Consider the following 72,089-nt stretch of genomic DNA (forward strand, 5'->3'; position numbering starts at 1 on the left):
AAGGTATAAGAAACTTCGCACATATCAGTCTTTTGCCTGCAGACAGGTCAAGTTCGAAGATAGGCTATATCGGCCCACTGTTCGGTACTTTAATAATTGTATCCATATTTTTCAAGGAATTTTTCGAAATTCTGCACATGAAGTTCATTTCGGCTAAGGAAGCGGACGTAAGAAAACAGCAACATCACTCCCCCACAAAGGGTCAACATTTTGATTGATTATAACTCTTAAAAAATGTGATGTAAGTGTCCGATTTTCTTCAAATTACACACATCACAATATTTTTATTACCCCAAGGTCTGGTGTGTAGATGGAATATATCGGTGCACTCCTTCTGGTACCTCCTCCTCCTCCTCAGAGGAATGAATATCCATGAAGTTCATAAAACGCAATATTAACATCCGATTCCATTAAGACTTGGCACATCTCAATATTGTTATCAACACAATATCTGTTATAAAGATGGTAGAGATCGGATCTTTCCTTCAAGTACCTCCCCCACAAAGGGTCAAGGTTTTGAATAACCAAAACGATTATAAAATCCGAAACAAGCATCCGGTTCTCTTCATATTTCACACATTGCATTATTTCTAGTAACACACAATCTGTTGTGCAGATGGGATATATCGGTCCACTCCTTCTTATACTTCCCCCACAAAGGGTCAATTCTTTGAATATCCATGAAGCTCATAAAACGGGAAATTAACATCCGACTCCACTCAGACTTGGCACATCTCAATATTTCTATCAACACAAGATCTTTTATAAAGATGGTAGAGATCGGACCATGCCTTCTGGTACCTCCCCCGCAAAGGGTCAAAGTTTTGAGTAACCAAAACGATTATAAAATCCGAAATAAGCATCCGATTCTCTTAATATTTCACACATTCTACTATTTCTACTAACACAAGATATTTTTTGAAGATGGGATATTTCTGATACCTCCCTCACAAAGGGTCAATTTTTTGAATATCCATGAAGCTCATAAAACTCGAAATTAAAATCCGATTTCATTCAGATTTAGATCAGATTTATATCTTAATGGACTTACATCTCAATATTTCCATAAACACAAGTTCTGTCAAAAAATAGTGGAAATTGGGTTGAAGATTTTGAAAAACAAAAGCGCTCAAAGAACGCGAAATAAGCATCCAACTCTCTTCAAATTTCACATACACAAACAGTCTTCGAACACAAGATCTGTTGTGAAGATGATATAAATCTGCGAGCCCCTTTTGGTAACTCACGATCAAAGGGTCTCAATTTTCAATACGTTTATCTGTCATAACTTGGAAAGTAAGTTAGCGTTTTTTTACAACTTGCCATATCGAAATATTTTTCTCGTCCGGAAAACTGAGATGAAAATGGAATTTCAAATTTCGCATAAAATTGGATATATATGTTCGATTTTCTTGTAATTTTACCCATACCAATATTTATACCCTACACCACATGGTGGTCAGGGTATTATATCTTTGTGCATTTATTTGTAACAGAAAAAAGGAAACAAGATAGACCCATAGTTCCTTTTGATGATCTGCATAGAATCACATTCTGAGTCGATTTATGCATGTCCGTCCGTCAGTCTGTCCGTCTCTTTGTCCATGTATTTTTGTAAACAAAGTACAGTTCGCATTTATTGCCCTATCCAGATAAAATTTTTCAAAAATAATTTTTTTGGTCCAAAATTTAGATATGGCTCCCATATATATCTTCGTCCGATTTGACTTTTATTGTGCACCAAACGTGTAATATCAGCCCAAATAGTATGGAATTTTGCGCATACAACCAAATTAGGCTTGAAAATAAGTATGTCAAATTTGATCGAAATCAGTTCAGATATAGCTACAGCTCCCATATATATTGTTCATCCGATTTGTTATTTTTGTCCTCCGCAGCCGTAATATGCACTCTGTAACAACAATATTTGGGGAATTATATGAAATATAGCTCAGAAATACGTTTGCTAAATTTTATCGAGATCGGTTCAGATTTGTATATAGCTCCCAATATAACTTCGTCCGATTTACCTTTGTTGTGCACCAAACGTCCCATGTCCAAATGGGATGGAATTTGGCACTTACGACCGAATTGATTCTAGAAGCTAGTATGTCAAATTTGGTGAAGATCGGTTCAGATATAGCTATAGCTCTCATATATAATGTTCATCCGATTTGTTATATTTGTTACCCAAAGCCTTAATATGCACTCCGTAACAACAATATTCAGGGAAATATATCAAATACAGCTCAGAAAAATATTTGCTAAATTTTATCGAGATCGGTTCCGATTTGGATATAGCTCCCATATATATCTTTATTGTGCACTAAATGGGCAATACAAGTCCGAATTTAAAAGATACAAATGCTTTGGCATATTTAGTCCTTAGAACTTTAAATTATAATTATAATCATAGCGTGTATGATTGAATTCTCCCATAAAACCTTTTAATTGTTATGCGGAGCTCTACTAAATTAGTAAAGTTTTGTAGGGTATTATAAAGTCGGCCCCGCCCGACTTTAAGACTTTCTTTACTGGTTTTATCTGTATTAGATGAAATGTGAAAATGGAATATTTTGGTCGTCTTAAACTGGTATCTCGGGCACATTTCAACATTTTCTAAAAATTATCACATATCTCATGTAAAGTGGAGGTCTAAACCTCTCATGTCGCAATATTCATATCATATTTATTTAGGTCCGATACGAAATGAACAATATTGGCCCATTTCTTCAGAACCTCATAACAAAGGTCAAAACATATTTAAATAATCGAACATTGGTTGAGGGTGTACATCTCTGGGCAATATCGACTGATACTATTTAACTTGTTAGCCCTATTTTCATAATCTGCTAGAGTTCCCCCTAATTATTGAAAAAAATGAAATTTGTCGCACAATGTTTTTTACCGAGGTTCAAGACATTTTTTGACGTATCATATATGATAAGATGATACGTCGGAAATGTATGTCATATACGTCACAGTTTCGGACAGTTCATCTATGACAATAAGCTTGAAATCGGACGAATCTATATCCAAACCGAACCGATTATCCCGAATTACAATAGGATGGACCAAGCAAATGAATTGGACAAAATTGCATCTTAATTCTACAATAAATGCGACCTGTACATGGACGCATGGAGGAACACCCATAAATCGACTCAGAATACAATTTTATATAAATCATCAAAAATATCTATGGGGTTATCTTGTCTCCTTTGGTCTTTTACAAATGAATGGACAAAGACATAATACCCTGTACCGAAGGGTGGTGAACGTTATAAAAATGCTACCGTGCATAGACTGGGATTGTGCTGGATTACGGAAAATCCTTTGCAAATTTAAATTTCATAAAAAAATCCGAATCCTAAACATTTTGCATATCGTCGATAATTATCCTTTTCTTTTCATTACGATTTATGTTGACACAATCTTCTTTTTCTTCCTCTCGCCAATAATCTTAGATCTCTCACCTTGGTTCTACCTCTATTCTTTCAAATGATCCCTAATACCAAAAGCCATCGTCATCATATATCAATTAAATTATTGGCAAACATTCAACCCTCCGCCAAAAAAACAACAACAAATGACACAAAAGGAAGAAAACATTGCAATTTCCTTTTGTTTGCATTTTTCCTTAGATGGGTTGTTTTTGCAATCAATTCATGAGGCAACGATTTTAAATAGACGATGATCGATTGTTTTCTTTTGTCTGGAAACAAAGGCAGACAATGCCAAATTATTTGCAATCCTGGGGAGTTATCCTTTTGTAAAGGGATAATAAAAATGATTTGTTGGATCTTTGTGTTGTAGCTCGGTGATGTTTTGGAATTTCTTTGCAATTGTTTCTGAGGTTTTTGTTCATTGAATGTCATCGAGGAAGCGCCCAATAGAGAGAGAGAGAGAGAGAGGGAGATAAAGAATTGTGTTTCTTTTGGGTTTTGGTGGTTTGATTTTATTTGCCCGCTTGTTAGGATATTGCCACCCAACCAACATCTTAGAAGGGACTAAATGAAAGTAAAAGTATCTATTGTTTGCGAAGTACGTGTGTCGAATATTTGAAAAATATTACCAAGGGTTTTGATATGGCATACCTGAGGAGAAGGATTGTGATTTAAGAGCAAGGACGAACTGTGTGGTATTTTGTCTCAATGGTAAAGGGATTTTCCTTCGTGGGGGAGGCACCAGAGGGAGTGGACCTATATTTTCCATCTTCACACCAAACCTTGTGCTAATAGAAACCAGTAAAGAAAGTCTTAAAGTCGGGCGGGCCGACTTTATGATACCCTACACCACTTTGCTAATTTAGTAGAGCTCCACATAACAATTAAAAATTTTTATGGTAGAATTCAATCATACACGCTATGATTATAATTATAATTTTAAGTTCAAAAGACCAAATATGCCGAAGCATTTTTATCTTTTAAATTCGGACTTGTATTGCTCATTTGGTGCACAATTAATTTGAAATCGGATAAAGATATATATGGGAGCTATATCCAAATCGGCAAATTTGGCAAAGATATTTCTTAGCGGTATTTGATATATATCCCTGAATATCGTTGTTACGGAGTGCATATTACGGCTGTGGGTAACAAATATAACAAATCAGATGAACAATACATATGGGAGCTATAGCTATATCTGAACCGATCTTCACCAAATTTGACATACTAGCTTCAAGACTCAATTCGGTCGTAAGTGCCACAATAAAAAGTAAATCGGGCGATGTTATATTTGGGACCTATAACCAAATCTGAACCGATATCGATAAAATTTAACAGAGGTATTTCTGAGCTGCATTTGATATATTTCCCCAAATATTGTTGTTACAGAATTCATATTACGGCTGCGGAGGACAAAAATAACAAATCGGATGAACAATATATATGGGAGCTATAGCTATATCTGAACCGATTTCGATCAAATTTCGCATACTTATTTTCAGGCCTAATTTGGTTGTATGTGCAAAATTTCATACTATTCGGGCTGATATTACACGTTTGGTGCACAATAAAAAGCAAATCGGACGAAGATATATATGGGAGCTATATCTAATTTTTGACCGATTATCTCCAATTTCAATAGGGTTCGTCCTTGGGCCAAACAAATGATATGTGCAAAATTTCATATGGATAGGGCAATAAATGCGAACTGTACTTTATTTTCAAAAATACATGGACAGACGGACATGCATAAATCGACTCAGAATGCGCAGATCATCAAAAGGAACTATGGGTCTATCTCGTTTCCTTTTGCCTGTTACAAACAAATGCACAAAGACATAATACCCTGACCACCTTGTGGTGTAGGGTATAATATTGAGATGTGTGATATTAGACAAGAATCGGATGCTTATTTCGGATTTTATAATCGTTTTGGTTATTCAAAACTTTGACTCTTTGTGGGGTAGGTACCAGGAAGAATGGTCCGATATCTACCATTGTATAATAGAGGGTGACATATAAAAATGCAACAAAGTCAAAAGCCCTGATTTTTACATTCTTTTTCAAATGTTATTGAATGAAAGCAGAAAATGTCGGAAATAGCATCAAATTTTAGAATAAGTTTAGATTTGTTCGAATTGGTCACCTTTGGCACGAATTATGGCCTTCGAACGGCCAATGAAACCGTCACACGCTGCCCGAATGTTGCTCTGCGGTATTTTGGCCCATTGCCGACGAAGAGCTTGCTTGAGGTGATCGACACTTTGATATTAATATTTAGTGCCAACCTTGCTTTCCAAAATACTCCAGACACAAAAGTCCAACGAATTGGTATATGGAGATTTTGGGGGCCATTGTGCGCTGGATATGAAGCGAGCAACCTCATGTTGTAACCATTCTTGGGTGACGCGTGCTGAGTGCGATGGTGCTGAGTTCTGTTGGAATGTCCAAGGTCTGCGGCCAAAATGTTTGCGTGCCCTCCAGAATATTTTCGCGATAATATTCGGCGTTTATTCTGATGCCACGGCGGCCCACACCATCACCATGGCCGGCGCCGGCGCTTGAGTTCTGGTGGCCAACCGAAGGTGCACTTTTCAGCTGACTTCTTTGGCAAGTAAACACGACCATTTTGGTTGTTTAGAAACTGCTGGACAACGAATGTTTTCTCATCGGAGAAATCCGAATTCGGCAGTTCACCACTTTCGGCCAAGCGAAGCCACTCTTTAGCTCTTTTCAGCCTATTTTCTTTCTGGTGCGGTTTAAGTTCTTGCACTTTTTGGACTTTCAATGGCTTTACCCCGTGAACATTTTTTAATATTTGCCAAATGGAATATTGCGATATGTTCAGCTCACGAGCCATTTTTCGGCCACTGCGACGCGGATTTCGATCAAGTCGCTTCTTTACTTTTCGAACCATTTCTGCTGATGTTACTGTTTTCTTCCGTTCACTTCCTTGACGTCGGGCTACGCTACCAGTATCATGGTAACGAGCGATGGTATGAGACACAAAAGATTTATTCACATTTAAATGCTGGAGTGGTCTAACGATAGCCACTTGTGGTTTTCCAGCCAAATATAAAGAAATCACACTATCACGCATGAATTCCATCACGAATAACTTTTTTTCTGGAAAATTCTCACCAAAATGCTTTTGTACGCTTGAGCTGAAATTATTTTCACAGCTGTCGGACGAATGACTTAGAAATGACAGCAGTCCGAAGGCGGTTGCAGTTTTTTCATCTCTCCCTGTATATGGTGATCAGTAACCGTAAAAGTGGATGAAGATGTATACCGAAGCTACATAAAAATCTAAACCTATGCCGATAGAATTTGGCAGAGATAATTTCGAGCAAAATCTGATGCCCGGTATCTAATATCATTGTTGTGGAGTGGACTTAAAACCCCCAATTCGGATGAAACATATATATCGGAGCTGTAGTTATGTCTGAACCGATTTTCACCAAAATTTGAAGCACTTGCTTTTAGGCTGAATTACGTCGGAAGTTCCAAAATTAATTTCCTTTGGACTGATATTGGCCATTTGGTGCACAATTAACCCAGAATCGGCTGAAGATATATATGGAAGCTATATCTATATATGAACCGATGTTCGCCAATTTCAATAGGGTTCGTCTTTGGGCCAAACAAATATTGTTTGGAAAATTTCATCTCAATCGGATAATAAATACGACGAAAAAATATTTAAAAGAAAATCTTTGAAAGTCTTTAAAAATCCAAGATTATTGGTCTATCGGTTCTTGCAAAAAATTATTAAAAAAGACGATTGTTAATCTGTTGGTCCTTAAAAATATTCTAAAAAAACATCAGGATTTTTGGTTATTTGGGCCATGAAAAAAATATTGTTTAAATATCCAAAATTATTAGTTTATTGGTCCTTGAAAAAATCTTAAAGAAAAAATTCTTTAAAAAATGTACAATTATTAGTCAATTCTACAATTCTTAAATTATATCGAATTTTAATTTTTAAGGATAAACAAAATTATTTTCTTTAGCAAATCAAGGATTAATAGTCGGTCGGCTCTTAAAAAAAAAACAATCTTTAAAAATTCAAGAGTATTAATCTAAAGGTCTTTAAAAAGTTTTTTTGGGTCTTGAAAAAATAATCCTAAAATATTTGCAACTATTAGTCCCTAATGTCCCTAATCTTCTTAAAAAATCGCGATTGTTGATCTCTTGGTCCCTGAAAAATCCTAAATAATCAAATAATTGGGGCCGCCTACTCCTTGAGAAATGAATCTTAAAATTAATGATTATTGATCTCGTAGTCCTTGAAAGTTATTGAAAAATTTACAAATTTGTAGGTTTTTATTCTGGCTCGGGAGCATTTCGAGTTATTACAAGCTTCTCGGTCAAAACAGAATCCTATAGGGCATATACAGGGTGAGATAAAAAATGTACACCCTCGGTTGCCCACCAGAACTCAAGCGCCGGCCATGGTGATGGTGTGGGCCGCCATAACAAGCGATGGTCGCTATCCGCTCGTATTAATCGACAGTAGCATGAGAATTAATGCCGAATATAATGGCGAAAATATTCTGGAGGGTGTATTAAAGCCTTGGGCATGCAAATATTTTGGCCGCAGACCTTAGACATTCCAACAGGACTCAGCACCATCGCACTTAGCACGCGCCACCCAAGAATGGTTACAAAATGTCTAAGGTTCCTCGCTTCATTTCCAGTGCACAATGGGCACCAAAATCTACGGATACCAATCCGTTGAACTATTGTGCCTGGGGTATTTTGGAAAGCAAGGTTGGCACTAATAAATAAAAAAATGTCGATCACCTCAAGCAAGCGCTGCGCCGGGAAGCGCTGCGACGGTTTCAGTGGCCGTTTGAAGGCCATAATTCATGCCAAAGGTGAAAAAATCGAACAAATCTAAAATTATTCTAAAATTTGATGCTATTTCCGACATTTTTGCTTTCATTCAATAATATTAAAAAAAATAAAAATTATGGCGTTTGACTTTGTTGCAGTTTTTTATGTCACCCTGTATATAAAATATATACTCCTAAACTTCCAATAGACCGTTAAAGACAGATATCTCTCCAAATATTGAAATTTTAGTTTGAATGTGAGAAATATCCCCCCCCACCTTCCCCTTTTCAATAAATCCTTACATCATTCATTAATCATTCGTTATCCTGGCAGATCAAGGCGTACAATTACAGCAACTGTCACTGTCAGACAATGTGACTCATCTAATATTCGATCTCCATGGATTATTAGCATATCGTATCGTAGCGACTAAAAGTTGATGCTGTTTACCTGGAAGGTAACCTCCTCTTTTTTTCCTCTGAATTTTCCATACAAGAACAATAACAATGAAAAGTGCTGAAATTATCACTCTCTTCCAATGGCCCAGAAGAAAATGACAAAGAAAACTTCGTACATGTGTATGTGTGTTTCATCACATCTTCAAGGAGCATCTTCATAGTTTCCCTAATGTGTCCTTGCATTGTTATGCAAACTATGAGAAAAAGAAATTTCTGCCATCCTTGGCAATTTTCTAATAGTTTTTATGGGTAAACAATCATCAGCACACAAAAAAATCTGGGTAGTCATATTCCTGGCATTGTTTGTGGATCAACACAAACCTCACCCCAGAGAACACCTTTTGCATATAATTCTGTGTCTAAGAAAGGCAAAATAGATCCTTAATGATAGATCCTGTTCAGCCAGCGTAACATCATCCCCTGGCTGTTTTTTCTTGTTGTTTGTCTTATCTATCCTCACCTTGAAGATCGTATTCGATTGACTATTCTATGACTTGGTGTGGCTGTTGTTGTTTTTCTTATCTATTTCCCTATGGTTTTTTTCTATTGAATAGAAAAAAGGACATAAGAAAAAAATTAACAATGGAAAATTATGCAAAATCCTTTTTTTTGTGAGTCCTTAAGCCGCATCAAAAAAAGGGTTGTATTTGTAATGATTGGAATGAAAAATGAATAGCCATAGGGTAGTTTTAATTTGAAAATTCATCACAGACAGATGATGAAATTTCCGAAACGTCAAAATAAATGAAAAATTGAAAAAGTTGGAAAAGGAATCGTGGATCAAGTTTTAAAATTTTTTTCAAGAACATTTTGGAAATTAAACATTTTATTTAAAAATTCGTGGTTATTCTATTGGACCTTGAAAAAATATTCTTTAAAAATCCATGCTTATTACTTAGTCCTTAAAGTAATTTTTCCAATTTTTTTTAAATCCTCGATTATTATTCTGTCACTTCCAGAAAAATGTCCATAAAAATCAACGATTATTAGTCCTTGGAAAAATATTCTTTAAAAATCCACGATTATTAGTTCTTGAAAAAATGTTCTTTAAAAATCCACGATTATTAGTCCTTAAAAAAATATTCTTTAAAAATCCACGATTATTAGTCCTTGAAAAAATATTCTTTAAAAAATCCACGGTTATTAGTCCTTGGAAAAATATTCTTTAAAAATCCACGATTATTAGTTCTTGAAAAAATGTTCTTTAAAAATCCACGATTATTAGTCCTTAAAAAAATATTCTTTAAAAATCCACGATTATAAGTCCTTGAAAAAATATTTTTTAAAAATCCACGATTATAAGTCCTTGAAAAAATATTTTTTAAAAATTCACGATTATAAGTCGTTGAAAAAATATTTTTTAAAAATTCACGATTATAAGTCGTTGAAAAAATATTCTTTAAAAGTCCACGATTATAAGTCGTTGAAAAAATATTCTTTAAAAGTCCACGATTATAAGTCCTTGAAAAATATTCTTTAAAAAATCCACGATTATTAGTCCTTGAAAAAATATTCTTTAAAAATCCACGATTATTAGTCCTTAAAAAAATATTCTTTAAAAATCCACGATTATAAGTCCTTGAAAAAATATTTTTTAAAAATCCACGATTATAAGTCCTTGAAAAAATATTTTTTTAAAAAATTCACGATTATAAGTCCTTGAAAAAATATTCTTTAAAAGTCCACGATTATAAGTCCTTGAAAAAATATTCTTTAAAAAATCCACGATTATTAGGCCTTGAAAAAATATTCTTTAAAAATCCACGATTATTAGTCCTTAAAAAAATATTCTTTAAAAATCCACGATTATTAGTCCTTGAAAAATATTCTTTGAAAATCCACGATTATTAGTCCATGAAAAATATTCTTTAAAAAATCCACGATTATTAGGCCTTGAAAAAATATTCTTTAAAAATCCACCATTATTAGTCCTTGAAAAAATATTCTTTAAAAATTCACGATTATTAGTCCTTGAAAAAATATTCTTTAAAAATCCACGATTATTAGTCCTTGAAAAAATATTCTTTAAAAATCCACGATTATTAGTCCTTGAAAAAATATTCTTTAAAAAATCCACGATTATAAGTCCTTGAAAAAATATTCCATAAAAATCCACGATTATCAGTCCTTCAAAAAATACTCTTTAAATAATCCATGTTTATTTGTCTGTTGGTCCTTGGAAAACATGTTAATTAAAAATATATATAATTTATGGTCTGAATGTCCTTGAAAAAATATTCCTTAAAAATCCACGATTAGTAATTGAAAAAAATAATCTTAACAAATTTTCGATTATTAGTCTGTTAGTCCGGGAAAAAATATTATTAAAATCAACAATATGTAGTCTGTGGGTCCTTGAAAATATCCCTTAAGGATATTCTTTAAAAAATCCCCGATTACAATTCTGTTGGTCCTTAAAAAAATACTTTTTTGAAAAATCAACTGTTGGTCCTTGGAAAAATCCCTAATTATTAATTTGTTAATCCTTAAAAAGTATTCTCTTTAAATCCACGATTACTTATCACTTGAACCATGAAAAACATATTTATTCAAAAATATAAAATGTTTGTCGGAATGTCTTTGAAAATATATTCCTTAAAAATCCACGATTATTAATCTGTTGGTCCTTAAAAACATTCCTTAAAGATATTCTTTAAAAATCCCCGATCATAAATCTCTTGGTCCTTCAAAAAATAGTCTTTTTGTCAATGGAAAATCCCTGATTATTAGTCCATTGATCCTTAAAAATATATTCCTTAAAAAATCCAACAAAACATATTTTTTCCATTGATCCTTCAAAAAAATCTTTAAAAAATCCACGTTTAATTATCAGTTGGTCCTTGGAAAATATATTCTTTCAAAAACATATGATTTTTGGTCCGAATGTTCTTGAAAAAATATTCCTTAAAAAAATCTACGATTATAAGTCTGTTGCTCCTTGAAAATATTCTCTAAAATTCCGCCATTAATAGCCTTTTATTCCTTGAAAATATTTTCTTTAAAAAATCCCCATTTATAAGTCTGTTGGTTCTTCAAAAAATACTTTCAAATCCACTATTAATAATCTGTTGATCCTTGGAAAAATCCAGGATTATTAGTCTGTCGATACTTGAAAAAAAAAAATATTTAAAAAAATATTTGGTCCTTGAAAATATTCTCTAAAAATCCGCAATTAATAGCCTTTTTTTCCTTGAATATATTTTCTTTAAAAAATCCCCGTTTATAAGTCTGTTGGTCCTTCAAAAAATATTTTTTAAAATACATTATTAACAGTCGGTCGATCCTTGAAAAAAAAATACTTAAAAAAAATCACATTTAATTATATGTTGGTCCTTAGAAAACATGTTCTTTCAAAAATATACGTTTTTAGTGCCTTAAAGAGTCTTTCTCCTTTCTGTTGCGGTGTAAGTTCTTGCCCTTTTTGGAATTTCAATGGTTTTACCCCGAGCTCATTTTTCGATGTTTGCTGAATGGAATATTGCGATATGTTCAACTCACGAGCCATTTTTCGGCCACTGCGACGCATCTTTACTTTTCGAACCAATTCTGCTGATGTTGCTGTTTTCTTTCGTCCACTTCCTCGACGTCGGGCTACGGTACCAGTATGGTACGGGACACAAAAGATTTATTCACATTTAAAGATTGGAGTGCTCTAACGATAGCCACTTATGGTTTTCCAGCCAAATATAAAGAAATCACACTATCACGCTTGAATTCCATCGCTAATAACTTTTTTTATGGAAGAAAGATATTCCTAAGATATTCCTAAAGAATCCAACAGACCATTGTTGGTCCTATGATTAATGGACCATTTATTCTTCGAGAAATATTCTTCAAAAACTCATGATAATAAGTCTGATGTTCCTTGAGAAGACATTCTTAAAAAATCCACAATTGTTGGTCTGTTGGTCCCAGAGAAAATATTTAAAAAAAATCCAAAATTATTGGTCTATCGGAAAAACGAATATTCAAAAATTTAGGATTTTTGGTCTGTTGGCCCGCGAGAAAATATTCTTAAAAATCCACGATTTTAGGTTTGTAGATCCTGGTGTAAAATCTCAGATTATGGGTCTGTTGGTCCTTTAAAAATATTCTAAAAAAACACAATTATAGGTCTGATGGAAGATTTATCTTAGTTAGTCCTTGGAAAATATTCTTTTAAAATCCACGACTGTTGGTCCATGAAAAGATATTCTTTTGCGATCGACAACTGTTGTTCCCTGAATTGTTATACCCTCCACCATACTCTCCTCCTCGAAATACTCATGTCAGACCCCAACAAAGTATATATATATTCTTGATCAGCGTAAAATTCTAAGTCGATTTAGCGATGTCCGTCTGTCTGTTTGTTGTAATCACGCTATTTGTCGAACGAATTGAGATGGAAGGCTAAAATTTTGCACACATGTTTTTTTTTCCAGTAAGCAGGTTAAGTTCGTAAATGGGCCATGTAGGTCCACGTTTTCATATAGCCCCCATATAACGGTACCTCCCGATATTCGGTATTTTCATGATGAAGCGACATTATTGACCGGAATGGTTTCAAATTTGGCATTTAAAGTTCGAAATGGATACTACAGCCTAAGACAGAAAATTGTCTGTGCAGGTACACGTCTTCGTATAGCCCCCATATAACGGTACCTCCCGATATTCGGCATTTTGATGATTTTAGCGACATTATTAACCGGAATTGTTTCAAATTTGGTATTTGAAGTTCGAAATGAATACTACAGCCTAAGACAGAAAATTGTCTGAGCATGTCCACGTCTTCATATAGCCATATAAGCACATAGCCCATATAACGGTACCTCCCTATATTTGGTATTTTGACGAGTTTACGTACAATACTCACCGAAATTGTTTGAGATGTTATATTTGAAGTTCGTAATGGATGCTACAGCCTATGACAGAAAATTGTCTATGCTGGTCCAGGTCTTCACACAGCTCCGATATAACAGTACCTCCCTATATACGATATTTTGATAATTTTAGCTACATTATTCACCGTTTATTTTAAGTTCCGAATTTGAATTTGGTAATGACTTATGACAAACAATGCCTATGTAGGTCCACGTCGTATAGACACCAATAGAACGGCTATATTCTGTATTTTTAAAATTTTAACAGAATGTTTTAACGATTTTATTTCCAGATTAGTTCCAAATGGTGGAGGGTATTCAAAGTTTGGCCCGGCGGAATTTACTGCTTCTTAACTTGTTTCTTTTTTTTTTAATCCGCGATTAGTGATCTGTTGGTCCTTTAATAAAACCCAAAATTATTGGTCTGTTAATCCTGGAGAAAATATTTTTTGAACATCCACGCCTTTTGGGACCTAGGTCCTTTGAAAAAAAAAATCGTAAGAGATTCCTGATTAGTAGTCTGTTGCTTCCCGAAAAATATTCCTAAAATATACATTTTTTCTTGACATCCATCGTATAAACAACTCATCTCGAAATTCTTCAGGGCAAATAATTACCTCAAAATTAATGTGACATATTTTTTGACAAACTTTCACCCTATACTCCACATACCGAATCCATACCTCCCAGCACTAATCAATCTAATTTAACCATATTTACATTATTTCGCCTTAGTTCACGATCGATCATCTATCAAAATAGTCTGATTGATTTAAAATTATAATTAATAGCAATAAATCATAATTTAACAAATTATAAAATTATAAACTGGCTAATTATACTTGAAGCGATTTTTTCGTTGCTAATTCGAAAACTTTTTTTTTCGTGATGATGAAATATTCCCAAAAAAATCTCAAAATAAAAAAACAATCAAAAAGATGATGTTTATTAAGTATCAATTACAAACAGCAAAAACAAAAATAACTACAAAAATTGGTTATAATTTGATCATCTGCCAATAAAAAACAACAACACAAAGACAAAAAAAAATTATCATCACCCAAAAAAACCACAAAATTAGTCTTCGTAAAAAATGAAAAAAAAAAAAACAGCAGCACCACCACCACAAGAGGTGATAATAATGAATTTCTTTTTCGAACATGACAGCTACCAGACAACAACAATAACAAAAAACAAGCCCCCCCCCCCAAAAAAAAGGAGCGTGCAAAATTAATAATACAACAACCACAACAAGAATGGAAACGATATTGAATTTCAGTTTTGCAAAAACATTCCACCAGGGATTTTGTATTGAAATTGGCTCGAGGAGAAAAATGTAGAATAGCCTATTGACAATTATAAGTATCATATCCCTACGGCATGGAGGATATACAAAATAAGATCTCCTTTCTTTTTGGGGTGAACACCTCTTTCTAATAAGGATGTGCGTTGATAGTTAATCAAACCCTTGTAAATTATGTCAAGTAGACAATGGGGGAAAAAAACAAGAGAACAACAACAAATCTGCAATAATCATATTGCTAATCATTCCATTGTATCCTTTCTTTTCTTTATGCACCCATTTCGAGTGCGAATCTTCATCGCTGGGAACAAAAGCAGATCAATTTGCACAACAATGCTTAATTGCGGAAGAAAATGCCCACCCATCCCTGAAAGGATGTCGGGGTATTTGCGAATTCGAAAAAAGGAGCTCCTCCTTAATAATCCTTTGAGAGGATTGCCACTTGAACGGTAAATTAGAAATCATTTTTTGAGGTTTAGAACGATTTAACCGAAAGGGATCGGATTATGAAATTCCACAAACGCTGGCTTGGGGAATTCGCAGCACAGATTTTTGTAATTTAGGATATTTCTAAAATAATTTTCAAAGGTTAGTTAGAATTTCAAAAAGAAGAAGATATCTCGGTTTTTTCTGGATTTTAAGAAAATTGTTTATACCCTCCACAAAAAAAGTATGGAGGGTATATTAAGTTCGTCATTCCGTTTGTAACTCATCGAAATAATCATTTTAGAACCAACAAAGTATATGTATTATTGATCAGCGTAAAATTCTAAGACGATTTAGCCCTGTCCGTCCGTCCGTCTGTCCGTCTGTTGTAATCACGCTACAGTCTAAACGGATTAACATAGGAAGCTAAAATTTTGCATAGATCTCTCTTTTGTCTGCAGCAGATCAAGATGGGCTATATCGGTCCACGATATCGTATAGCCCCCATATAACGGTGCACTCGATATTCGGTATTTTGATGATGTTAGCCACATTTTTCAATGGATTTGTCTGAAAATTCACACAAGTAGTTCCTTGTGGGTACTTTATACCTCGGCAGAGAATTATCTATATAGGTCCACAATGTCGTATAGCCCCCATATAACGGTACCTCCACGGTATTCGGTATTTTGATGATTTTAGCCACATTTTTCAATGGAATTGTCTGAAATTCCACAAAAGGAGTCCCTTGTGAGCATTTTACCCCCTCAAAAAGAATTGTTTATATAGGTCCACGATATCGTATATCCCCCATATAACTGTACCCCCCGATATTCGGTATTTTGATGATGTTAGCCACATTTTTCAATGGAATTGTCTTAAAATCCACACAAGTAGTTCGTTGCGAGTACTTTACCCTCTGAGAGAGAATTGTCTATACAGGTCCACGATGTCCCATATAACGGTACCCCCCCGATATTCGGTATTTTGATGATGTTACCCACATTTTCCAATGGAATTATCTGAAAATCCACACAAGGAGTTCCTTGTGAGTACTTTACACGCAGACATAGATTTGTCTTTATAAGTCCACAATATCGTATATCCCCCCATATATCGGCACCTTCCTATATTAGATATTTTAAAGATTTTAAAATAATTTTTAATAGATTTTATTTTTTGTGAAAGTTTTCTAATTCGTTCCAAATGGTGGAGGGTATTCAACTGCTTTTTTACTTGTTTAAATTATCAGAGCAATAGCCATGGGGTTTTTGAGAACATTTTTTCAAGGACTAAAGGACAAATAATCTTGGATTTTAAGAGAATATTTTTCAAGGACCAACAGACTAATAACGGTAAAATTTGAAAGAATGCTTACAAAGTCATAAAGAATATTCTTCAAGGAACAAGAGACCAATAATCGTGGATTTTTTAAAGAATGTGTTATCAAGGACTAATAACTAATTTGATTGTTTTTTAGAAAGACTCAGACTCAGTCCAATAATCGTCCATTTTTAAATATTTTTCTGGGATCAAACAGACGTATAATTTTCGATGTTTAAAAGAACAGTTCTCAAGGACCAACAGAGTAATAAAAGTTGTTTTTTTTTATTTTGACGAATATTTTTATAATAGATTTTTTTAAGGACTAATAGATAATTATATTTTGAAGGACTAGTAGATAAATAATGGTGGGTTTTTAAACAATATTTTTCAGTGACCCCCAAACAAATAATCGTTATTTTTTTCAAGAAAATGTTTTCAAGAGCAAACGGACTTAAGAACCTGGACCAATAGACTTATAATTCTAGATTTCTAAAGAGTATTTTTCAAGCAACAACAGACAATGGAATAATCGGGAATTTTTTTAAAGAACATTAGTTCAAAGACCAACAGACCAATAATCCCGATTTTTTAGGAATTTTTTAGCAGTGCTTTTCATGGCATGAAAAATCAATAATATGAATAATAATGGATATTTTTACCGAACACTATATCAATAATCATGATTTGAAAAAAGTCTAAAAGTGTAGTTTAAAGAAATGATTCACAAGCATCAAAGGATATGAAATCGCACATTTTTTTAAAAACGCTTTCCAAGGACCAGTAGGCCAAAGACCATTTTGCTACAAAATTAAAATTTTCCATAATTACAGAAACGAACAAGCCAAGGCGAAAATTCAAGTAGAGCCAATAATAGAAGGCACTTGTGTCGGCGTTTCGTAAGTTTACAACTCAAAGTAACCTAAATAATCATTAAGTCTTCTTCCTTGGAAATCTGAAATTTTCGGTATAAAGTGCTTTGGCAATATGAGTATTGTTTTGTTCGAACATTGTAACATTAAAACGAGTCACCAAAGGGGTCATTTTGGCACTTTAAAAAATGTTTAAAAACTCCTTTAAATGGGATCGTAACAGGATATTCAAAACTCCTTATCGTGGATTTGAAAGGAATATTTTTTAATGACCAACAAAGGTGGATTTTTTAAAGAATATTTTTTAAGGACTAACAATCGTGGAGAAAGAAATATTCTTTAAGGACCAACAAATGTTGATTTGAAAGGAATATCTTTTAAGCACCAACAAACGTGGATTTGAAGGGAATATTTTTTAAGAATTTTGTTAAGAATATTTTGCAAGTACTACATATACAAATTCCATCGGACCAATAATTAAATTATTGTTGGGGGACAACCATACCAATGATCGTGGATTTTTTAAGAATATTTTTCAAGGACCAACAGACCTATGAATAATTATGAATTTTTTTGGGGGGTTAAAGCCGTGCTTTATATGAATTTACGCAAAATTTTCGTACAAAACATCAGTTAAGAAGTATGACATCGAAGATAAAACCATTCTACAACAAATTTAAAATTAAGTCATCAAAGAAAATTAACCTATATTTTCATTATATATTAAAGATATGTTTGATACAATTTTAGATGAGGATTTGCTGCAGCATTTCTTTAAATTGGTGCATGAAAGTGGCATAAAACTTTGATTTATACAAAAAATATCTAAAGAGAACATATTCCAAACCAAATTTCAAATAAATCGATATTTCCATAATATACTTCAAGAAAATGTATTTTCAAAAACGCAGAAATTTTTTCTTATTTTTTTCATGAGGCATGAAAGTAACATAAAACTTCATTTTAGACCGAAAGTGCCTGAAGAGGAAATATTGTTCATCAAATTTCACTAAGAGTCGCCAAGAAAAAGAAATCTCTATCTTCATTGAATATCAAGGAAATATTCACTTCAAAGTTGCCAAAAAAGGGTAAATGTTTTCAATTTTTTTTTTATAAATTTCTCCTTGACCTTTTTTCAATTTTATACATGAAAGTCTCATAAAACCTCTACTTATGCAGAAAATGTCAGAGTAGAAAATATTCTACTCCAAATTTCACTATAAGTCTCAAAATAAACTTAATACCTATGTATTATAGTTTTTAAAAAATATACATTCAAAATATATATATTAAAACTGGCAATTATATGATTACATTGCGGACTGTTAATTTCAAACACGTTTCCATTCTAAGACAAAATCTCCCTTTATTCTTCATTTTTTGGGAAAAATATCAAAGGATGAAATATTCCAAATCAAATTTCATTATGAGTTCGGAAACAAAAGAAATGTGTAAACTTAATATGTACCATGAAAAGATATCATCAACTTTGGTTAATAGAAACCTTTTCTTAGATCATAAAAACACATTTTTGCGCTAAAGTCGTACATCGAGTTTATGAAAAATTCCCCTACAAAACATTTTTTTAGAAAGATGACATCAACGGCCAAAATATTCTTCATCGAATTTCACTATAAGTCACCAAACAAAAGAACCGTCTATTTTAATTATATATCAGGAAAATATTTGTTTCAAAATTGCCTATAATACGTAAAAATATTTTCTATTTTTATGGTTTTTTCATCGTTCTTTTTTAGAGTTGATGCTCAAAAGTGTCATAAATCTTCACTTTAGACAGAAAGTATTAAAAGAAAAAACGTTATTTATCATTCATTCTTTATCAAATTTCACTATGAGTTACCAAAAAAAAATCTCTTTTTCCATTATATATAAAGAAAATATTAGTTTTAATATTGCAAACAAAAAGCGGAGAATATTTCCTTTTTTTCATGAATTTCTCTTCTGTCTTTATTCGAGATGGGGCATGAGAGTAACACACAACTTCCTTTTAGACAAAGAGTATCAAAAGAGAAAATATACTACACTATATTTCACTACAAGTCTCAAAATAAACTATATGTCTAGGTATAATAATTTTTAAGAAAATGTCATTTGAAATGTATGCATTAAAAGTGGCAATATATGTCTGTCGACTGTTAATTTTATATGTTTTTAAAATGGGTCGAAATCTTCCTTAAGACATAATTTCTCGGCTAAAGTATCGAAGGAAGAATTATTCTAGATCAAATTTCATTGTTAGTGTCTTAATAAAAACAAGTAAAACAGCTATAAGTTCAGCCGGGCCTCCATCATTTCGAACGAATTTGGCAATTCTCAAAAACAATAAAATCCATTAAAAATTCTGATAAAATTTTAAAAATGTAGCAGTTTTATTAAGGTCTATACGACGACGTGGACCTGCATAAACAACTTTTGTCATTAGCCATTACAATAATCAAATGCGAAACTTGAAAAAATCGACGAATAATGTAGCTAAAATCATCAAAATACCGAATATCGTGAGGTACCCTTATATGGGGGCTATACGAAGACGTGGACCTGAACAGACAATTTTTTGTCTAACACTGTAGTACCCTTTACCGCTTTCAAATACCAAATCTGAAACAATTCCGGTGATTTTTAGCGACATTAAAATTATCAAAATACCGAATACCGGGAGGTACCGTTATATGGGGGCTATACGAAGGCGTGGATCTGCATGGACAATTTTCCGTCATAGGCTGTGCTATCCATTACGAACTTCAAATACAAAATTTGAAACAATTCCGGTGATTTTTAGCGACATTAAAATTATCAAAATACCGAATACCGGGAGGTACCGTTATATGGGGGCTATACGAAGGCGTTGAACTGCATGGACAATTTTCCGTCATAGGCTGTGCCATCCATTACGAACTTCAAATACAAAATTTGAAACATTTCTGGTGAATAAAGTCGCTTAAATCACCAAAATACCGAATATAGGGAAGTGCCTTTTTATGGGGGCTATACCAAAACGTGGACCTACATGGCCCATTTTCAATACCAAAAGTCCTGCAGACATAATATAAATTTCAGTAAAATTTTATCAATCTACTTCAACTCGTTCGGAGCTGGAGTGATTTACACAGACGGACAGACGGACGGACATCACTAAATCGACATTGAATTTTATGCTTATCAAGAATATATATACCTTGTGGGGTCTAAAATATATATTTCGAGGTGTTACAAACGGAATGACAAACTTAATATAACCTCCATACTAAGGTGGAGGGTATAAAAAGTGGAAATTATATGTTTACGTTTTTTGAGTGTTAATTTCACACAATCTGATCTGAGTCTATATTTCCGAAATACGTAACTTTTTGGAGAAAATTTCCAAGGAAGAATTATTCTACATCAAATTTTATTATGAGTCTAAGAACAAAAGAATTGAGTAAATTTAATGTTTATCATAAAAATATATCAACAGTTTTAGTTAATAAAACAAAACTTTATATAGCCGGCAAATTTAATGAATTACCTTCCTTTCCATCCATGCCCACCTCACAATGTTTCGGTGGTTTACAGAGTATGTCATGTTCGTCAACTTTTTGGTATAGCCTCTACATAAGACAATTATTTATTATATTATTTAAAAATTTTGCAAACCCATTTGGAGAGCCATTTTAGAACCAATCTGCTTTGAAAATAATTTAAAATTAAATAATAACTACCAATCTAAAATAATAACTAACAAAATAACATAAATACCTCTCTAGCATTCTATTAAACTAATCATTTCATTAATTTTAAATCCTGACAAAATTCCTAATGACCCAACAGACAATGGCGTAACTAATTTAAATATTTCTGCTAAATTTTGTAGAATGAGTATCGAAAAGCCACCTTTGTTTCTCTCTATATCCACTGGCGGTATTATTCCATTTGTTTAATTATCGATTAGTTATTCATGTTTTATTCTAATAATTAATTATGTTTTTGCAGATGACACACAGCAAGAAAAAAATATAGAAAAAAAAAACAAAATAAATAATAATGGAATTAATAATTTATGAAGAGCTTTTTAGATGTTTATGGCAAAATTGCATAGATTTGTGTATTTAAATTTAATATCCATTTTGTATTTAAATGTGAGCTGTATTGGTGTTTGTGTTAAGTTAATATTCAAGTTTTTTGTTGTTTTGCTTTCATGGCATACTGAATTCCAAGTGGCTGGATATGCTTAATTACTTATTCCAGAAAGATAAAAAATGTGATGTATTGTTGTTAAATTTTGAAGAAGATCTGGAATGAGTCGATGGAGATTTTTATTAAAGTTGGTTGGTTCATTGCAGTATCCGGCAAATCAGAAAAATATTTCAGAATACACCCTTTTTTCTTTAGTTTTTTATAGTTGTGAAGCATTTTTCGCATGTCCTTTTGTCGACCCAGCATTAATAGTAGTTATGGTCCTTTTTTGAAAATATGGTTAAAAAATCCCTTAAAACGGGATCGCAGCAAGTAAAAATATTCTACAAAATTATTTGTCATAAAAATCTGCTATAGGTCCTAGATGATGTCAAAAATCTTAATCTTACCTAAAAATCTAAATCTCAGCCGTTCTTTTTGGGAGTTTATACAAAGTCGGATTATCTACATATTACACAAATCACAATATTTTTACTAACCCATGGTCCGGTGTACCGGTACCTCCCCCACAAAGGGTTAATATTTTGAATATCCATGAAGCTCATAAAACACGAAGTTAACATCCGATACCATTCAGACTTGGTACATCTCAATACTTTTATCAACACAAGATCTGTTATAAAGATGGTAGTGATCGGGTCATTCCTTCTGGTACCTCCCCCAATATGGCTCATGATTTTAAAAAACGAAACACTTAAAGAAATGAAAATAAACATCAAACTCTTTTCATATTTCACAAAGACAAACATTTTTGCTAACACAAGATCTGTTGCAAAGATGTATCTACGAACCCCTTCTGGTACGAAAAATGCCTTGTGAGCTGAACATATCGCAATATTCCATTCGGGAATTATTGAAAAATAAGGTCGGGGTCAAGCATTTAAAAATCAAAAAAGTGCAAGAACTTACATCGCAACTGAAAGAAAATAGACTTAAAAGAGCTAAAGAGTTGCTTCGCTTGGCCGAAAGTGGTGAACTGCTGAATCTGGTTTTCTCCGATGAGAAAACATTCGTTGTCCAGAAGTTTGTAAACAAACAAAATTATCGTGTTTACTTGCCAAGGAGGTCAGCTGAAAATGTGCACCTTCGGTTGGCCACCAGAACTCAAGCGCCGGCCATGATGATGGTGTGGGCCGCCATAACAGCCGATGGTCGCTCTCCGCTCTTATTAATCGACCGTGGCATCAGAATAAATGCCAAATATTATAGCGAAAACATTCTGGAGGGTGTATTAAAGCCTTGGGCACGCAAACATTTTGGCCGCAAACCTTGGACATTCCAAGAGGACTCAGCACCATCGAACTCAGCACGCGTCAACCAAGCATGGTTACAAAATGAGGATTCTTGCTTCATTTCCAGCGCACAATGGCCACCAAAATCTCCGGATAACAATCCGTTGGGCTGTTGTGTCTGGAGTATTTTGGAAAGCAAGGCTGGCACTAAAAAATACCAAAGTGTCGATCACCTCAAGCAAGCGTTTTGCCGGAAATGGGCCAAAATATCGCATAGCAACATTGGGGCAGCGTGTGACGGTTTCATTGGCCGTTTGAAGGCCATAATTCGTGTCAAAGGCGACCAATTCGAACAAATCTAAACTTCTTCTAAAATTTTATGCTATTTCCGACATTTTTTGCTTTTGTTCAATATAATTGATACTAATATTTTTTTATATATAATTCAAATCGAAATTTCTTTTCTTTGGTGACTTATAGTGAAATTTGATGAAAAATATTTTTGTCCTTGAAGTCATTTTTATACCCTACACCACATAATGGTAAAGGTATTATGTCTTTGTGCATTTGTTTGTAACATGGAGAAGAAAACGAGATAGACCCATAGTTCCTTTTGGTGATCAGCATAGAATCACATTTTGAGTCGATTTATGCATGTCCGTCCGTCCGTCTGTCTGTCCATGAAATTTTCTAAACAACATTTGTTTGGCCCAAGAACGAACCCTATTACATTTGGTGAAAATCGGTTTAAATTTAGATATAACTCCCATATATCTTCATCCGATTTTAGGTTTTTTCTGCACCAAATGGCTAATATCAGTCCAAATGGTGTGAATTTTGCTACATCTAACCGAATTCAGCCTACAAGCATGTGCTTCAAATTTGGTGAAAATCGGTTCAGATATAGCTATAGCTCCCATATATGTTTCATCCGATTCGGTGTTTAAGTACCTCACATTCGTAATATGCACTCCACTTTTTGTTTTTGCACCAGATATCAGATACAGCCTAGCAATTCACGATTCAAATTTTATCAAGATCGGTTCAGATTTTGATATAGCTCCCATATATCTTCATCCGATTTTAGGTTTCTTGTGCACCAAATGGCTAATATCAGTCTAAATGGTGTGAATTTTGGCACTTCAGACCGAATTTAGTATATAAATAAGTACTTCAAATTTGATGCACGATACAAACAAGAATATCATTATTCGATTCCAAGTTTATTGTGCATCAAATAGCTAATATTAGCCCAAATGGAGTGAATTTTCGATAAAAGGAAGAATTTCAAATTTGCTCCCACATATATATTTCCTCCGATTTGGTTTTTAAATCTCCAACTTTTGGAATATACACTCTACCATAATGATATTTTGTACCAGACATGTCATAGAGCTCAGAAATTGCATATAAACCTTTCTTTTACGAGAGTTCTACTAAATATGCATAGTGGTGTAGGGTATCACATAGTCAGCTCGCCCTCTTTGTTGACTCGAAGAAACTATATAGGTAAAATGCAAGGATTCCAATGAATCTCAATTCGAAAAAAGTGTGGAAGAGAAGAGAACTCCCGCCCTCGATTTAGGTTGCTTTGCAATGTAAACATTCAAGATGCCGATACACGGGTCCTCTTTTTTCAGCTCTACTTTCATAATTTACTGGATTTTCTACGTAATTATTGAAAAAAAAAATAGAATTTTGTCGTACAGTGTTATTAGTTTTTTGGTGAATAATTTTTAATTCTTCCAAAACGCACGACTTTTACCCTCTTGGTCCTTGCAAAATATTGACTTTTAATATGTACGATTTTTAGTCTTTTGGCTCTTGCAAAATATTTTTTTTAAATTTCACGTTCATTAATGTATTGGCCCTAGAAAAATATTCCTTTAAAAAATCCACAATTATTAATTTATTAAGCCTTCATAAATATTTTTTAAAAAATCCATGATTATTAATCTATTGCAAAATATTCATTATAAATCCACGATTATTAATCTGTTGGTCCTTAAAATTATTATTTAAAAAATCCACGATTATTAATCTATTGACCCTTGAAAAATATTTATTAAAATATTCCAATCAAAAGAATCCTTGTGTGTTTTTTGCAATATTGTCTATGACGCAATATACGTAATATCAACGGATTCCAAGGTATTTTAATCAGAAGATTTCAAAAAATGTGGGTTGATCTTGCTCCCCTCTATTTAGGTTACTTTGGAAACTTCCAAAGCGACGATACAAGTGGCTTGTGTTTTAAGCTCTACTTTCATAATCTGCTGGATTTTCCCGTAATTATGGAAAATTGTAATTTGTAACGCAGTATAATATAATCCTTCCTTTCTTTTGTAGTAAAACACAATTCAAACAAAATTCAAATATTTTTTTATGAAATACTTTTTAAAGGATTTTTCTTGTTCTTTTTATTTAGCAATAAAATTATAGAGCTTACATATGATTGTTGTTATTATTATAATTAATAATAATAATAATAGTAATAGTATTTATAATTATTGTTTATATGCTAAAATACATACAGATTTCGTGTTGTTTTTCTTCTCGTTTATATATTAAAATATATAACTAAATATTAAGGTAACTTTATAACATATATGTATGTATATGTATTTGTAGATATACTTGTGTTTTATTTTAGCAATTCTATATGTATGTATAGATGTATTTATAATTTATGTTGTTTATTTTCTATGTAAAGTTATGTTTATATATAAAAAGGAGTTTTAAAAACAAGTGATTAATTAAAAATTCATAATTCATTATTATTAGCATTAGCATTATACAGGCATACCCCATGAGGTGTATGTTTTTAAAGTATTGTATATATGTTTGTATGTGTTTAATTAAATTATTATAAATCATTTAATGCTTTTATTTGTGTTGTTTGTTTATTATCTCTAATAATATGTATTTTAAATTATTATTAATAGTTAATTACTATTTATTATTTTTTGTTGTTTTTTATTTTTCTTTATTTTATTTTTATTTTGTATCTGTGTGTGTGTCTAATCTTTATTATAGTATATGTGAATACATACAAAACCAGGTATGTTTAAAAAAATATTAATACAATTTTAAAATATTTTTCTTTTTACAAAATAAAACGGGAAATAAATTATGTATAAAAAATGTTTGTTTTTTTTTAATAAAAAAAATACATTTGAAATGTCAACAGTACTTGGTACTGTTTGCAACTCATATCAAGTATACAATATGTAGGGGGTGGGGTTTCTTTTTATATAAATTATATATTTTTTAATAAAATATACATACATAAATATAAAAAAGGGGGATTTACAAGTTCAAGCTTAATAGTTTCCTTCTTTTTTTTCAAATATATATATAAATAGAAATGAGTACATGAAAGTAAAACATATAAAGAGAGAGAGTCTTAAGAACTTACATTACATTATAAATTATAAAAGAAAATCAAATGATCTAAGTAAAAGTGGAAGAGTTAGCTTAGAATAAATTATTTATATTGAAGTTAAAGTTTAAGAGTTGATTTAAGGGAAATTTTCGTTTTTTCCTTTAAATTAATTCTTAGAAATTCTTTCGAATTTTATTCCCACCAGGAGAATATTTAAGAACCACAAGAAAGATTTCTAAAACTACAAAGCCCATACTGGGACAAATAATTTCTGGTAGATAATGTAAATCGAATCGATGAAATTCGTTCATTTGCTTTTGAACTTAGCAACACATTCATTTACATTTTATAATTTCATTTCGAAATATTGTTAAATTGACAGCAAATTTATTTAAATTTTAAAAGTACATTTCCAAACATCCACGGCTAGTTTCTCTAGGACCATACCTATGTGAATGCGAAAGAAAAACATCATTCCAAAAAAGTTTTTTAAAATTTTAATTTTGAAATGATATTTTTCGCTGGCATTCATTTTCATATCAATTTTTCACAATCTATATAGAGACTATAAAATTCCAATTGTTCGAAAAAAGAGGGATAAGAGCGTTTTTCTCATTCCTACATTCTCTTGTTCTTCAATATTGAAAATCGTAACTACAGGAGGTGAGTTGAATAAAATCAAATATTGTTCATAATTTATATGTAGATAATGAATTTATATTTTCGAAAGAATATTTGGTAGTTTTATTCTGCAAAACAATTGAAGACAACGATCTTAATTGTACCATTTATCAAAATGTGTTTTTTCCCTTTCCTTCACCACCTTAACCTTGGACTTACATATGGTCTACCATAGCAAGCTTTTATCTTCAATATGAAATCGATTTACATCAGATACCAGAATTTATGGAAAATTTATTAGAAACGCGATTATAGTCATATTTATATTAAAACGATATTTAGAACCTCAAAAGTTAAAACAATATCAAAAAAAAAACAGAACTTGAGACTTTTATAAGTTGTAATTTTTTTAAATTGCAGATCTTTGGCAATGCATAAAAAAGTATCTTTTTTATTTTCTTGCGGAATCCTCCAATAAAAAATTTTCAGAATTTCCTTAAAATAAACTGAGATGTTGCTAGCCTGCATGAACTTTCTAGAAAGCCTGAAAAACCTAGATTTTAAAACAGGTTCTGGTATTCTTCTTTTCCAGGTTGATAAGACTTCATTTTTATGGAAATCGGGGAGCTATTTAAAAAAAATATTTCCAAAAACGACTTCGATCTATTATGCCTTTTACAACTTATAATAATGTCAAGTTTTTCTTGTTATTTTTTATAGAAAATATCATTAATTTCTTTGAGAAACTCTACAAAAGAATACAATTTTTTGAATAGAAAACGAAAAGGATTTTTTTTTTTTAAAGTCTTCATAAAATACCAGTTTCCTGAAAGAACTCTCTCGGGTGCAATTAGAAGTGCCAGAGAAGAAAACAGGGTTTGTGGGCAAAGTGCAAGAGAAGGGAGAAAGTTCGATTAATCGAGTTCTCAGCGGATTTTTTCAATGGGACTGGGTGTAGGGTCTCGATGCAATATGGTTAAAAGCGGTGTCAATGATATAGTCTATTATAGACTTTAAGAACATGAAACGGACTTGCCAACATTTGAGGCTACAAGGGAAGTAATTAAGGCTAGTGGAAAGCCAGAGCCGCAAATCTTTGAAATCTATGTCGTTTTCCAACTTCCTCATCAATCTTTGATGGATAAACGAAATAAATCGCGTGTTCTTTGAGATAAACCAATTTTTCATTACTGCCACGATTCACAAAAATGTAAAATATAATGTTTCTCAAAGTCGAGCAAAACAAATATAAATTAGATTTTTGTTGTTGTTGTTCTTGCTCGAGTTGGAGAAACATTTTAAAAAAAATACTTTTATACACAAAACCTGGTCCGGTCATACTAACTTTTTAATGAATGAGGAAAACAAGTTAATGGGGTTATAAAGTCTTTCTTTAAAAATGGCGAGTAATTCAGGACCATATAGATATGAAGGGCCTCTTATTATAAAACATTATTATTTCCTTAGAAAAAAAAAAATGAAAAATCCAATACAAATTATATTCGTTTAAAAAAAATTTTGAAAATTGCTAAAAAGGAGGAAAATGAATTATTTTCAAAAAAAAGACATTTTACAGACCATATGATTATAAAAACTTCTTGTCGCATTAGGAAGCCCACTCTAAGTTTTCCACATCCAAAAAGCAAATTTAACTAAAATCCAAAACAAACTACAAAAGTTTTTCAAGTAGAAAATTGATTATTTTAAAATAAACCCTTTTTAAGACTTCTTTCCCTTCGAATACCTCATTGTCCCCTTTGAAACCCCATCTTTATTTTCCATATAAAAATAAAAAATGATTACAAACTTTTTAAATCCAATACAAATTGTACTCGTTTAATGCTCTCAAAGCCAAGCTAAAAAAATGCAGTTCCAAATGTATGTTTAAGCTCGAGTTGGAGAGTCTTGTTCAGTCATACTTAATTTTTAATGGAGAAAGAAAACATAAAGTTAAAAGTTCCCATCGATCCCATGTGTACAAAAAGTTATTGCGACTGGAGAACCAATTTTTCTCAGTGGGAAAACCATTAATTAATTATTTAAAATGGGCATTTTACAGATCATATTCGTTAAAAAATAATATTTCTCCAAATTCGAGCTAAACAATTCTGTTCTGAAATTGTACAGTTTTTGTTTAAGCTCAAGATGGAGAATCTGGTTCGATTGTCGTACTGAATTTTTAGTAGAGGAAAAAACGTTAGGAAGGAGAATATGTGTTTGAAATATAACTTTTTACAGACACTATAGTTATGAATGAATTCTCTCATTTAGAAAACCTCATTGTCCCTTAGAAAGAAATTCCTTCTTCGTTTTCCCTAACAAAAAAAGGAAATTTACAAAATTTTTAAATTCCAATACATAGTGTATTCATAAGCTACTAAAATACAAAAAAAAATATATAAATGTTAAACAATTTCAAATTGTTTTCTATTTTGTGGTTTGTTTCTCTTACGTTGCTAAAAGGATTTTTGATATTCTACAATGGGTGATATTGTGTTTTCATTTTTCTGTTACATTTTCTGCATTGAAATATGTATTGTATTTCAAATTTTATCATCTACTTCTTCTTCCTCTTCTTTTTCATCTACATTTTAGCCTATTAAAAATCTAAGTAGAGTTGTTTGTTGGAAGGTGGTTGATGATGTGGGGGGGAGGGAAAAATTATATATGCATGGAGTGGTGGTGGTAGCAGGAAGACCCCCACCGCTTACCCAGCACGCACCATTACTGCTCTACATACATGGCAATTTATACACCTAACCTTGTTCAGCTCTCCTCGGGAGAGCCCAAACTTTTCTGTTGACGTTGTGATTGTTGCGTTTCATAGTTTTCTGCAGCCGAATTGCTGTTGTGATATATTTTTTGCCTTTTAACCACAGCTGATGATGCGGTCGATGAACTTGTACTCGAAGCCGATGGCGACGATGAGGGAGTGTTATACTATTGGGTTTTATCCTTGCCAGCCCCACCCCCACCGGCTGTGACACTGAGACCCAACAGATGATCACCGGCCAGCAGACCTGCTGCGGCCGCCCCCGGTTGATGGGCATAGTTGCGTATCTGATGCAATGATATTAGCTGTGTGGGAAAGCCTGCTGCTGCAGCGGCATTTTGTTGATAGATATAGGCAGCAGTTGGTGGGGCGGCTCTCTGTTGGGCCAAGGCGGCTGCCTGCAGATGGGTCGGTGCCGTGGGAATGGGGGTAAAAGCCGATGTGGTCTTGACATCATAGGGGGATGAGTTCACCACTACCATGTTGTTGGGAGAGTGGGATTGTTGCTGTTGTTGTTGCTGATGATGTTGCTGCTGTTGTTGTTGCGATGTTTGACGTATCACCAAATCCTCACCCTGTTCGATGGGACTTTGCGAATGATTGGGGGTGTTGCCACTGTTTGCACTGTCACCACCACCGCCGCCGCCTCCGGCTCCTCCACCACTCGCACCATTGGCATTGCCATTAACCAAACGTTGATGATGTTGTAGCAATTCCTGCTGCTGTTGTTGCTGTTGATGTTGTAGCGTTGAGAAGTTATAGCCATTTTGTGTCTGTTGCTGTTGGGCCTGGGCCTGTTGCTGCTGTTGAATGGCTTCCGCCAAGGTGGCAGCATTGACCGCTCCATCTGCACTAACCTTGGCCCAATAGGCGGCATTGGCATCTCCTGCGGCGGCGGCATTCATGACCACTTGCCGCTGCAGACTCAGGCCAATACCGCCAGCCGGTACATGATGCTGGACATTGAGATTGGCATGACGCTGCTGTTGCTTCTCCGCCTTTTCGGCATGCTTCTGCAAATGCTTTTCCAAATACGTTTCCTGGGTGTACGATTTACCGCACAAATTACAGATATGGGTCTTCAGATGTTTCGAATCCTTGTGTTTGGGTATGTGTTCGAGCAGGGTCATTTCGTCGGTGAAACACTTGTAACAGGAATTACATTTATAGGGTTTGTCCGTTTGATGGCAACGCGAATGCGACTGCAGATTGGAGAGTTGCGAGAAGGCTTTGGGACAACCGGCATGGCGACATTTGTAGGGCTTGTCGCCCGTATGGGTACGTATGTGCTGTTGCAGATGTGATAGCTGGGTGAATTTACGCTGACAGATTTCACAGCGATAGGGTTTAATGCCCAAATGGATGCGTGTGTGCTGGGAGAGGTACGATGAGTTGGCAAACGATTTGGTACATTGGGTACATTTGTAGGGTTTGGTCTCTCGACCATCCGCCGCTGAGGTATGATGATGTGATCGATGTGATTTCTGTGTGGTTGTCTGTTGCGGTTGTTGTTGCTGCTGGTGATGATGTTCCAGCGCAGCATTGGGATCGTACTGAAATGAGAAAACAAGAGAGAAGAGGAATGGAAGTTAGTGAGGATGTTTAAATGAAGTACCTCAAAGGAAGTTTTGTAAAAAAAGAAATCGGAAATGTACTTCTCTTTCCGAGAATCTATGGTTTTGAAAATTAGGGCCGGTTTCTCTTTGAGGTTACGAAATGTATGAATGCGAACGAAAAGCTGAATTCCAAAGAAGTTTTAAAATGTTGGATTTTCTGAGTGTTTCTTTGGAAGGGAGACACTTTCATAGAAACCGGCCCTCATTATAATTTTTGAGGTACATTTTCGTTAATAATTTTTTAACTTTTTTGAATTTTCTTCTTTCTGTTGTCGTTTTTTATCATTCTCCACCAATACATACCTTTTGTTCCGGCTGTTCGGTCATATTCGGTGTGGGCGGTGAATTTGGCGGACTGTAAGATTGTTTCAGCTGTTGTTGTTGCAGATGCTGTTGTTGCTGCTGCTGTTGTTGTTGCTGCTGTTCGTGAGCCTGCTGTTGCTGCTGTTGTTGATGTTCGGCTACCAATTGCTGTTGTTGCTGCTGCTGTTGTTGTTGCTGCTGCAGATTAACACCAACCAAACCATTTTTCAATGAATAATCCAAACGTTCAACATTCTGTCGAAACTCATTGATATTAAATGGTTTATTGTATTCATGCACCAATTGGGCCGTACGCAAGTCAGCTGTAGTCAAATGACTCAGTGACGATAAGACGCTGCGATCATTCATTGAACGTAATTGATCGATTGTCGGTCGTCGATGATGTAAGTTGTGCAGATTGTTGGCAGTCACACCTCCTCCAATGGCTCCGGCTCCACCCGCGGCAGCGGCTGCTGCAGCTGACTGATGATGCTGATGATAGACGTTTGATGAGGCAGCTGCTAAGGCCGTTAAGGCTGATATATCAGCCATAAAAGGAAGTGATTTTTCAATTTTACGTTAAAATTTCTCGTTATAGGCTGGCTGGTTGGTTGGCTACACAATAATATCAACTTTGCATTGAGTTTCTGGCAACGTACGCTTTCAATGATTTCCGGATAAAAACTAACTGGCCACCAGCTTGGTAAAAATTTACCAACTATGCAAAGAACGGGAATCTGAAAAAAGAATAAAGAAAAAAAAAAACGTTAAAACGAATTTTCATTCATAAAAATTATTGCGTATTTTTTGTTGACCAAGCATCGTCACCAATAACCCTCCAAAATATGGCCAAAATGCACATTATGCGTAATACTTTCAATGTACATTGCGAGTTCGCATTATGTACTTGGTATTTACGTAAAAGTGGACTATGTACTTAATAATAAAAAAAATACAGTGGGGTATAATATTTTAAATGCAAAAAATGGATTCATTGAATGTAAAGCCATTTTTTATAAACCCAAATTGAGGCAAATTTTCCTCTGGTTTATATTAAGTTTACGCACTTCTTTTGTTCCGGGACTCATAATGAAATTTCGTCTAGAATATTTCATCCTTTAATACAATGCTCAAAAAATGCATTATTAAGGGAGATTTTGACTCAGTTAAAAACCCCGTCAAATTAACAGTCACAAAACGTAAACATACAATTTCAAATTTTTATATAAAAATTTGAACTGGAATTTTTCATTGAAACTATTAAACCTAGACTTATTGTTTATTCAGAGACTTATAGTGAAATTTTGTGTAGAATATTTTCTCTTTCAACACTTTTTGTCAAAAACGAAGTGTTATGTAACTTTCATGCCTCACATCGCAAGACCAAAGAAAAAATCGATGAAAAAAGTGGGCAATATTTTCGCGCTATTTCTGCAAAATTGAAACAAATATTTTCCTGATATGCAATGGAAATAGAGATTTATTTCCTTTGGTGACTTAGAGTGAAATTTGATGCAGAGCATTTTTGTCTTTGAGGTCATCCTTCTAAAATGATGTTTTGTAGGAGAATTTAACATAAATTCATAAGAAATAAAACGTGCTTTAATACTCAAAAACGGTTTTTTACACCAGAATTTATGGTAGTTTCTTATGGTACTTATTAAGTTTACAAATTTCCTTTGTTGCAGAACTCGTAATGAAATTTGATCTAGAATATTTCTTCCTCTGACACTTCCCCAAAAATGTTAAGTATTATGGGAGATATTTAGTCAGTTTTGCAACGTGTAAAATTAACACGTCAAAAACGTAAACATATAATTTCCTCTTTTAGTGTTCAAATTTCGAATGCAATTTCCTTAAATACTATTATGCCTAGACTTGTGGTTTCTTCTAAGACTTATAGTGAAATTTGTTGTAGAATATTTCCTCTTTTGATACTTTCTGTCAAAAACGAAGTTTTATGTCACTTTCATGCCTCAAATCGAAAGACCAATCTATGAAAAGAGTGGAAGATATTTTCATTGTTTTTTTTTTTTTTTTTGCAAAATTAAAGCATATATTTTCCTGATATGCAATGGAAATAGAGATTTCTTTTCTTTGGAGATTTATAGTGAAATTTAGTGTAGAATATTTCCTCTTTTGAAACTTTCTGTCAAAAATGAAGTTTTATGTAACTTTTATGCCTCAATCCGAAAAATCAAAGAAAAGTCTATAAAAAAGCGGGAAATATTTTCCTGCTTTATCTGCTTTGAAACAAGTATTTTCCTGATATTCAATGGGAATAGAGATTTATTTTCTTTGGTGACTTAGAGTGAAATTTGATGTAAAGTATTGTTGTCTTTCAGGCCATCCTTCTAAAATTACGTTTTGTAGGAAAACTTAACATAAATTCATATGGAGTAAAATGTGAAATAATATCTAAAAAATATTCATTTATTAACAAAAATTGATGATATTTTATTGTCGTAAGTATTCGGTTTTCAAATTTCCTTTGTTCCGGAACTCATAATGAAATTTGATCTAGAATACTTCTTTCTTTGAGACATTCCCCAAAAAATTATACTTAAGGAAGATTTTGACTCAGTTTTGAAACGCATTCAATTAATAGTAGAAAACGCAAACATAATAATTTCCTCTTTTAGTGTACAAATTTCGAATGCAATTTTCTTAAAAATTAGTAAACCTAGATATATATTTTGTTCTGAGACTTATAGTGAAATTTGATGTACAATATTTTCTCCTTTGACACTTTTTGTCTAAAACTACATTTTACTTTCATGCGTCAACTCAAAAGACCAAAAAAATCGATAAAAAAAAGTTGGGAAATATTGTCGTGCTTTTTTGGCAAATTTGAAACAAATACTTTCCAGATATATATTTAAAATAGATATTTCTTGCCTTTGGTGATCTACAGTGAAATTCGATGTAGAGTATTTTTGCCTTTGACTCCATCCTTCTAAAATGATGTTTTATTTGAGAATTTAACATAGATGCATACGGACTAAAATGTGATATAATATCTAAAAAGAATGCATTTATTAACCAGAATTCATGATATTTTTTGTTGTAGGTATTAGGTTTCCATACTTCTTTTGCTCCGGGACTCATAATGAAATTTGATCTAGAATATTTCTTCCTTTGACACATTTCCCAAAAACTTAATTCTTAAGGGAGATTTTGACTTAGATTGGCAACGTATTCAATCAAAAGTCAAAAACGCAAACATATAATTTCCACTTTTTTATATAAAATTTCGAATGCAATTTTCTTAAAAACTATTATGCCTAGACATGTGGTTTATTCTAATACTTCTAGTGAAATTTAGTGCAGAAAATTTCCTCCTTTAACGCTTTCTGCCAAAAACTAAGATTTATATTACTTTCAAGTATCAACTCCCACCAACAAATACCAAAGAAAATGCATCAAGAAAAGCAGAAAATATGAACATTTGACTACTGAAATTGTTACCGAAACCTTAAATCCTCAAAGACGTGGGACTTTAGGATTAACCGAGAAATTTAAATCCCAGCATTTTTATTTAAGAAATTTGGAAAAAAAATCGACACTTTTCCACCCCACTGTACTCATCAAGTGCAATTTCTTGCACCAGAAAGTAGTACTTTTTTATATAGGAAATGTTGTTTTATACCAAAAAAATTGTCTTGAAAGCATGTAACAAAAAACAGCCAACAAACAGAACACCAAAAAAATTAACTGTACCCCGGTAAATTATTTAAATCCATATTCAGCACAAAAACTCACATTTAAGGGAACTTATTGCTAAACGTTTCGCTTCGTCATTACTAAGCAAAAAATTGGTATTTTAAATTTAAATTGAATTCCAACTTCAGTGGCTGGCGCACTGTGCCAAAAACAAAAATTGTTGCAATTTCCGACAGTAAAAAAGCAACCGAAAAATTATAAACATACATTTCAGCATATTTTATCATATTTTTTTGTCGACTGCAACCATCTGAATTGCCAAAAAAAAGAATAAGCGCCAATGAAAGTTTGTTTTTTTTGGTGGTTCAATATCAAGTCCAAAAAATATATGAAAATTAATAGCTTGTTTTAGAGGGGGTATTTCAAGATTAAGATTTTACACTGGTTTACAGCATACTTCTTCAACTTGTAAAGAGTTTTCTTTAAGAACTATTTCTATACCCTCCATACTATGTATGGTGGAGGGTATAAAAATCACAATATTAAACATTCTTCCTAAAATTAAATAGGTTGGTAGGAGTCCAAACCCACCAACAAAACTTGCAAATTTTTTACAAATCATTTCACCGCCATGGTTGACCACAAGCACACATGTCTGTCTATCTACAGTGGTGGCCATATCATATGCAACTGAAATCTAACCTTTACCAAAAACCGTGAAAAATTTTTCTGAAAACAAAATTATGCAATTATTTTTTTAAATATTATTTTTTATTGCTTGTAGTTTAAGAAAAAAAACATATACTCCATAGATATTCAATTCATTTATAAAAAAAATTAGAAAAAGATATTCAGTCTTATTATTAAGTGGCCAAAACATATGCAACTAATTAAATCGAGCTCAGTAAAGTGCAAATAAAATTAATATTTTGTTGCAAATCCGTTGTTGTCGATTACAGCCTGACATCTTCGAGGCATTGACGCTATAAGATTGTCAATGACGCTTTTTGGGATTGATTTCCAGGCATCTTCCAGCCGGCAAAATAAAAAATCTAAACTTGTACAATTTTCTCGATCAATTTTTTTTGTTTACGATTTCCCACAGATTCTCTATTGGGTTTAAATCTGGGGATTGGGGTGGCCATTCCATCACCGCAACTCTATTATCGGCAAACCACGATTTGACCACCTGCGAAGCGTGTTTGGGGTCGTTGTCCTGTTGAAAGACCCACCGCAATGACATATTATATTCTGCGTATGGGAGCATTACCCTTTGCAATATGTCTTTATACATAAATCTATCCATAATACCAACAATTCTGTGCAGTGGGCCAACTCCGGCACCAGAAAAACAACCCCACACCATTATATTGCCCCCCCCCCCATGCTTGACCGTTTTTTTACAGTAACGTGCTTCGAGTCGTTTTCCTTCTGGTCGCCTTACATAGCACATGCCATCGCTACCAATTATGTTAAATTTGGACTCATCACTAAATAATATAGTTCTCCATTTACTCTCTGTCCAATTTATATGAGCTTTAGCTAATTCCAAACGCTTCTTCTGGTTTCGCTTCGATATCAGTGGTTTTTTTGCAGGACGTCTTGCGCAGAGGGAGGCTTGTAAAAGTCTTCTACGGATGGTGCGAGCAGAAACTGGCAACTGAAATCTTTCCACTATCTTAGAGGAAGATATAAATGGGTCTTTTTTCACGTGTCTGATTATTAATTTGTCCGTCCGATCGCTTGTTTTTCGATTTCGACCACCACGGTGTATAACAGAGACTTGTGAATTTTTTTTGTAATTATTAATGATGCGCGATATGGAGCTTTTATGAACGGTATATTTCTCGGCAATACATTTCTGTGATAATCCAGAAGGATACGCAGTCACAATTCGTTGTCTGAGCTCAAATCCAAATTTATCGCGTGCCATTTTTGAACAAACTCTGTTTTAGCTTTGTGAAAAAACAACGCAATAAAAATGTGAAGGTAGCTTTAAATCTCTTTACGCAGTGTCTCTAGATAATAATAAGAAGAACAATAGAACAAAGGAAATTGTAAAAATGCCGTTATTTAAACCAAATATATAAAGTTGCATATGTTTTGACCACACCAAATTTCATATTTGTCAACAAAATACCTGTGAACATAGAGATATAAACAAAAGCTGCACATTTTGATAATAATTTGAAATCGTATGAAAGTAGTGACTATAATTAAACCATCTTTATATACTTCGTTGTGAAATTTACAAATTTATATAGCCTTTTAACGTAGATGAATCTAAGTTGCATATGATATGGCCACCACTGTATATACATATATACCTACCAATACTGGGTACAAACAATAACAAAATAGTAGTCAATGGACGTAATATATAGTTGCAGCATGATAAATAAAAATGTGGCAGCAGATACCTACACAAAAGGACACACGGAATTGTTGAATGGGAAAGAACGAAAAAAAAAACATAATTATTTTAGTCGCATGCCAAAATACGTATTCATTATTATTGTTACTATTCCGGTGGGTATTTGGTTTTTTGTTGTTGTTTTATGCAATTGACAGTCAACCAGCAAACCATTGAACTGAGAGTGAGAGTGCATATGAGAGTGTGGTATTTAAAAAAAAAACACCGTATTTTGCATATGAAATGAGAAATGCCTGCAGAGAAGAGAGAGAGGCAACATAACTCATTCAGTGTGTCAATGCCGCCAAAAACAACAACTACAGAGTGCTTGCTAAAAAACACCCTGCATTTGCAATAAAAAAAGTTGCGAGGATATTAAAATAAAAAATACCCCAAACATTGATTGTTGATTTTGTCACGGGCGAAGCGTTTTAGGTGGCATGTGCGAATTGCAAATGAATAAAAAAGGAACACATAAAAAGCGGCTGCATGCAAGAGTGCGAAAAAGGGGGTGGAATGGGAGAGTCAATGCCAGTCAAACAGTTATTGGTGAGATTAAAATATTGCGATGAAACAACTGTTTCTCCTTTTTTGTTTTCTCTACATGTTTTTGTTATTGTTGTAGCTACCTATAGTAATCAAAATATTAACATTTGCAAAAACTAAAAAAACTCCAACAACACTTTCATTCAACAAAACACGGCACACATTACTACCGGAAAATAATAGACTACGAAAATGCCAATAGAACAAAAACAAACACGTTCACACACAATGAAACATTCTATTGCAATTTGGTGACGATTGTCTGCCAGTCGTGTGGCACCGAAAAAAAAACAAATTGCAAAAGGAGATATAAAAGAGATTTTTCTTTCATTTTTCTTTTGAATTTTTGGCGAGAAATTAAATGAGATTTTAACAGTGTGTTTTGTTTTTGTCAAAAATCAACGATTTTCTTTCCATTGCATATGACAACAACATTGCAGAAAACCTACCAATCCAACCAAATATCGGACGTACGAGGCGCGTCTGCTCAAAATCTGCAGTTTTTTCCGACGCGTCTGACCGACGTAAGTCCGAGTTCTAAGAAATTTGCTTGAAGCTTTTTTTTGTGGATTTGGATTGCGCTTCTCTCTCTCTCTTTCTCGCTCATTGAGGGGTTTTTTGTACTTATAAGCGTATATGATATATGACAGCTGTTGTTAATGTGCACATCAGCACTTCATAAAGCCTTTCTTCGGAATTTGGATCGAAAACTGTTAAAAAGTCGGTAAAAAATCAGAAATACGAACGATATTACTTCTGAGTTTGGTCCGAACTCGTTCCAACTACTCAAATTTTCCTTCCGAATTCGGCTACAACTTTTAACCGACAACATGTCAACCACTCCAGACAACTTTCGGTCACAAGTCGCGCCGAATTTGATCCGACATCGGAAGTTCCACGTGAGAGTGGTAGAAATAGTAGTGGATTTTTTAAAAAACTTAACTTTTTTTGTTAATTTCCGAGAAGAGCCTATATGCCTATAGTCGGCCAGAATTTTTGGAAAGACATTTCTTTAACGTCTAGTCAAGGCCCCATAAAAAACTTAAAGGCTGTATGTGCCGAATAAGCCATTAAAGACTTCCGCCTACATTACTTATAGTTTGAAAATAATAAGAAAAAATTACAAACAATTAAAAAATCTGTAAGTTCTGCCGGACCTTTGAATACCTCCACCGTTTGGAACGAATTTGGCAATTCTCAAAAACAATAAAATCCGTGAAAAACGCTGTTAAAATCTTAAAATTACCGAATGTAGCTTGTTATATTAGGGTCTATACGACGACATGGACCTGCATAGGTAACTTTTGTCATAAGCCATTACAATATTCAAATGCGAAATTTTAAAAAATCGGTGAATAAGGGGGCTATACGAAGACGTGGACTGCACAGACAATCTCCTGTCATAGGCTGTAGCATCCATTACGAACTTTAAATACCAAATTTGAAATAATTCTGGTGAATAAAGTTGCTAAAATCAACAAAGTGCCGAATTTCGGGAGGTACAGTTATATGTGGGGCTATACGAAGACGTGGACCTGCACAGGTCTTGGTCTTGTCATAGACTATAGCATCCATTACGAACTTCAAATACCAATTTGAAAGAATTCCGGTGAATAATGTCACTAAAATCAACAAAGTGCCGAATATAGGGAGGTACCCTTATATGGGGGCTATACGAAAACGTGGACCTGCATGGCCCATATTCAATACCAAAAGTCCTGCAGGCATAATATACATTTGTGTAAAATGCAGCGTTCGAAAATAAACAGTACACTAACATAGTGTACTGCACCGGTACAGTATCACTAAAAAAATTTTTAGCGGTAGTGTTCCGGTACACTACCACTAAAAAATATTTTAGTGATACTGTACCGGAACACAACGATGATCGTAGTGTACCGCAGTCGGAGCGCTAAAAAATCGTAGTGTACCGCAGTCGGAACACTAAAAAATCGTAGTGTACCGGAGTCGGAGCACTAAAAAAACGTAGTGTTCCGCAATCGGTGCATTAAAAAATCGTAGTGTAGCACATGACCACATTAGAAAATCGAACTGATTTTAAACACTCAGCCATACACTGTAAAATATTTACAGCCTGTTCCACGATCTCGAAAGAAAATTTGTGCGAACGAAGGCTACTCACTCACTTTCGCATAAGAATGCGTTCCACTAACTTTCGTTCTTTCTTTCGCATAGCCTTACGTGATTCAGTGTTGCAAAATATTTTTTGGCAAAATTAATCGCGAAATAAGGCAAAAAAAAGCGCCAAATGTCTAATATAAACGCGAAAAAGCAGCAGTGGCTCTGTCTCAACTGACAGTTCAGTTGTAAACAAACAAATTGTAAATAAACAAACAAAATAAAATTTCTAGTGATTGTGTTCAGATTATTTGTGTTCTTAAAAAAGAAAAAAATGAATATTTCTGTAGCCCTATTTTTTATGGATGATGAGGAGGAGGTTCAAATTGTGCCACGGAGGCATTTAAGAGATGCTTCGAATTTATTTGAAGTACCTAACAACCAGTAAGTATGATTGTATTTTTACATTTTTAAAATAATAAAAAAATGATTTTTTCTAGGTTTGTGTCTTCCAGTGGTCTTCATGGGATTGCCTGCTGCTTCCAAAAATTGGCACTCCTCTGGCGAACTTAGGATTCTCCCCCATATACTCAACTATTGCCCGCAGCTGTGTAGTTTTTTCGTGCTGGAATTGAGAAAATAAAAAAATATATATTTGTTGTTCACAGATTAAATTGCATTTATTATTTTTACTTACATGTTTCTTTCCATTTTCAATCAAGAAATGTTTATGTTAAAACAATTTTCCTTAATTTTTATCATTCGACAGCAAACACACAAGTGACTGATTTTGACATTTGTGTTCGCATGCGTACGAAAGAAAAAAGATAGTGGAACGCAAAATTACACTGAAACGCTTACGTTTTCGTTCGCTTTGATTTTCGTGCAAATTTTCGTTCTGATGGATTTTAGTGGAACGGAAATCAGCTGTTTGTCGTGTAAAAGTTGTGCGAACGTGTTCTTTCGACATCGTGGAACAGGCTGTTAGTTTTTTACACCAACACTCATTCATTTTTCGGTACCACAAAATAGCAGGTAAATTATTTGCATAATAACCCATTGCAATGCAACCACTAAAATACCCTTTTTCGTGGAAAATTTCAATTTTGAATGGTTAAATACAAATTATTATGACTTCAGATTTGGTCCTTTTTTATTCTTTCTACCTATTCCCATATTTTTCTACTTTCTTCAATCTTGCAACCAATCTAAACATACATGACAAATAAAATAAATCCAGCTTTTATTTTCATAATATTGAATTATGCTAGTAATAATTTTTCTCACAAATCGTAAACAACACATATGTGGTACACTACCGATACATTATTTTTTTTAATGTTCCGCCATGCGGTACACTACGATTTTGTTGTGCTCCGACTGCGGAGCACTACGATTTCGTAGTGCTCCGACTGCGGAACACTACGTTTTTTAGTGCTCCGACTGCGGTACAGTACGATTCTTGTTGTGCTCCGGTACAGTATCACTAAAATATTTTTTAATGGTTGTGCTCCGGTACGGTACATTATCTTAGTGTACCACTCCACCTCGGAACGGTACAGAACACTACGGTACAGTACCATACTGTTTATTTTCGAACGCTGGTAAAATGTTATCTACTTCAATTCGTTCGGATGCTATAGTGATCTCCACAGACGGACGGATTGCTAAATCGACATAGAATTTTATGCTGATCAAGAATAAATATAATTTGTGGGGTCTAAAATGTATATTTCGAGGTGTTACAAACTCAATATACCCTCCATACTATGGTGGAGGGTATAAAAAGGCTGTCCACGTCTTCGTATAGATACCTCCCTATAGTCGGCATTTTTCAACGATTTTTTTTTTTTTTGAAAATTTGCAAATTCCTTCCACATGGTGCAGGTTATTCAAAGTTCAACTCGCCCGAATTTACTTTTTTTTTGTTATTTTTTAAATTAAATTTTGGATACTTTCCTTCGCTTTCGAGCCACCCTAATTCAATTTGAATGGAAATCCCTTTAACGAAATCGTGTGGTTTAATAAAATTACCTGACATAAAATTAAAGATCAATGATTAAGAAACGAACATAAAAAGTGTAAATTACTTTCATTGGAAATTTAAGTGTGCGGCAAAAAAAGCCCAAAACAAATCACAAAAATTAAATTGGCAACAAATTACGACAAACAAAAAAAATCAGCCACTAAAAATTCTCGTTTTTTTGGGGCTAATTATAAACACCATAACAAGTGATACAAAAATATAAATCGGTCATTTTATTTTTGGCAAACGAACGAAAAAATCATTTTTTTGCAATAAAAATTACCTACCTACAGGAATTCGGATTTTTTTCGCTTTGCGATTATCACATCTCAATTTCATTGCCCCCCAAAACAAATATTAATGACTTTCGCGTTTGTTGTTGTTTGGTGATTTCGTTTTTTTTTTTCATTTCATGTGTATGAAAGTTATTACGATTTTTTGTGAAAAAGAAAAAACATTAATTTTTTCTGTTCAAACATTTTTTCTGTGTTTCATATTTTTACTACTATGCCACAATAAGAAGCAGCAGCAGCAGCAGAAGCAACACCAACAACAATGATGAAATACACAAAAAAGTGAGTATATCTACTCCTCCTCGTATAAAAAATGGTATACACACAAAAAACTTGTCAGAATTCTCTATGAGCAAAAAACCCCGAAACAACAAAAACATGTATGCAAAAAAATAAAAACTACAACAACCCAACATCATCAGCATCGTGGAAAGAGAGAGTTCGTTCGTTCGTTTTTTGCGAACTCATGAAACACCAAACACACTCACACACACATAGCCACACAATGAGGGAGGGAGTAGCCCATGCAAAAAATGTTTGTTGTTGTTGCTGCTGCTTTTGTAATGGTCGGTCAAATTCATCGTTGTTGCTGTTGCTGCTAGTTCGTATAATAATTTGCGCGCGATTTATAGGCGCAGTCAACAAAAATAAATAAACACACGAATATGCCAATGGTATATGGTTAACGGCGTCAAAATACATGATGCCGTGGCATTGTTGTCATCGGCATTTGCCGTTTGGTGAGCATATGTAAACAAAGTAGAGACACAAAAAAAAAACTGCAAAATGTGATACCACGAAAAAACCAAAAACAACAAACATACATATCAACCAACGTAAACACGACAACGCACTCATGCAAACATGTGGGCCCACGGTTTGTAATTGTTGTAAAGGTGTGTGTGTATGTGAGTGCGTGCATGCACGTTAAAAAATATGAGAAAAAAAAACAGCCCAGTAGTGTGACAATTTAATATTAATAAAAAATTATCATTGACAGGGTTGCCAATTACTCGTTTTTTACCATATTTCTCTAGTAAAGAGGGTGTAAATTAAACACATTTATTTCTTTGTAGAGAGAAGGGATAATAATAATGACTGAAAATGGGCCCTTATAATAGATATACTTTGCAGCCCAATGAAGACAAGGGGGACGGTGGGCAAATAGTTTTAGCATACTTGTTTTTGTTGCCATACACAGCAATATTTGTGGAAACCAACAGCAATGATGGTCAAAAGTTTGAGTTCACAATGAAGAAAAAGGATGATGGATGCTGGGAGGAAGAATTGTAAATGAGTAAAATGCAAACTAGGGTGGCAATGGGTGGATGGGTGATAATACAATAATGTCCCAGAGATGAGATGATAGGGGAATGCGTTGAATGTTTGTGGTTTTTGTATTTAAACAGAGATAGGAAACAGTGAGGGTTTTAAATATGGACAATTTTAAAATTTAAGAATAGTTGGGTATTTAAATTAAGAAGAAAATTTAAGGCATAATTGGGTGGGTATTTTATGATGAAAAATCATTTATGTTCTGAACCTTGCTTGACAGCCAGATGTAGGAGAAAGCAGATGAAAGAAAGTCAGAGTAAGGGAGCTTAATAAGGGAAGCTGTTTTTGACCTCCCACAAAATCTGAGGCTATGGGACAAGTATACCAGGGGCACAATTCTTGTTCTATGAAAATGTAAAATGAAAACTGTTATTAAGAAGAGAATCATCAAATAAAAATGTATAAAGGAAATTGGTATTTTTCCTGTCATCTTTTCAAACAACAATAATCCATCCCGACACGGTCAGGACTTGTTCATCTTTAAACTTCCACACTTTTTAATGAAAAATTGGTATTTAACTGTATTTAGGGTGCTATAATATGGAATTCTGCAAAGTTGTAGATAATAGAATGATATTTTTACACCATTTTATATCCTCCACCATAGTATGGAGGGTATATTGAGTTTATCGCTCCGTTTGTAACACCTCGAAATATACATTTTAGACCCCAGAAAGTACATATATCCTTAATCAGCATAAAATTCTATATCGATTTAGCGATGTCCGTCCGTCTGCCTGTCCGTCTGTTGAAATCACTCTAGCTTCCGATCGAAATGAAGTAGGTTGAAAAAATTTTACTCAAATGTATATTATGTCTGCAGGACTTTTGGTATTGAAAATGGGCCATGTAGGTCCACGTTTTGGTATAACCCCCATATAACGGCACCTCCCAATATTCGGTATTTTATAGATTTTAGCGACATTATTCACCGGAAATGTTTAAAATTTGGCATTTGAAGTTCGTAGTGGATACTACAGCCTATGACAGAAAATTGTCTGTGCTGAGTCACGTCTTCGTATAGCCTCCATATAACCGCACCTCCCCGATATTCGGTAGTTTGATGATTTTAGCGACATTATTTACCGAAATTGTTTCAAATTTGGTACTTGAAGTTCGTAATGGATACTACAGACTAAGACAAAAAATTGTCTGGGCATGTCCACGACTTCGTATAGCCCCCATATAACGTTACCTCTCGATATTCGGTATTTTATAGATTTTAGCGACATTATTCAACAGTTTCGTATTTGAATCGTGTAACATTGCCATCTGCATTACACATTTTATATTATAATGTAAATACGTATATATAACACACGACATATTTATTATGTAATCCCATACTTGGCTCTTTTTATAAAATCCATTATAGACATGAAATATGCCTGCATTATCCCCCAGCTAATAGTTGCGATTTAACCTCAAACTCTCCAAATGTCATTTTTATGAAAAACTATATCGGGGAGTTTGAGAAAAATACCAGTTAGCAACAAAATATCAAAGTGCAGCCAAGCCAAGCCAATTTCAATTTTCATTTCTAATCTTTGGTTTTGCTTGACCGATTTCCATGGGAATGGAGAATAGTGTGTGTGGGTGTATACGAAAACTAAAGAAACTATATCATACAACTCTTTAAATTACTAATTAAAGTCAAGTTCCCATCCTTCACACAATACAATTCATTTTTGCGTAGGAGATTGCGCAGGATTACATTTACAGTGCCAAGGGTTTGATGGAAGAAAAAGAAGGAGCCAAAAAGGATGCAATGACACCTGTTTTGTTGTTTGCTGGCTGGCTGACTGGCAGGCTAATAATGTGTTTAGACCTCATTGTTGATGCATGACAGCAAGAATATTTGACTTGAAAACTACTCATCACACACACACACCCAGAGATATGGGTAGGTGATGTATATTTGTTTTTAAGTGGCTGATTTTGTAAAAAAAGGTAGGATGGGTATTGCCCATACCTAAATTGGTATACATAAAAGTTTAAGAAATCAATAAAATAAAGTTGATAGGGCTTATAAAAATGTAAGTGGTAGATACATGCATTGCTGCAGACAAATTTGGCTAAACTTTTGATTTCTATTATTTGGGAGGGCAATAGAACATATTCTTTTGAAAGACAAAGAAGACAGATAAAGGTGTTAGGAAGATATAAGAAAAACTTTTAATATCCTCCACCATTTGGAAGAAACAGAAAAAAATTCAACAAATTCCGAAAAATACCTTTTGAGTTTTAAACGAAGGCTATACGAAGACGCGGACCTGCATAAGTAATTTTTTGTCATAGGCTGTAGTACCCATTAATATCTTCAAATACGAATTTTGAAACAAATCCAGTGAATAATGCCGCAAAAACATCAAAATACCGAATAAAGCGAGGTAACGTTATATTGTAGTTATACGAAGATGTAGAACTGCATACGATTTTTTTTGTCATAGGATATACTACCCTTTACGAACTTTGAAAACGAAATTTGAAAAAACTCTAGTGAATGATGTCGTTAAAATCATCAGAATACCGAATATCATATGGGGGTTATATGAAAACGTGGACCGACATGGCCCATTTACGAACTTAACCTGCCTACTGGGAAAATACATACAGGGTGAAATAAAACAAGTAAAAAAACATTAAGTTCGGCCGGGCCAAACTTTTAATACCTTCCACCTTAGGGTAAAAGAAACATTAGAAGAAATGTGGCAAAAACCATTAAAATGCCGATTGTGGGGAGGTACCGTTATATGGGGGCTATACCAAAACGTGGACCTATAATTACAATGTTTCGCCACCGGAGCTGGAACCCATTATGACCCACAAATACCAATTTTTAGACAAATCAGTGAAAAAATGTGGCAAAAACCATCAAAATACCGAATATCGGGAGGTACCGTTATATGGGGGCTATATCAAATCATGGACCCATGCATGCAATGTTTCGCCACCGAAGCTGGAACCAATTATGACCAACAAATACCAATTTTCGAACAAATCCCTGAAAAAATGTGGCAAAAATCATCAAATTACCGAATATCGGGAGGTACCGTTATATGGGGGCTATACCAAAACGTGGACCTATAATTACAATGTTTCGCCACCGGAGCTGGAACCCATTATGACCAACAAATACCGATTTTCAGACAAATCCGTGAAAAAATGTGGTAAAAAAAACTAAAATACTAAATATCGGGAGGTACCTTTATATGGGGGCTATACCACAACGTGGACCTATACATGCAATGTTTTGCCACACGCTCAGGGACCCGCTATGACCTACAAATACCAATTTTAAGACAAATCCGTGAAAAAATGTGGCATAAATCATCAAAATACCGAATATCGGGAGGTACCGTTATATGGGGACTATACCAGAACGTGGACCGATATATCTCATTTTCAATACCAACCATCCTAGACACAATGCAAATAGCTCTGCTAAATTGTGGAGCTCTACGTCAAATAATGTGGGCTGTATCGTGATTTCAACAGACAGACAGACAGACGGACAGACAGACAGACAGACGGACATCGTTAATACGACTTAGAATTTTATGCTGATTATGAATATATATACTTTATGGGGTCTAAAACGAATATTTAGGGATGTTACAAACGGAATGACAAAGTTAATATACCCTCCTTTCCAAGGTGGAGGGTATAAAAACAGCAACAAAGTCAAACGTCATAATTTTTATTTTTTTTTTAATTTTATTGAATGAAGGCAAAAAATGTCGGAAATAGCATCAACTTTTAGAATAAGTTTAGCTTTGTTCGAATTGGTCATCTCTGACACGTATTATGGGCTTCAAACGGACAATGAAACCGTCACACGCTGCCCAAATGTTGCTCTGCGGTATTTTGGCCCATTCCCGGCCAGTGGGCATTGTGCATTGGAAACAAAATGGGAACCCCATTTTGTAACCATTCTTGGTTGGTGCGTGCTGAGTGCGAAGGTGCTGAGTCCTGTTGGAATGTCCAAGGTCTTCGGCCAAAATGTTTGCCTGTCCAAGGCTTTGATACACCCTCCAGAATATTTTCGCGATAATATTCGGCATTTATTCTGATGCCACGGCCGATAAATACGAGCGGAGAGCGACCATCGGCTGTTAAGGTGGCCCACATCATCACCATGGCTGGTGCTTGAGTTCTGGTGGCCAACCGAAGGTGCACATTTTCAGCTGACCTCTTTCGAAAGTAAACACGATAATTTTGTTTGTTTACAAACTGCAGTTCACCACTTTCGGCCGAGCGAAACAACTCTTTGGCTTTCTTGAGTCTATTATCTTTCTGTTGCGGTGTAAGTTCTTGCACTGTTTGCAATTTCAATGACTTTACCCCGAGCTCATTTTTCAATATTTCCCAAATGGAATATTGTGATATGTTCAGCTTACGAACCATTTTTCGAACACTGCGACGCTGGTTTCGATCAAGTCGCTTCTTTACTTTTCGAACTATTTCTGCTGATGTTGCTGTTTTCTTCCGTACACTTCCTTGACGTCGGGCTACGCTACTATCCCAGCTCGGTAACGAGCGATGGTACGAGACACAGAAGATTTATTCACATTTAAATGCTGGAGTGCTCTAACGATAGCCACTTGTGGTTTTCCAGCCAAATATAAAGAAATCACACTATCACGCTTGAATTCCATCACGAATAATTTTTTTCTGGAAAATTCTCACGCTGTAAACAATATAATGAGCTGTCACTGGAATAATTTTAACTGTTGTCGGAAGAATGGCTTGGAAATGACAGCAGTGTGAATTTGGTTGTAGGTTTTTCATCTCACCCTGTATATCATATTTATTTAGGTCCAATACGAAATGGACAATGTTGGTCCATTCCTTCGGAACTCATACTCCATAGAGGGTCAAAAGTTTGAATAATCAAAATATATTTAAATAATGGAACATTGGCTGAGGGTATACATCTGTCGGCCAAACCGATTAATATTTTTTTACATGTTTTTTCCCACATTTAGTTACAAAAATTCTTATTTACTTGAGTTTGAATAAAAAATACCGTCTACTGGCACTTGCTGATCACCTTCCTACCAAATTTCATTTTTTCTCATCATGGAGATTGTAAATTTATTGATCTTAAAACAAACTCCATTGTAATAGTAACTGCATCCCTTGATCCATTGTTCTCGCTTCTTCAATTTAAATATATCAGAGAGTTTTTCACAAAATAGAGTAAAATTCTGTATTTTTACTACTTTCTAATTCAAATTAGCAACTTTTCTTCGATTTCATTCTATTCTCAGTCCGAAAAGAAATTCCCTACCATTATCTAGTTAAACAAACACATAAAACCGTATTATGGCAACTCTGCATGATAAATGAGCGCGATTTTTGACAGACTGAAAAAAGAACACACGAACCATTCAATCAACAACAACAAAATGCATAGGCATAAAAAACTGTATTTGCTAGTCACAACAAGAACAAGATATAATAAAGTAGCACCAGCAGAGTTTATGCGAAAAAAACCATAATGTCTTAATAAAACAAAACACGCATACAAAAAAAGAAAACAAAGAACAGAACAAAAACAAGAATTAATGCAACAACACAAGTCAACAAGAACGTCATACATTGAACCGAAAATATAATTTCACAAAAACCACAAAATAAACGTCGACGACGACGAAGAAGAGTGGACAAAACACTCTCTCACACACGTACACAATAAATGTTGTTGTAATCAACAAGAGGTGCTAATGCTGCCAACAAAAACAACAATAACCCATCGTTGAGATGGCAGAGAAGAAAAAAAAAACTATTTAGAGAAACAAATAAAAATACCAGAAGTTAGGCCAACTAATCGAAAGAAACAAAAAAACTACCTACCCAGAAAAAAAAAAGAACTGAACTGTTGATGAAATGAATTACTGGCAGTGGCCAACAAATAAAACAACAATAATGGTCGTTTAACAAAAGAAGAAGCAAAGGAACAATAGAAGATCATAAAACAAATAGACGAAAATGAGTTGGTGGCGGCGGTGGTATGAGTGATGACAACATTTGAGAAATACAAATCGCCAATTTGGAGGGGTGGACAAGAAAATCGCTTTATCAACAATCATTGCAAAATCTGCCTTTGCTTGCTGATTTTTTACAAAAATGTAAAACTTTGGCGATACATGCAATAATTATTGGAACAATACTGTGTTGTTAATATATACAGGGTGAGATGAAAAAACTGCAACCAACTTCAGACTGCTGTCATTTCTAAGCTACTCGTTCGACAGCTGTTCAAATTATTCCAGTGACAGCTCATTACATTGTTTACAATATTTTGGTGAAAATTTTTCAAAAAAAAATAAAAAGTTATTCGTGATGGTGTGATTTCTTTATATTTGACTGGAAACCGCAAGTGGCTATCGTTACAGTACTCATACCATAGCTCGTTACCGTGATACTGGTAGCGTAGCCCGACGTTAGGGAAGTGGACGGAAGAAAACAGCAACATCATCAGAAATGGTTCGACAAGTAAAGAAGCGACTTGATCGAAACCCGTGTCGCAGTAGTTGAAAAATCGCTTGTGAGCTGAACATATCGCAATATTCCATTCGGCAAATATTGAAAAATGAGCTCGGGGTAAAGCCGTTAAAATTCCAGTGCAAGAACTTACACTGCAACCGAAAGAAAATAGACTCAAAAGAGCTAAAGAGTTGCTTCGCTTGGCCGAAAGTGGTGAACTGCCGAATTTGGTTTTCTCCGATGAGAGAACATTCGTTGTCCAGCAATTTGTAAACAAAGTGTTTACTTGCCGAAGAGGTCAGCTAAAAATATGAACCTTCGATGACCACCAGAACTCATGCGCCGCCCATGGTGATTGTGTGGGCCGTCATAACAGCCGTTCTAGCTTCGGTGGCATAATAATTAGGACAACATTTTCCCATAGCGCACATATAACTCTAGTCACATTTATCCACAAAATTGTTTCAAGTTTGGTGTTTTAGAAGATTTGATAGTTGACAACCCTTGAAGTATAAATTTGTCTACAGATGTTCCCAGTTTGGCCCCCATATAGCGTCCACACTCACTTTATGGATTTTCCAAAAATTTCAACAGCATAATCCAAACGGGCTTACTGACATTTTTAGTTTAAAGTGGCACACGTGTGAATTCAGATACTTTTATATAAAAATTATTCCTTTACCCAAAGGTGGAGGGTATTAAAAGAGCGGTCCTGCCGATCTAAATGTTTTTTTTTACTTGTTTGATTTACCGACTATCAGTAGAGGGGTTACCATTTGCAATGAATCGCTATGAATGAAATGTCTAAATTAACGACAGCATTGTTGCTGTCCACAGGACTTAGTGATTACTTTATTTTGGACGTTAACTTGCCGAAAAATTTCATAAATTACCGAAATTATAAGAATTTTAATTTTAAAGATTTCTGTCCGTAACTCAAAAATGATTTAGAGAACCCCACAACAAGGGCAAATTTTTCAGTGATTCAAATACTTCCATGATTCCACAGGATGAACAGGATGATGGGCGCTGATCAAAAATACCCATATACAGTCTTAACAGAACCTACACATATCATTTCCATGAGTAGCACATCTATTTTCACATTGCAAGTAATTATAAAAAAACGCGAAATTGACATTACTGATTGACACTACCAAACTGTATTTTTCTCATTAGAAAAATTCTCTCTTTCTCTTCGGCAGGCAGAAGAAACAGCAAAAAACAGGCCATTTACAAAATATGAAGAAGAACACACAACAACATCACAACATCATTTAGGAAAGGCACGAACCTGCACACAAACAAACACGAACACATACACACACACACACATCTATAGAAACTGAGGCGTGCACAACAAAAAATTTCAATTGAAATGTGAATTAAAATTTTTGAGCAACAACACAACACAAAGCAAAAAAACGAATGAACGATTGGTGGACGACGACAGTAAACTATGAAAACGACGACGATGACTAAAAAACACGAACCATAAAAGCGAAAAAACGACGAAACAACAAAAAAATGAATAAAAAAGAAAACACTAAATGAAAAAAGTATTTATTGAATTGAAATGAGAGATGAAAAACAAACATGCATATATATCTCCAATTGAAAGGTAAATAACACAACGCCACCTAAAACACAAACAACAACAAAAACTGATAAAAAAACAGAGTCAAAAAATCCCACAGTGAAAACTCTACTTGAGGAAGGGGGATCTCCTCCATCCAACCAACAATAAAATGAAAACAAAAAAACGATATGAATAAATTTTGTTAAAGCGGGAGTTTTTGTTTTGTTGTTGTCTATAAATAAAATAAAGTAATAAAAAAATGCTGCTGCTCTGTTTACCATAGAAAGAAAAACCAACCAACCAACCAGCCAGCCATTCAGTCAGTCAGTAATGTTAGTCACAACAACGACAAAAAAAAGAAACAACCAATTGGAAAATGAAAACAAAGAGCAAAAACACGGCCAAGCAATGGCAAAAAAGGAATGTTTGTAAACAAATCATTCGATACTATTTTTTTCTATGGCTGTTGGCGGCGTGTTGTTGGTATTTTGCTGTGATTCGAGGAAAGAAACATGTTGGCAAATTTTATTTGGTTTGCTTAATGGTAATCATTCTTGGTAGTTGGCATGGGAATTTCACACTTGAATATTTAAGTGATAATCGGTGATGAGAAGATTTGTCTTTTTGAACGAATGGACAGGGATAATGAACTTCTGGATGTTGTGGATTTGAATAAATTTGGTGTGTACCAATATCATATATCATTCATTGAATCTTTTATAGCTAGAAGACCTACTATAGGTGTCATCAACCTGACATTTTTACAAAATATCTTAACACAAACGTAAAATTACTTCGACGAGGGTATGAGGTAATAATTCTCAATTGCACCAAATCGCAAGGTAATTAAGATTCTGCATTTAAGAATATTTTTAAAAATCATAGTCATAGTACTTTTTTAAAGGACTATGTAAATTTTAAGAACAGTTTTTCAGGGACCAATAAACCTACATTGGGACTTTTAAAAATAGGTTTGAAGGTCCAAACAAGTTATAGGCACCCATTTAAGGTGGAGCACCGACAGAAAAGAATCGTGGAATTTAAAAATGATTTTCGAAGAAATTTTGAAAATATTATTTCAACGGAACAACAAGGTTTGTATTGTGAATTCTAAGATTGTGACTTTTTATGAAATTATTCTTAAGTTCTAAATTAAATCGTGGATTTGTATGCATAATTCGGAATTGGGAAATTCCATTCTATATGGTTAACGATTGAAGAAGCAAATATCCTATAAGTGCCGACTACTGGACAATTATAAATAAATTTTCATAGATAAAAGTAGATTCGTAAATGGTAAATATTCCAAAAAACTTTTTCAAATGACTATTTTGGACTTTAAAAGAAATATTTTTGAAGGACAAACTTTTGAATTTTTTAAGGAATGTAAATATAATTCACATATTTAATATAAATAATTCACAAGGACGATTAATTTAGTTTTAAAGAATGCATGTAAGACTTTTTGAGGAAATGTTTGAAATATTTTCAAACACATTTTTATGGTTTTTCATAAAATTTTATTTTTTTTCAACTTTGAAAAAATCGCAAAGATTGGTTTTTTTAGTTATTATTATTTTGGCAACACTGGTTACAACAGGTTATGCACGTTTAGTGTTTTGTTTCACTGTCAAACATCATTATTTTGATCTATAATTTAACCATGAATCGCCTTAAAAACGCATTGTATCATTGAATTTTATTATAAAAAATGCGAACTGTGACATTTTTCTGAATTTATTGTTTTTTTTTTTTTCGAAAAATTTCCTCAGAAAAAAAAAACAGTAAAGAAAGTCTTAAAGTCGGGCGGGGCCGACTGTATGACACCCTACACCACTTTGCCAATTTAGTAGAGCTCCGCATAACAAAAAAAAAATACACGCTATGATTATAATTAAATTTAAGTTCAGAGGACTAAATATGCCGAAGCATTTGTATCTTTTAAATTCGGACTTGTATTGCCCATTTGGTGCACAATTAATTTGAAATCGGATAAAGATATATATGGGAGCTATATCCAAATCCGAACCGATCTCGGTAAAATTTGGCAAAGATATTTCTGAGCTGTATTTGATATATTTCCCTGAATATCGTTGTTACTGAGTGCATATTACGGCTGTGGGTAACAAATATAACAAATCGGATGAACAGTACATATGGATGGGAGCTATAGCTATATCTGAACCGATCTTCAACAAATTTGACATACTTGTTTCTAGACTCAATTCGGTCGTAAGTGCCAAATTCCACCCCATTTGGACAAATATTAGACGTTTGTGCACAATAAAAGGTAAATCGGACGAAGTTATATATGGAAGCCATATCTAAATCTGAACCGATCTCGATAAAATTTAGCAAATGTATTTCTGAGCTGTATTTGATATATTTCCCCAAATATTGTTGTTACAGAGTGTATATTACGGCTGCGGTGGACAAAAGTAACAAATCGGATGAACGATATATGTATATGGGAGGTATAGCTATATCTGAACCGATTTCGATCAAATTTGTCACACTTATTTTTAGGCCTAATTTGGTTGTATGTGCAAAATTCCATACTATTCGGGCTGATATTACACGTTTGGTGCACAGTAAAAGGCAAATCGGACGAAGATATATATGGGAGCTATATCCAAATTTTTAGCGATTATCTCCAATTTCAATAGTGTTCGTCCTTGGGCCAAACAAATGACTTGTGGAAAATTTTATCTGGATAGGGTAATAAATGCGAACCGTTCTTTGTTTACAAAATCACATGGACAGACGGACATGCATAAATCGACTCAGAATGTGATTCTATGCAGATCATCAAAAGGAACTATGTGTCTATCTCGTTTCCTTTTGCCTGTTACAAACATAATACCATGACCACAGTGTGGTGCAGGGTATAAACAACACCCTATAGTTACAGCTCTAATATGCGACGATTTGACTTTAAACCAACATAGACATTGTATGAACAATGCAATGTAGGTCATTTTTTTGGTATAACCTCCTCTCCCTGTAATTCCTGGTCATCTGCTTTTTTAAAGTTTCGTCTTCAATTTTCGAACATACTGCTCTTTTTTGTTTATTAGGGTTCTTTTTGTGTATAGATAAATTCTCCCTAAAATAGGGATTATAACGGTACTTCCAAATTGTTGTTCAAAGTATTTCAAAAGTTTATAAGAATATATTTTTAATCAAATCTAAAATGTTAAGAACTATTACTACCATTAGGTTTTAACTACTCTTGGTATTGTTAAAATAAACAAAAACAAATCAAAGAAACAATATTTTTTTTTGTAAAATAATCAATGAGTAAAGTTATTGAAGTGTTACTCAACGGGGGGGCGTGAAGATGGGATATGTTGGTCCACTCCCTCTGGTACCTCCCCAACAATGGGTTAACATTTTGAATAACCGAAACGCTCATAAAATGCGAAATAAGCAATTCATTCCAAACACCACACATCGTAATATTTCTACCAACATAAGATCTGTTGTTAAGATGGTAGATGATATCGCGCCTCCTGGCACCTCTGCCACAAAGGTGTACAATTTTCAATAATTTTATCCCTTAACTCCTGCGAAACAAGTCAGAGATTCTTGGAATATCTAAACATTTTCCTAACCAATTCCAAAAAGTGTTAACATTTTGATTAACAATGGGAAATAAAAAATTGGAAATAAATATTGGTTTTCATGAATTTTTGCACATTCCAATATTTTTATCAGTATTAGACGAAGTGGAATACATCGGTCCACTATATTTGGAATCCTCCAATTTAACATTATCTAAATGATCACATATCTCATAGGAAGTGAAGGAAGTAGTCGACTACGAGATTAGAACTATAATCTGGTACGTTATAATTTTTATGTCAGACTTAGATCAGATACGAAATGGAAAACATTGGTTTACTCCTTCAGTAATCCTAATTAAGGGTCAACATTTTAATAATCATACCGCAAGTCAAAATTTATTTCAATAAACGGACATTGCCCGACTTTTACTTTTTAACCCATTTAAAGAACATTTTGTCAAGACCTTTTTTAAAATTTTTTTATATATAATCCTTTTGAAGAATATTTTTCAAGCTATATATTTTTAAAAAGATATTTTTAGGGAGACTTTACCGTGGACTCCCAAATATTTGATCAAATATTCAAAAATAGTTAAATATTTCTAATCTTTAATAATAGTTTTAAAGTTTATATAGCAATAGTATTTTTTTTATTCCTAATAGGTATTTTTTAATTTCAAAAAATTCATTGGTAATAAAAATATTCTACAACATTTTAAGAACATTTTTGAAAACTTTTCTATAAAATCTTGTATAAATAGTTGTGAATGTTTTTAAAAAACTTGTTTTTGATCCATTTTTTTAAGGAACTAAAATTAGTTTCCTATGATAGAAACTCCTTACAACTATCCATTCTCTTTGAATACAAACCTTTTTTGGCTCTCCTGAGTGGGTGGGTGGGAGTACACAAATTGTTTCTCCCCTCTTGCAACAGCACGTGTTAGAATGCAAAGATGTTGTCGGTTGTCGGCTCGAAATTACTTTTTGTTGTTGCTGTTGTTCTCACAAATAACTGCACAAATTATTATTGGAAAATGAATCTCAAGTGGGGGAGAGGATGAAGACCACAACAAGGAGGGAAAACTTTTTTTGAGATTATTACGAGCAACGACGACTATGCCGCCAACAACAAAGATGATGTTTCTTCTAATGACGACGTCAACGACGAGATGGCAACGAAGAAGAAGACGACGATGATGATTATTATGTTATTGTAGTTGTTGCTGTCGCAGCTTATTGTGGGGGCAAGCAGGTACTTGAACTTTTCGTTTAGCAAAAAAAGAGGTTTATTGATTTTTTCACTGCTCGATATTTTTTCCAAAGATTCTTGAATAATTTTGCATTTTCAAGTTATTTCACACTCATCATCATCACTTTGTTTGTTTTCGATTATTTGTCACGCACAAAATTGTTTGGTTTTGCGTTCCGTTTATTATTTTTGTGTTGTTAATTATAAATTGCGCTCTTTTTTCTTGGGGGGTATTACTTTTAGTGCCTTTCTTTTGTTGTGCACTATTTTCTTGTTGTTGTTGTTGCTGCCTGGCTGACGTTTCTTTTGGGCAACGCAAAAAAACTTCGTCACTTGCAAAATTTTTTTTTCGTTTTTTGTATTTATTATTCTTCCACACTGTGTTTTTTGCCTCCTTCTTTGGCTACAAAGAGACGTATGTACGACCGACCAACCGACCGACACACACGAATTCAGCACGACAACAAAAACACCAACATGAGGCAGTTGTAGCAGCAGAAGAACGCGACAATGGCAGCAGGCAAACTAAAAAACCCGCACTTAGACAAAAAACGAACGAATGCGAACGAGGAGATGCAGGGACGTGGCGGCGGAGGCGCAGCGAGTGAGGTGGAGTAGGTGACGGATGAACGATTGTGAAGGAGGAGGCAGCAGCGAACAAAATCGAAAAAAATGGCCGCGCACCAAAAATATACACTTGATTTGATTTTTGTAAGTAAAAAACAACGCACACACTCTCACAATAATGGACGTTTTGTTTTTCTTTCAGTAAAAAAATTTCAATATTTTCGTTTTTTTCCCTTTTGGGTTTATTTTTCCTCACAATCTTTAAAATATTTTTTTTTTTTTGAAATTCAATTTTTTTCTATTTTTTTTATTTAAATTATTTTTTAGGCATTTCCCAAATGGCTACACTTCATTGCATTTTTTACTATTTTCCTTTCCTTTTTTTGTTGTTTTTCTTTCACCCAAATAATCGAATAAAATTCATTTCAATCTATCCGAAATTTTTGTTTTGTTTCCTTCGCGTATTTGGTGTATTTTCTTTTTGACTTTCTTGTTGTTACACACCAAAAAGAAAAAAAAAACATCAGCAGCAGTAGTAGATTGGTTGGGTTATTTCATTCTTTTTGTGTTTCTACTTTGTTTTTTTTTTATTATTTCATTTCTGTGTGTGAGATTTTCTTCTTCTTTTTTGGCCAGACTGTGTTGTCTGTGTGTCCGTCCGCTTACGAATTAATTCAATAATGTTCACCACGGCATAGCAAAAACTTAACTGTCAGTGAAGTAGCAACAAAAAATCTTTTTGAAGAGTAATTGAATTTTTTTCTTTTTCAGCGAAAAAATCTATGCTCACTCTCGCTCTCGCAATGTTGTTTCTGGCTCTCACCGCACACAAACGGAGTATCTGTGTGATGTGGTGTTTTGTTTTTCTTTTTTTGTAATTCTCTCGTAACACTGCGCAACAAATGACGAACCACCACCGAAAAACAGCCGCTCACACGACCCATTCAATTAAAAGGAAGAAAAACAACAATTTTCCTGACTCTCACAATTTGTGTTCTCACTCTCTCGTGCTCTCTATGTGTGCGTGTGTGTTTTGATATCTCCCAACAAACCATTGAGTTGTGTGTCGCATTTACTTTGGGGGTAGGGTTGTCGATATTGAGTGGAAAAAAATCACTGGGTCATAAGAAATGGACCATCTTCTGGGGGTCGTAAGGAAATTTTGAGAAAAAAAAAATGTGTCACCCTAAGAAAAGGGGTAACACATTTTTACAAAACTCAGGTATTTATGCAAATGAACACTCATTTATCTTAATAATTAATGAGAATGTGGTGGCTATGTGATAATACGATTTTGGAACGCCATGAACAATAGGGTAAAATTTAAAGCACACAGTTTGTCGAGTAAATCTTTTCGAAGGAAAAAAGTGATTATTTTTTATGAATTTTGAAATGGAAAAATCGTGTAAAAATGAATTATAATTATACAACAAAAAAATCCTAAAAAATAAGCATGGTATGGTAAACCATGGTAGAAGAATAACAACCCAGAGTTTCGTCGTACAAGAAATCATATAAAAATCTACTTATTTTTGTCAAAAAAATTAAAATTTTTGACATATTAATGTTCTCAAGCGTTGATGCATCTACCATGCCTAGAGTGCAAATTTTCCGCAGATGATTTTGTTTCAAAAGTCATTCTCAATAAGGGCAGAAAATTTTGAATGAAAAATTATTGCAATTTGTAAAAATTGTTGAAAACTCATATCATAACAACCCCCGAGATTCGTCGTATAAGAAATCATATCAAAATCTACTTATTTTGTCAAAACATTTTCAAGTCTTTGACATATCAATGTTCCCGTTGATGCATTTACCATGCCTAGAGTTCAAATTTTCGCAGATGACTTTTCTTTCAAAAATCAGGTGCGCAATAAGGGCAGAGCTGCGTAAAATTTTCAATGCAACTGACGCTAATACTAGACTGTCGGCCCCAAAACTAACCATTGAAATTTAAAATAGCCTTGGCAAAACATGTTGCGTTGAAACTGCAACTGGGGGATCACGAATTTCATGGCCGAGATGAAAAATAAAAAAACATAGGTTTAGACTTCTGGGAATCAGTCATTTTTTCATTAGTCCCATATTTACATATTTGATCGGATGGCATGACCTGCGTATGGCAAAACCCAAATACGGAGCTTAATGAAGAAAATTTAAAAGCGACTGGCCAAATGTTGTTAAGGCTCTTTTATAGTTGTGACCATGGTACAATTAGGAGGTAGAACAACATCGATATTATTCCTTTTTTAAAATGAGATTAATAGCGGGAAAAATAAAGCAAATGTCCTGATTTCCCTTGCAAAATATGACCTAAACTGCTCAATCCTTCAATTTCAAGGCAAAACTGTTTAATAGCTCTAGTGCGCATACACAAAATTGGGCATACTTGGAAAAAAATTGTACGCAGTTGGTAGCTCTACCATACCTTTTTATCGTACCATGGTTGTGACCATATATAATGGTACCTCTATATATGATTGCATATATTTCGCAATATTTAGGACAGAGCTTAGAAATTTGATAGAGATTTTTGGATCCAGGTAAAGAAAATGGGTTATATCGGTCCACTTTTTGCAATGGGTGCATTTTAGAAATAAAATAAATAATAAAATGTGTCTAAAATTGCCAATATAAAAATATTCAGAGGTGCCGCTAAATGAGCAATAAAAAAATGGCATATTTAATCAGTCGTCTGTCACTGAAGACAGAGCCCATTACAAATTTTGCATACCGTTTTTAAACGATTCCGCTGAAAAGTGGCTGAAATCATGTGAATACCGAATATAGGGGGTTTGAGAAAACATAAACCTAATAAATAATCATCTGCCATTTTTAAAAATTCTGACAAAGTTAACATACATAGACCTATGAAAAGTTTGCTCAAGACCTTAAAGGTCCACGAAAAAAGGTTCCTTAAATTTTTATATCCTCGAAGGCCTATGAATTTGCAGCTATAAAGCTGGGAATATGCCAGACGTAACCTACGGGCAGCTATAAAAGAGTGCAAGGAAAAAGCCTGAATATCTTTATGCGATGAAGTCCAAAATGACCCACAGAGCCTTCCATACAAGATAGTAATGAAAAGGGTAGGTAACCGAAACTGTATGCCTGGAATAAAAAACCCAGAGTGGGCCACGCTATTCCCAAAAGTGTATGCCATCTGAAGAATAACAAATAGCACCACGGTTTACTGATGTGGCCTGACTAGGATGACTTGGATCAATGTGGATAATGTTTTAACGCTGGCTGTAAAACCCATTATGAAGTATGAACACCAAATTTCACACAAATCTGTTAAAAAATGTGGCTCACATCGTCAAAATACCAACAAATATCCCATGGAACCGTTATATGTACGTTATAGGAAAACGTGGACCTAGATATTCACTGTTCTACCACCGGAGCTAGAACCCATTACGAACTACAAGTACCAATTTTTAGACAAATCTGTAGAAAAATGCTCCTCTATGGGACAAATTTTGGACAAATCCGCTGAAAAAAGTGGCAAAAGTCATCAAAATACTGAATATCAGGAACTAACCTTATATGGAGGCTATACGAATACGTGGAGCAATATATACAGGGAGTTTGAGAGTTCGGGGAAACCACCCTTGTGTCAATTCTTCCAAATTATACACAGACACTATTCTGAAAGATTTCAGCATAAATGTCAAAAAGCAAGAGGCTGTTGCATTGCTTCCAAAAAAATTTGGACGGTAATCTCCGAAAGGAGATCTTTATCACTCATTTCCATGGCGAAATCGGACCTAAAACTTGTAGTAGGCTTAATCACAGGTCACTGTAATATTAGGGCCATGACTTCTAAGTGGGGGCTTACGATACTGATTATTGCACGCTTTGTCAAGACTAGGAAGAGATAGAAACTTCGCAATTCTTACTCTGTCAATGTTCAACGATTGTTAGAGTCAGAGTAAGTAAAAACTACATGATCTGTCTATACTCTCCAATACTCAGACGTCAACAATTCTTTACTTAGCTAGAAGACTAAAATGGCTAAAGACAACACGATAAATTCTTCGTGGATTTACCCTTCTAACATAAGCTTTTTTATACCCTCCACCATAGTATGGAGGGTCGATTAGCAATGTCCGTCCGTCTATCCGTCTGTGGAAATCACTCTAGCTTCGCAAAGAAATGAAGTACGTTGATAAAAATTTACTCAAATGTGTATTATGTCTGCAGGACTTTTGGTATTGGAAATGGTCCATGTAGGTCCACGTTTTCGTATAGTCCCCATATAAAGGTACCTTGCGATATTTGGTATTTTTATGATTTTAGCGACATTATTTACCGGAAATGTTTCAAATTTGGTATTTCAAGTTCGTAGTGGATACTACAGCCTACGACAGAAAATTGTCTGTGCAGGTCTACGTCTTCGTATAGCCCCCATATAACGGTAACTCCCGATATTCGGTATTTTGATGATTTTAGCGACATTATTTACCGGAAATGTTTCCAATTTTGCATTTGAAGTTCGTAACGGATACTACAGCCTATGACAGAAAATTGTCTTTGCAGGTCCACGTTTTATAACCCCTATGGTATTTCACTATATTCGACATTTTGATGATTTTAGCTACATTATAAACAGATTTTTTCAAGTTTCGCATTTGAATATTGTAATAGATTATAACAAACGTTGCCTATGCAGGTCAACGTCGTCGTATAGACCGTAATATACGGCTATATTCTTTATTTTTAAGATTTTACCAGAATTTTTAACGGATTTTTTTTTTGAAAATGGGCAAATTTGTACCAAATGGTGGAGGGTATTCAAAGTTTGGCCCGGCTGAACTTACAGCTTTTTTACTTGTTCTTTCTATCTTTATTTTCACTCTATCAGGATGATCACAATGGATCAGCAGGTCCCCGAGTGGAGCGGTGTTAAGCAACCGCGCATTCTCTAGCCTAACCTAATATACCCTCCTTTCCAAGGTGGAGGGCATAAAAAGTGTGGATGGGTTAGTAGATCAAATATGAAGGCTGTAGACCAGTCAATGAACTTTACCCCGAAGTCATACGAAAGCGGTTCCGGGGTATTGGTTCCTGTGTAGAACCATCATTGGCAGCAGACCATTATGTCCAAAAAAAATCCAAATTCCCTAACTACTATGCATCGACAACCCTAACTGTGTTTATATTTTTTACAACGACTAATGTTGTGTGTTGTTTTTGGCGTACTCTCTCAGTGCTCTCCCGTTGAGTTTTTGATTTTTTGTCGAGGCATGGACAAAACCCTTTGGTTTGCATGAATTGTCATCATAATTGTGTTTGTGGCTGTTGTTGTATCTCAAAAATCTACAACAACAACAACACCAACAAGAGTAAGGCAACATCAAACAGCACACAACATGTAAAGTAGTTTTTTGTGTATAACTTTTTTGGGGGTACTCGCTGTGGCGTGAGGCACACTATCTGAGTGTGAGTGAGTGTGTGTGCGTGCGTGTGTTACTGGCTGGCTGCAGCCAACAGCCTCCAATTGTTGTAGCTCTCAAACCGCCGCCGCCAACGTTCACCGGTATTTTTTGTTGTTTCTGTGGGTCTTTCTCCACTGGAGTAGTTGGTTCAGTCTCTGTTCGGTTGTATGAATGTTGGAATTACACTCCCCATGCCTACTTTGTTTTTGCTCGTTTTGGGAACGTTTTACAACATTGTATGTTGACTGGCATTTTTTGTTGTTGTTGCTATTGTTGTATTGGTTTTAAAGGTAGGTTGGTATGTTTGCCCGGTTTTCAGATTTTTAGTTTGTTAACTGCATTTTATTCGTGTTGGTAATACTTTGGTTGTAGTTGTTGTTGGTATTTTTTCATTTATTTGTTTGATTCCGGTTTTTATGAGTTGTTGATTTTCTGTTGTTGTACCTACTTAGTTGTAGTTGTTTTTTTTTTTTTGGTTTACTTTTATTTCATTTTGACACGATTTGTTTGTCATGCTGTCTATGGTTGTGTTGTTGTTACTCTTGGAGTTGATTTCTTCTCATTCCAAAACAATTCTGTTCAGCATTTTCAACTTCATCACGTTGTTGATGTTGTTGCTATTGTTCTTGTTGTTGTTGTATATGATCTATTTGGTACAGCATGAGTGTCCCAAATTCATTTGGGAGAAGAAGAAAAAAACACTCGATATGCAAATTTTGTGGCAAAAAAAAATGTTTAACATGCGTTCCTATTTTTTCTGTTAACCACCAATCCGATGCTGGAATAATTTTTGGGGGTTGGTTTTCGTGAAATTCTTTTCTTTGCCTCGTAGTCATGAATCACTCACAAGTGATAGAGATCTTTTGTGATTTTTATGTAAAATAACAAGTAAAAAAACATTAAGTTCGGCCGGGCCAAACTTTTAATACCCTCCACCTTAGGGTAAAGGAAACATTAGAAGAAATGTGGCAAAAACCATTAAAATGCCGAATATCGGGAGGTACCGTTATATGGGGGCTCTACCAAATCGTAGACCTACACATGCAAGGTTCCGCCAACGGAGCTAGAACCCATTATGACCTTCAAATACCAATTTTCAGACAAATACGTGAAAAAAATGTGGCAAAAATCATCAAATTACCGAATATCGGGAGGTACCGTTATATGGGGCTATACCAAAACGTGGACCTATAATTACAATGACTCGCCACACGAACTGGGACCCATTATGATCTACAACTACCAAATTTTCAGTGAAATTCGTGAAAAAATCAGTCAAAAATCATCAAAATACCGAATATTGGGAGGTACCGTTATATGGGGACTATACCAAAACGTGGACCTATACATACAATGTTTCGCCACACGTACAGGGACCCGTTATGACCTACAAATACCAATTTTCAGACAAATCCGTTAAATAATGTGGCATAAATCATCAAAATACCGAATATCGGGAGGTACCGTTATATGGGGACTATACCAGAACGTGGACCGATATATCTCATTTTCAATACCAACCATCCTAGACACAATACCAATTGCTCTGCTAAATTTTGGCGCTCTACGTCAAATAATGTGGGCTGTATCGTGATTTCAACAGACAGACAGACAGACAGACAGACGGACAGACAGACAGACAGACAGACGGACATCGTTAAATCGACTTAGAATTTTATGCTGATTATGAATATATATACTTTATGGGGTCTACGACGAATATTTAAGAATGTTACAAACGGAATGACAAAGTTAATATACCCTCCTTTCCAAGGTGGAGGGTATAATAACTGATCGGAAAAATTCTCCGAGAATTATTGCCATCCTGACCCATATGGCTGGGCCAATTCCAAGTGTTCTGAAACAAACATCGTCTAAAGACACAGAGTGTTAAACCGTTATTTCGATGAGTCCCTTTATGGCCCCTGTAGGGTGACCATACTGCGACTCATCGAAATATTGGTTTTACAACCTATGTCTCTTTGGGCAAAGTTTGTTTGTTCGGTCTAGCCATATGGCGATAACTTTCGAAGAAATTTTCCGATTTGATTCAATAATAATAAAAGGTTATTGTTTGGCTATTATCTTTTTGGCTACAATGACTCGTTTCGGGCTTTTTTTCACTGTCAAACATCTTCATTTTGATCTATGACACTGTGCAACACAAAAAATTACAGGGAAAATCCAGAGGATTATGAAGGTAGAGCTAATGAAGTAAAAAATCTGTAAGTTGAATTTGGCAATCTTCAAAAAAAAAAAAAAAAAAAAATAATAATAATAATAATAATAATAAATAAATAAAAAATAAAATCCGTAAAAATTCTGTTACATTAGGGTCAATACGACGACGTGGACCTGCACTGACAATTTTCTGTTTTAGGCTGTAGTATCCACTACGAACATTAAATGCCAAATTTGAAGCAATTCCGGTGAATAATGTCGCTAAAATAATCAAAATACCGAATATCGGGAGGTACCGTTTTATGCGGACCATACAAAGACGTGGAGCTACACTGACAATTTTCGATCTTAGGCTGTAAAGTATACATATTCTTGATTAGCATAAAATTCTATGTCGATTTAGCGTTGTCCGTTGTCCGTCTGTGGAAATCACTCTATCTTCCGAACGAAATGAAGTAGGTTGATACAATTTAAAAATTATGACTGCAGGACTTTTGGTATTGAAATTGAACCATGTAGGTCCACTTTTTGGTATAGCCCCCATATAATCCCTCCCTTTTTTCGGTTTTAAAAAGGCTTAATACAGAAAATTGTCTGTGCAGGTCCACGTCTTCGTATAGCCCTCATATAATCGTACCTCCCGATATTCGGTATTTTGATTATTTTAGTGACATTGTTTCAAATTTGGTATTTGAAGTTCGTAATGGATACTACAGCCTATGATACAAAATTGTCCGTACAGGTCCACGTTTTGGTAAAGCCCCCATATAACGGTAGCTCTCGATATTCGGTATTTTGATGATTTTAGCGACATCATTCATCGGAATTGTTTCAAATTCGGCCCGGCCGAACCTACAGTTTTTTTTTACTTGTTTACATTAAAGATATCCAAAACTGTCTTTAAAAATACTAGATTTAAAAAATCTTTTCAAGAAATCCACGGTTCTATGTAGGTGTGATGGGATTCCAAAAAAAGCATTGCAAATGCAATATTTTCAAAAGATTGTTTTTTAAATCCATCCTTTTAAAAATTATCAATTAAAAAAATATACATTCTTTTTAAAAATTAAAGATATCCAAAACATTTTTTAAAAATGCTCGATTAAAAAAATTAAATAAATCCATGATTAAATTTACCACTCAAAAAAACCCGTAGTTGTAGCAAAGTTGGTATTTCATAACTAAAAAAAAAATGTTCATAAAAGTACGACATTTTCAAAAGATTCAAAACATATAAACAATTTCCGAAAAATATACTAAAAATTAAAATAAAAATAATTTTCAAAAGCAACCCTTAAAAACCCTTTTAAATATGTAACACGTTAAGACATTTTTTTTTATTTATTACATACAACGATATTTTTAAAAATTTACAACATTCAAAACAAAAGTATTTCCGATGAAAGCAGATTTAAAAAATAACGCCCACATATCGGTGGTATCGGCATAGACAAAAGAAAATATAGACAACGAAAAGTTAGTTTGGTCTTTTTTTCCAGGTGGCTCTCATCATGTTTTGCATAGTCAACATGCTCATTTACGCGTTCAAGCCACTCGACTTCGTTTTTTAAGAATTTCACTTGATTATTCCTGAATTTTTCGATGTCATCACGTACTTTTCACATTTCTTTTATTATGATATAATTTTCAACTGAGAAATATCCTACAGTTTTTGTTATTTTTAACGTTTTAGAATTGAGTGACTTCAATATTCCCACTCAAACCCCTGAAACGATATAGACGACATCTGCTGATCCGATTTTTTTCGAAGATAAACGGTGAGAGCATTTCGTTGTCTATATTTTCTTTTGTCTATGGTATCGGACTCCAAAAATTTTTTCCCTCCCTTTAAAAAACAAAAAAAAAAAAAACGACTTTCAAAATCATTCTCAAAAAATTAACATTTTAAAGCATTTTTAATTAAAGATTAAAAATACACTTAAAATATTTATAAACATTTTACGATTACAACTTTAACAGTTCTCTAGAAAATCTATGTTTTAGTTTTCCTTTTAAAAATATTTTTAGAAAATACATATTTTTGTAATTATTTTTGTTTCACCCTTTTTGTGTGTCCATAGTACTGGGTGTGTGAAATAATTTCTCAAATTGTCACCCTGTTGCACATTTTAAATGTACTAGGGGTTTGTGTCTATACTATATATATTGTAAGTTCATATGGCAAGGTGAAACAGGTTGTTGCCTACAATACTTAAAAATGTGTATCCTAGCAAAGACGACAAATCCGCTATTATATAAGGTAGCACTTATAAAATAATATTTTGTGAACGACCATCCAACCATATAATCCCGGTGTTTTTTGAAGGCCATTTAACTATAATTGGGGATTTTAAAAGAATATTATATGAAAGACCATCCCAACTATAATTGTCCATTTTTTAAGAAATTTATTTAAGAATATGTTTTTTAAGGATAATCATAGAATTCTGGAGAATAATTATTGAAGGACCATCTTAGTAATAACTGTGGATTTTTAGAGAATATTTGTTGAGACAACATTCAACCTATAATTGTGGATTTTTAAAGAACATTTTTTAAATACCATTCTAACTATAATTTTGGATTTTTAAAGAATACACTGTGAGACAAAATTCTTAGGTTATAAAAGTTGTTATGGTCCATTTTACAGCTAAATATAATCCAATGGTCATCTAAAATGCTAGAATTCTTCCCTGTCCTTATCTCTCTTCTCAGGCATGTCGATTAGTTTCTATTGTGTGATCGGGATATTGTTCCTGTTTTTGGTTCATTTGATGGTATTTTTTTCACACAAAAGTAGTGGTCCAACTCTGTCCTAACGCTGACTTCATGATAGATTTCGTGTCTTTTGGTTACTATTTGTGACCTTTATAACGGCTGCAAAATAAGGAATATTTTTAGTTGTTGGTTCATTTCAACCCCTAAATGTATTGACATCCTTGAAAACCACAGTCGTAGCCCTTCTGAGCATAACCCTACCCTTGTGAATATTTTCGCGAGAATCGGGCGATAATTGCAATCTGTATATAACCCCAATCCCCAACCTGAAAAATTTTTATAAGTCAAATTGAAAAAATCGCATGCGATAAAAAATATAAAAAAAAATAAAAAATGTTACAAAATACTACAAAATCTATATTAACATCATTATTGGCACCTTTTTATGCGACTTTTTTAGATTTTATACTTGTATGTCAAGAGGGCATTCTGAATTGACAAAATTTGTCACAATCGGTCCAGCCATTCTTGAGATATAAGCATTCTAGCTAACATCCCCTTCCTATGTATATACACATTGTATATATTTCTCTATATATATCCGATATATTTACTATCGGCATCGACGTAACGGTCAGAATTGACCTGTTCGTCTATTTGTCATTTCGCCGGGATTAAAAATATTCGTGGTTTAATAGAAAATTTGGCTTTTATTTAACACAAATGTTATGGTCTATTTCACCCACTAATTATTACCATTAATTGGCCATCAAAATTGGAGAGATACTGCCCAGCTCTAAGCTCTAGCCCCATGCCTAATTCCGCTTCGATTGGTCTATAATTGTGACCTGTAGAGTAACTACAAAATCAGGATTTTTTTCAGTTTTTGGTCCATTTCAACCCCTAAATATTATGCGATCATCTCCAAAAGAAATTTTCAATTTCGCGAGGATCGGGCCATAATTGCGACCTGTAGAGTGATAAAAAAATAAACATGGACAGACGGACGGACGGATATACATAGCTAGATCGACTCAGCTCGGCGAGATAGGAAGATTCATATATACTTTCCTATGTGGGAAACCAATATTTCGAGGTGTTACATAATTTTTGGCCCAATCAAACTTATAATACCCCCAACACATGGTGTTGTAGGGTATAAAAAGCAAATCACCAAAAGGGTCTTTTTGGTACTTTTTGAAAATACTGTTAAAAATTTCCTTTAAACGGGATCGTAGCAAGTCAAAATATTCATTAAAATTATTTGTCATAAAATTCTTTGGTGACTCATAGTGAAATTTGATTTAGAATAATTCTTCCTTTAAGGCTTTCTCTAAATAATGAAGTGTAATTGGAGATTTTGACTCGGTTTGGATACATGTTAAATTAATAGTAAAAAACGCAAGCACATAATTTTTACTTTTAGAACATAACTTTCGGTTGTAATTTTCTCAAATACTGTCGTACCTACATATATGATTTATTCTGAAATTTATAGTGAAATTTTTTGTAGAATATTTCTTTCTTTGACACTTTCTGCCTAAAACCAAATTTTGTGTTATTTTAAGGCGTCATCTCAAAAAAAAGTTCAAGGAAAAATTGATAAAAACAATTTGGGGAATATTTTGTGTTTTTTTTTTGCAAATTTGATGCAGTTATGTTTTTATATAAAATAGATATAGAGATTTCTTCCTTTTGGTGGCTCATAGTAAAATTTGATTTAGAATAATTCTTCCTTTAAGACTTTCTCTAAAAAATGAAGTATAATGGGAGATTTTGACTCGCTATGTATACATGTTAAATTAACAATAAAAACGCAAACACATAATTTTTATTTTTGAACATAAACTTCGATTGTAATTTTCATAAATTCTGTCGCACCTAGATATATGATTTATTTTGAGATTTGTAGTGAAATTTTGTGTAGAATATATCTTCTATTGACTGCTTCTGTCAGAAACGTAATTTTATGTTACTTTCAGGCGCCAACTCGAAAAAAAGTCGAAGGAAAAATTAATAAAAAAATTGGGGAATATTTTGGTTTTTTTTGGCAACTTTGATGCAGTTATTTTTTTATATACAATATATATAGAGATTTCTTTCCTTTGGTGACTAATAGTTAAATTTGGTCTAGAATAATTCTTCTTTTGACACTTTTCCCAATATATGAAGTATAATGGGAAATTTTGGCTTGGATTCCAAACGTGTTAAATTGGTAGTAAAAACGCAAACACATAATTTTTACTTTTAGAACATAACATTCGATTGTAATTTTCTCAAATACTGTCGTACCTAGATATATGATTTATTCTGAAATTTATAGTGAAATTTTGTGTAGATTATTTCTTCTTTTGACACTTTCTGCCAGAAATGTAAATTTATGTTAGTTTCAGTCGTCAACTCGAAAAAGGACCGAGGAAAAATTTATCAAAAAAAGGAAATATTTTCGGATTTTTTGGGAACATTGTTACCAATATATTTTTGATAATCAATGGAAATAGAGATTTCTTCTCTTTGGTAACTTACCGTAAAATTTGATTTAGAAAAATTCTTCTTTTAACACTTTCTCCAAAAATGAAGTATAATGGGAGATTTTGACTTGGATTGTAATAGTCTTAAATTAACAGTACAACTGCAAACATTTAATTTTCACTTGTAGTACATAAAATTCGAAAGTAATTTTCTCAAAAACTGTTATACCTAGATGTATGGTGTATTCCGAGATTAAGGGTGAAATGTTGCGTAGAATACATCTTCTTTTGGTTCCTTTCGCCTAAAACGAAAAATGTTACTTTCAGGATTAAACTCGAAAAAAGTCGGAGGAAAAACTAATTAAAAAACGGAGAATATTTTCGATTTTTTTCATTCAGCTCATTTCATACTTTCAGGGAATATTTATTGAAGGACTACCAGTCCGAAAATTGAGGATTTTTTACAGAATATGTTTTTTTTAAAAGACCATACCTTTTATTTTGTGAATTTTTTAGGAGTAATTTTTTAAGGACACCCCCAAATCGAATTGTGATTTTTTGTATTTTTTTTTCAAAATTTTCCCATTATTTTTTTTTTAATTTTTTTTTATTAAATTTTCCATTCATCCCCAAATCGAATTGTGACTTTTTGTATTTCTTTTTTTCAAATTTTTCACATTGTTTTTGTAATTCTTTTTATTAATTTTTCCAATCATTATCTTGAATAGACTTCAAATCCTCCACATTGTGTGTCAGACATTTTAAAGTGTTCAATGTCCTTAACATGAACTTTCATGCCATAAAGACTTAACACTTTAAGACCCGAAAGTTGTGGCAAGACATTGAGAGTTCTAAAATGGTAGTCGAAAAGAAAACGGCCATCTTTGGCCAGCAGCAAGGAGGTGGGAGTAAAGCCAAAGGCAAATTTAGTAATGGCTGGAAAACGATCAAAGGGAAAATCGCCATGGATTTCTTCTATGCCATACCTGAGAGAAAATTCATCATTTAAGAAAAACTTATATCTTATGATGACATAACTTACTCTAATTGTTCCAAATCCTCTTCTCCGTTCACATACTGTACGGGCAACTTGGAGGTGCGCACAATTTTCCGGGTATCGAAACGTACACTGATGTGTATTTCCTGGCGTTTACTGTTGTGGATATTGCAGAAGTGCAGATGAAAACGCCCATTGCGATTACCCGACAATTTCAGTGTTACGGCCATAACATGACCCGGCTGAAAGCTGCTGGGTATGTCGTGGCTAAATTCCAAACGACTTTCAACATAGCTTATGGGCGGCCAGATAATGGGAAAATATTTTCGATGATCAATTTGCCGAAGCGTTTTCAATTCTCCCGTTATTTGTAGGGTATTCAAATCTTTTGGCATTGCAGCATGGGGCAGGTGTAGCAGTTTTCGATTGTTTACGGAAATGTAGATTTTCTTTTCATCGAAGATCATGTTGATGTGAAATCGCTGATAAAATAACCGATTGAGAAAATTTTCAGAGGCTAAGTTTTTCCATTCGCCATGATGGCGTTGCTTGAAAACAATCAGGTCCTCCTGCAGGTAAATTGACATTCTCAGGCCAATGAAGACTTCATCATCGCTTTCCGTAAATCTATCCGCAGCCAAAGAGATGGAGAACCTATGGGCAATTAATCATTTCAATTATTAGAGTAGAATTCCCACGAAAAAAAACCCCGACTTACCAATAGCCATTTTCCTCTGCTTGGCCAGAAATTTCCAAAATATGACCGAATTTTAGATTCTCAGAAAGCTTGCCTTGAAATACCGTCGGCATGTTCGTTAGT

The 72,089-nt window shown here is 33.9% G+C and overlaps 2 protein-coding genes and 1 long non-coding RNA gene across 3 annotated transcripts in view; 1 reads left to right on the plus strand and 2 right to left on the minus strand.

Annotated features, from left to right (window-relative positions):
* Positions 1-29,455: 29,455 nt before the first annotated feature.
* On the minus strand, positions 29,456-58,257 carry LOC101897308 (zinc finger protein squeeze). The gene is made up of 3 exons (XM_011296435.3): positions 56,516-58,257; positions 31,654-32,390; positions 29,456-31,287 (listed from the first exon to the last, which is right to left on the minus strand). The coding sequence occupies exons 2-3, from the start codon at positions 32,203-32,205 to the stop codon at positions 29,902-29,904; spliced, it is 1,938 nt and encodes a 645-aa protein (XP_011294737.2). The 5' UTR covers positions 32,206-32,390; positions 56,516-58,257; the 3' UTR covers positions 29,456-29,901.
* Positions 40,353-41,028, plus strand: LOC131804758 (uncharacterized). The gene is made up of 2 exons (XR_009343259.1): positions 40,353-40,798; positions 40,855-41,028. It is a non-coding gene; the product is annotated as an uncharacterized LOC131804758 (long non-coding RNA).
* Positions 58,258-70,958: 12,701 nt separating the features above from the next.
* Positions 70,959-72,089, minus strand: part of LOC101897650 (uncharacterized) — a 1,163-nt gene continuing 32 nt past the window's right edge. The window contains exons 1-3 of the mRNA XM_005188909.4: positions 71,988-72,089; positions 71,315-71,923; positions 70,959-71,258 (exon numbers count right to left, since the gene is read on the minus strand). The exon at positions 71,988-72,089 is cut by the window's right edge and continues 32 nt beyond it. Coding sequence (XP_005188966.2) covers positions 70,988-71,258; positions 71,315-71,923; positions 71,988-72,079 — 972 coding nt within the window. The 5' untranslated portion in view covers positions 72,080-72,089 and the 3' untranslated portion in view covers positions 70,959-70,987. The remainder of the gene's footprint in view (positions 71,259-71,314; positions 71,924-71,987) is intronic.

This window comes from Musca domestica, unplaced genomic scaffold, assembly GCF_030504385.1.
Source record: "Musca domestica strain aabys unplaced genomic scaffold, Musca_domestica.polishedcontigs.V.1.1 102, whole genome shotgun sequence".
Classification (NCBI taxonomy): domain Eukaryota; kingdom Metazoa; phylum Arthropoda; class Insecta; order Diptera; family Muscidae; genus Musca; species Musca domestica.

Excerpts from the sequence above, each read along its gene's own strand:
- LOC101897308 (XM_011296435.3), bottom strand. The coding sequence starts at position 32,205 with ATGGCTGATATATCAGCCTTAACGGCCTTAGCAGCTGCCTCATCAAAC. Across the intron at positions 31,288-31,653 it reads CCGAACAGCCGGAACAAAAG|TACGATCCCAATGCTGCGCT; the intron begins GTATGTATTGGT and ends TTCTCATTTCAG.